At 41.7% G+C, this 71,727-nt stretch overlaps 1 protein-coding gene and 1 non-coding gene across 10 annotated transcripts; one reads left to right on the top strand and one right to left on the bottom strand.

The window, feature by feature from the left end:
- Positions 1-33,336: 33,336 nt before the first annotated feature.
- LOC121026815 (small nucleolar RNA U13) lies at positions 33,337-33,439 on the bottom strand. The gene has a single exon (XR_005788457.1). It is a non-coding gene; the product is annotated as a small nucleolar RNA U13 (small nucleolar RNA).
- Positions 33,440-39,660: 6,221 nt separating this feature from the next.
- Positions 39,661-68,644, top strand: LOC121026814 (beta-1,4-galactosyltransferase 4). 9 transcript variants are annotated; one of them, XM_040469599.1, is made up of 9 exons: positions 39,682-39,747; positions 43,294-43,406; positions 50,103-50,499; positions 53,537-53,769; positions 56,058-56,245; positions 61,335-61,457; positions 63,545-63,649; positions 67,267-67,365; positions 67,664-68,644. In XM_040469599.1, the coding sequence occupies exons 3-9, from the start codon at positions 50,247-50,249 to the stop codon at positions 67,794-67,796; spliced, it is 1,134 nt and encodes a 377-aa protein (XP_040325533.1). In that variant the 5' UTR covers positions 39,682-39,747; positions 43,294-43,406; positions 50,103-50,246; the 3' UTR covers positions 67,797-68,644. The 9 variants fall into 9 exon arrangements, 8 of the variants coding, with proteins under 8 accessions (XP_040325534.1, XP_040325533.1, XP_040325539.1 ...); XM_040469606.1 differs by having other exon boundaries at positions 39,684-39,747; positions 67,275-67,365; positions 67,664-67,776; XM_040469600.1 differs by lacking the exon at positions 43,294-43,406 and having other exon boundaries at positions 39,661-39,747.
- The last annotated feature ends 3,083 nt before the right edge of the window (positions 68,645-71,727 follow it).

The raw sequence follows: 71,727 nt of genomic DNA, 5'->3' as shown, positions 1-71,727 counted from the left end.
TCTGGGCTTCCTTGCCTCCTCCCCAAGGCTGGGATTATTAGGCACTGGTTTTCATTTTTTTTTCCTCTGAGCAGTAGCTCCCTTCCTTCTTTTCCAAATGCAACCTATGTAGAAGCCCAAAATACAAAGCAGGTGAAAGAAGAGCTGTCAAAGGCAGCCTTTGAGGTGTCTTCACAGAATGCTGACATTCCTGGCTCATCCTACAATCTATGACATCATAAGAATGGGGCAGGAATGGCAAGCACCCCATGCTTGGAGGGGGTCCCAGAAAAACACCCACAGGGTGGAAGGGGGCATCCCGAACGTTTGTAGTGAACCTCAAGTTCCTCACAAAAACAGGGGGAGGGAAATATTTCCTTCTGAACTTTCGAGGGTAGTGGTTAAGATGCACATGTGGAGTTCTTTCGCATTCAAAATAATTCAGTCCAAGCAATTTTATATCAAATCGCCCTCTCCCCGATTATTGGAGAGGATTAAATGAGTTGACTGTTATGCCTTGATTTCAAAAGAGGCAGTTTTGAAACCTGTGGTACCCCAAGCTCTATGATACTAAGCCATTTGTCCTAATGACACAGCAGACTCTGAACTCCAGAATACCACAGGAATATCACACCACTGCAAATTACTAGGTGGTGCTGAGTCTCAAAAAAACGTAATTGAAACAAAATCTTTGCACTGTTTTTGAGATGCACATTTGATATGAGCTAATCAAATCATTTTTGAGATTATTTTCCTGGAGGCAGAATTATTCTGCACAGTTAAACAGCCCTCCAGTCTCCTCCTTTGTTATAGCTAGCTGTGTGTAAATACGAGGCCTATATAGTGGTCTAATTTCTTTCCGCACTTAACTTTCTAAAGACAAGGCCTTTTTGTCATGGGTATGCACGGGGTCAGTCAACCTTACAAAAGGAGTCATTTACTGCTCAATTTCCCCAGCCTTCCTATGATTAAAAACTTCTAACTTCAAATGCTATTATTGTATTCTACATTGTTTTCTTTCCCTCTCCCCCAACAAATGTTTAAACTGTCTCTACTCTGCAGGATTCCCTTTTTTACCCAATGTGGCCTTGAAAACAGAGACGCTCTCCTTTTCTTTTACATACCCTACAGTATTTTAAGATCCAGGCCTTCTGACCTTTTTACAGCACTCTTCTTGTCGAACACACCAAATGCTAATCTGAAAGCCTAGAGGAGGTAAAGGGTCTGGGGGGTTGGGAAGGGGAGGGAGGGAGGTACTATATATTTGGCATCCGTTCAGAAATTCAGAAAATGTTTGTGCAACCACTCCCCCAGCCAGGATCCACCGCACCCCCTGCCTTCCAGCACATTAATAAAAAAAGATGTGAGCGGATGAAATTGGAGAGCCCGGGAGGGACACCCAAGGCGGTCGTAATTATGTACCCGGAGAAGCCCACTGATCATCATCATCCCACAGGTCCTACCCGAATCCCTCGCCTCCGACATCCAAAATCCTGGTTCAGGATCTCTGGAGCTCCCACCCCCAGCCCGCAGAGGTAGCCGGTTAAACTTGCAGCAGCACCGCCCAATAACGGCTTGTGTGCGACAAACGGAAAGACCCACACAGCCTCTGCACGTCGAGGTGGCAGCGCTGTGCACCTTAGGAATCATAACTGTTCTTTAAAAAGAAAAAAAGTACATTGAGCCCACAGGCCTGGAATACATTAACTTGCGAACGGAATCTAACACGCTCCAGAAAAGTCCATCTCACTCTCAAACAAAAAGAAAAGGAGGGGTGGGGGGAAAGGCAAAGGCACTTTACCATCCTGTCCTGAGCTTTCCAGATACTCGGTCAGGTCACAGCCAAAGGCACTGGCGGCTCCCTTTCGTTTCAGCTTCTGCTTGGCACCCTTGTTCTTCATGAGTTAGTCCCAAAGAGGTTGCCCCTCCGTCTCTCCCTCCCCTGTGCTTGGCACCGCGCCTAGGATGGTCTCCGGGGTCAGATCACTGGCTGCGGCGCGGCTCCGGGGGCCCGCATGGGCGCGCGGAGGAAGTGCGGCCCGGGGCAGCGCGCATGGACCCCGCGGGGCGCTGAGACCCGCGCGGCCGCGGAGCCTGCAGTCCACGGCGCGCTCCTCCAGGGCCGCGGTGCCGGAGGCCGGGCGGAGCTGGCGGCCGCGGGCCGGCTGGCGGAGTGTCACTTCCTCACTTGGAGTCCCAGGGACTTTTCACGGGCTCCTGCGGGATCTCCGAGCGTCTTCCCCCGCTCCAGAGGGAGGGCTAGCTCTCTCCTTTCGGCTTTTGCAGAGACGCCCCGGAGAGGACGAGAGCGCGGGAAGCGGGCAGCAGCCAGGGGCGAGGAGACAGCCCCGGGGCTGCGTGGCTCCTCTGCCCAGCGCCCGCGGTCTTGCCTTCAGACGGCGTTGGGAACGCGAAAAACAAGCATCCTGTCTCTCTCGCCCGCCCTCACGCCTTCCTTTTTTTCCTGTCTTACAAATCCTAGGATCATCCAGCTCAGGAAATGCTGGAAGGAAGTTAGCTAGGGAGGGGGGCGGAGGGTGGAAATTTTTGGCAGCTCAGTGCTGCGTGTGTATGGGGCCGGAGGAAGTAGGTGGGTGGGTTGAGGAGTACGGGGCGGGGTGGGGGGGGGGGGGGGGGGAGGCCGCGCTCTTGGGAGAGCCGGTCTGCGGCTCTGGAGATAACTCGGCAGCTCGGGAGGAAACCGCCGCGCTCCCAGGAGGACCCGCAGCCCCAGCCGCCCGCTTCCTGCCCCACCGCGGCCCTTGGAGGAGGGTAGGAGGAGGCGCGCTAGCCTTCGGGACGGACGGTGCTAGGTGGGACCGAAAAAAAGTCCGGCCTCCTTTTCATCCTCCTTGTCATCATCTCGTTGACACTTTCTATTTCGGTGCCTGCCTAATCCTACACAAACCCTTCAAGAATAATGACAGAGACAAAGACAGGGATTCCAGCAGAGAAACCTGACCTGCCCGGGAGCGGTTTTCCGCCGGCCACTCCCATCCTCCTCTCCCGCGCCCAGGTAACCCCCAACCCAGTTAGCTCCCCTCCCACGCTGACGGAAGACTAGAGGCTGCCGCCTTGTAACCACTGCCCAGGAAATCAGATTTCTGGTTACAGATTCATGCACACGCACACACACACACATCACGTCACGTCACACCCATTATTGCAAGTTTACTACAATGGAAGTGATTTGCGGGGTACCCCGGATTTAAGGTGACTGATACTCCAGCATAATGTGGAGAAAGGAGTCTCCCAGGCGGTCCCATAATTTGTCCTCAAGCTTTCAGGAGGGCATGTTCTTTTCTTCTCCAGTTAGATCTGAAATTCCTTGACTTCTGTGTATTCAGCACACAGTAAGCACTCAAATCCTTGTGATTTAACCATTGGAAGATTAGATTAAACTTCCTGTACAAATTCAAATCCATATATAGACGTGAAGGGGAGGGACATTCATACAGCTCAGATTGCTGACAGAAGCTTTAAGTATAGTATTTTACTTACTGAATCCCTTTATAGTCACTTATACACGGTCTCCCTGTGTATTCTGGTGACACTGAACTCTGACCTTTCACCTTTTCTCTTTGACAGAGGTCACAAGAGATAGCCTGTCTTGCAAATCTGGCCCACAGAGGTGTTTGGTTTCACACACACAATCCTTTAAAATTTTTTCAAATCAATTGCTAACTTTAAAGGGTTAAGAGATTTCACTTAAGAGATGTGAGTTTCTGGCTTCTCTTGCACATGAGATGCAGGTCTGATAACACCAAAAGTGCACTCCCACATGGCAAGGACTGCTGATGCCCAGTTGTGACAGCCCCCACTGCCTGTCTTCCCACCTTGTACCTGCCTGACCTCCAGAGCTCCTAACCCAAGCTCTGAGTATGGTGGCTCCTTCCTTCCATTTTCCATCTGTCTCTCAGCGACACCAGCATTGCCCTGTCATCTTGGCTAGACATCTTCAAGTAACAACTGACTCATTTCTTTCCTTCCACCCCCACCTCCAGGCTAGTCCTGCCCAGACCGATGAGTCCTTCAAAAGGCCTCTCCTCTGGTTTTCTTCTTTTCCACGCCCATTCAGTGAGGATCGGTGACTCCTCAGAATAACTCCTAGTGGGATTTGCTGAGTTCGATCTCTGCCCACTTCATACATCCTATGTACTAAAGACTTGATGAACCTTCCTGAAGTATTGTTCTTGTTACATTCCTGCTTTGTTCAAAACCGGTCAAGGACTCCCTGTTTTCTAGTGCCAGGACAGTGGTTTCTAAGCATTTTGTAAGCTATCTGAAGAATATTCAGTAGGATATTTAGTGTAATGGCTTATTCCTCCCTTTATCTATAGAGAAGCATTTCCATACAAGACTGTAATTATTACTATTAACATTTGTTTAGGAGTTTACTTTAGCAAGGACTTTCATATTCTTTTATTTCATCTGACCTATAGCAGATTTCATCACTTGGGTAGCCAAGGAAAGAGGCCAAAGGGGTGCTTTTCTCCTGGGTGCAGGCCCCCAGGACACAAAATATGGATAAATTGTCAAGTTCTTGAATTGCTTCTTTAAATCTTTAAAAACATTCTTTTAACTTTTCATTTTGAAGTAATTTCAGCTTATAAAAATTTTGCAAATAATAGTCAAAGAATTCTCATTTACCCTTCACCCAGCTTTCCCTAATATTAATGTCTGCTATAATCAGAATACAGTTATCAAAATTCAAAATTAGGAAATGTATATTATACAATAATATTTTATTTATACAATAATATTAACTAATATTAACTATATTAATATAATAATTTTAATATATAATATATTATGTAATATATCATATATTTAACTATATTAACTATATTAAACTAATATTAACTATATTAATATATTTATATATAAATATATAACACTAAAATTAACTATATAAACTAATATTAACCATATTAAATAATATTAGTTAATATTATTGTAATAATAACATTAACTAATCAACAGCCCTTATTCAAATATCAATTAACTTTAATGACCTACAATATTTATTAAGTAGGGTCTTTCTCACAATAAAGCCCACCAGTAATTTACAAATGATTCGCATACACTTTACAGTATAACATTAGCTATGTACCAGGTCCTCTTAATCACCATCAGATGCAGAAGTGTAGGTTATCACAAAACAGAACTGCCTAGGTAAAACAGTAAAGCTAGTGACCTCCACACAGCCCTAAGATTCCCCAGAGGGACTCCACAATGTGTCATGATAAGTCACGATAAGTTGGGTTCACATTGTTTATAGAGTTCAGGGTTGAGATGATATGAACACTGGGCGAGGTGTCCATTATGCCTGGCTGACTGAACATTTGATATATATGCATGGTGGCTCTTTGTCTTTATTTGATAACTCTCAATTATCTACACCTTACGGTTGGAAAAACTCACAATTTACCAAGCCAGATAATGAACCACATAATGACAGCAAGACTCAAGAAGCTGGAAAGCTGTCCTCCTCCCCATTTGCTCCCTGACCCCTCTCATTGCTGAGTGTGCCCTGTGATAGATGCCAAACTTGAATCTAGCCCTTCTTCTGGACACTCTATTTTTCTTTCTCTTTCCTTCCTCTGCTCACCTCTTCCTCTTCCCGTATTTCTTTCTAGTTGCTTACTCTAAGATGTGTACCTTTTCCTGAGTCTATGGAAGAAAATCAGATTTGGGTTTCAAAGGGTTTTTCCGTTGGACTTTGGATTTCCTAGAAAGCAAGATTATATGGAGATTGTGTAGGAATGTGAACAGCCTAATAATTAAGCTGTTTGGTGATAATATAAATTATCCCTTCAACAGATTATGATAGAACAAAAAGCACTTCACTCACATGGAGCTACCACCATAGAGTTTTGTCATGGCTTAGGATTTATCTGCAACTAAGACTGATGCCTATCCAAGTGTGCCATCTGCTTCCTTCACTCACCAATGATGGTAGTAGTCTTCTCTGCCATAAATAAATAGATGCAGAAGACAGAGGATGGGTATTGGGAGATTTTTGTGTCACTTGTGAGCTAGCCTTTCTCTTACTTGCCCATAAAACTAGACTTATCAATCAGCAATTTTAGAGTTCTCCCTCCTGTGCTAGTGCCCAGCCACTTAAATACTCATAAATGATCCCTTGTCCATGGACATGATTAACAGGTTCTGAATTCTCTGTTCTGGGGTGGAGAATGTCAGTTTATCCTCTTCCTGGGTACATTTCCTCTTCTTCCCTCTCCCCTGTTCCCAGCTTAAAAATGTTGGTCTTGTCACTGGTTGTTGGGTGTTATTAACCGAATTGTGCCTCCCCTGCCAAATTCATATATTAAAGCCCTAACCCCCCCCCCCCCCGTACTTCAGAACCTGACTGTATTTGGAGATAAGGCCTTGAAAGTTAAAACAAAGCTTTTAGAGCGGGTCTTAATCCAACTTGACTGGTATCCTTGTGAGAGGAGGAGATGAAGACACAGAGGGACACCAAGGATGTGTCCCACAGAGAAAAGACCAGGTGAGGACACTATGAGAGGGTGGCCACTTACAAGGCAAGGAGAGAAACCTCAGGAGAAAGCAAAACTGTGACACCTTGATCTCGGACTGCCAGCCTCCAAAACTTGTGAGAAAATAAACGTCTGTTGTTTAAGCTGCCTTGTCTATGGTATTCTGTGATGGCAGCCTTAGCAGACTAATACATTGGGTGAGACTCTTCTATGAGAGAGGGCTTGTGCCCACCCTGGGCCCAGATGCCAGTGCCCTGAAGGTCTGAAGCTAGTAGAGGATGAAGATGCCACAACCAAAGGGCTTCTAGAAAAAATGGGCTTCTAGCTCTATTACTGCATTTCTCTGTGCCATGTGTTCCCAGATCTAGGTTATGCTGTAAATTGTTGTTTCTAGGTGTTCAAATGAGGAACAAGCATCCCTAGTGAGGTTGGAGGAGGCCCACATTACCAATCTCTAATCAAACAGAACAGAGTGGAGGAGAGGTCCACCTGATGGAAGAGAAGGAACAAGAACCAGGATCAGTCTCTCAGTTCTAGAAGCTGGGATATCCTGCTAGCAGTACCTCTTGAAACATGCCAGCTGAGCTCCCATTGCTTCACCACCTCTATGACCAGGAAAGTCAGTTTTTCCTCTTCCTTTTTTTTTTAAAGTTGATTTATTTAGAGAGAGTGAGAGTGCGAGCGAGGGGAGGAGCAGAGGGAGAGAGAGAATCCCAAGCAGGCTCTGTGCTGTCAGCATGGAGCCCAATGCCAGACTCAATCCCATGAACCACGAGACCCACAAACCATGGGATCATGACGTGAGCCAAGGTCAAAAGTCAGATGCTTAATGGACTGAGCCACTCAGGCATCCCAGGCAGTTTTGGTTCTGAGTGGGCCTGCAAGAGCAAGCAGTCACAGTGATAAGAACAGAAAAGGAGGAGAGCCTTAAATGCTCCCACTCCCAGCTCAGAGGTTGAAGAACAGACATAGTTATTATTACACATGATGTTCTCTCTCTCTCTCTCTCTGTCTGAAGCATTGTATATTTTAGTTCCCTTTCAGTTCCTAGAATTGCAAAACTGCATTATTCAGGAGGAAAAAAAAAGGCGTTGGCAAACACTACAGCCACAGTTGCCCAGCTGAGAATGCAATTCAGTTGCTTCACCATCAACCAGGCGTTTGGGGATAGAAAGGGCAGAAAGTGAGAGAATAGTGAAAAAGAAAAACACTCCATAAAAAAGGAAGCCCTCCTAACATTTTATGATAAAATTGCATTGACCACTCCCTCCCTACTAATTCAGAACCTCAGCCTTTTATGTAAAAGAGTAAATGTAAGAGAGATGCCAAATTTATAAAATTGGGGGCTGGTAAGGGAAAAAATTAGTTTTTGCAGAAAAATATATTTATCTATACATCAAGGGCCTTATTGTAACCGAGCTAACATGAGTTCACTCCATGGTGTGTCACATATAGTAACTACACCATTTGAGTTGTTGCACAAAGGAAACCTTATTTGCAGGAAATAAGGTGATCGTGGGGAATAACTTCCAAAGCCACCACTCCCCAGCAAGAGTCAATGGGTTCCTTTTATTTCAGATTAGGATGACTATTTAGATAGGAAAGCCTTATCATCATAGGTAAAGGCAGGCATAAGGTGGCAGGAGCACTTTAAGAAGCCATGCCTATACATGCTTCATATGTTATGTTAATGAGGCTTGTGCTCTTCCTTGGGCGGAGATTTTAGTTTTGTAAGGAGATAAAGGTAACAGTCAGTCAGTCAGTCACTCCAAGGATCACTGGGTTGCTCCATGGTCCATCCTGGCAGGTGTGAGTCGGGGGTTAAATTCATACCGGTCCTGGGGCACCTGGGTGGCTCAGTCGTCTAAGCGTCCAACTTTGGCTCAGCTCATGATCTGGAGGTTGGCGAGTTGGAGCCATCGGGCTGTGCTGACAGGGCAGAGCCTGCTTGAGATTGTCTTTCTCTTCCTCTCTCTCTCTCTCTCTCTGCCCCTCCCCCGTCTCTCTCTCTCTCTCTCTCTCTCTCTCTCTCTCTCTCTCTCTCTCTCAAAATAAAAAATAAACTTAAAATATATATTTTAAAAAATCTATATTGGTCTGGGTGGTCTGGGCCAGCAGGAGCTCTTTTTCTGGGCAGTCTTTATTGCTTCAAGAGTAGTTTCGGTTTCCATCACAGGATGTTATGTCCTTTGGGTCTTTTGCCTGAGTTAAGAGATAAGCTGGAAAGAAGAGTTCAAGGGAAAATGTGGGACAAAGGTCGGTGAGTACAAGCAGGTAGGCAGTAAAGGTCAGGTCTTGGGGTACAGGTGGTGACACTGTGAGAGCTTTCAGGAGGAAATGCCCTTTGGTCATGTGAAATGCAGGACTGGGTAGACGTGAAGAGGTTGGGACTAGAAATTAGATGAGACATCTGCACAAAGTTTGAAATTATTTGAGAAATAAGGCTTCTCCTACCAGTATTTTAGTTACACTAATTTCTTTGCATTGAATGTTGTTCAAAATCAAGAGGTTTGGAAATCTTTTGTGCTCTGCGGAGTGTTTTAAAAACTGTAATGACATTTGACCCATGATGCACAGTGTTGCACTAAATGAGTCTTCAGTATTTCAGAAACAATGAGTAAACCTGGCAGCACAAGACTGCCTTGTCCTGCTCCACCAGGGGCACAGGGCACTGCCAAAGAGCAGCAGGAAGCATCCTTCCTAGTCTCATGTGGAGAGGAGACTTCACAAGACCAGAGGGAGAGCCAAGTGCCGTGGTTTGAATCACTAGTAATACAGACATTTGACTCTGCCCAGGGTCTGGCCTTAACCTCCAAGTCTGAATTTGGATCCATTTGGCTGGAGGCCTCTGTCTGGTGGCCCAGAGGGAAGGATGCGACAGGCTGTTCCCATGAGCAGCAGCCCCCACAAGCCTGGCTGGGTCTGTTCTGGGGGTCTAACAGTAGGTTCAAGCATCCCTATCAGCAGTTGCAGTTGGGATCCCTTCTCTCCCTTCATGCTCTGCATCTTTTGAGTTTGAGAGCTACAGGGAGACTTGGGTGGAAAAACCTGGATCCGTGAATTCGGGAGTCCTCTGGATAGGGGATGCCGACTGATTTCTGTTATGTTGGTGTTTTGTTTTGTTCTGTTGCCTCTTACTCTGCCCCTGCTTCCTATTTTAACTCTGTTCCGCACCCCTTTGGGCATGTTGCCTTCTTTCTGGCTGGGAGAAAGACGATAAAAGGAGCAGAGACACAGTTCTGAGTTCCATCTGTCCCCTGCAGGGTCTCTGAATACTGCAGCTAGTGATGTTCTTAGGTGGGTGGAGATCTGTCCCCGCCCCGTTCATTGTGTTCCAGAGTTTCCTGTGCATTGCCTGTAACCCTCTACCACTCTGCCAGGCGCCTTTTAACACAAAAGGGAGGAGATGGGGGCAGGGAGTGCTGAGGAAAAACATCCCTATAAATAGCCCTCTTGAACAAAATTGTTTTCCCAATACACAGTTGTTGTGAAACCTTGATGCCCCTTAATCTAGCTCCTCACTCTTCTCCCAGTCCATTCCAACCTTTCTCCAGACGCCTGGTGTTGCTCCTCTATTCTCTCTGAGAGGGAGATGTTGTAGAAGCACTTAATGAAAGCTTTAGATCCCCACAGGCCCCTGGCCAGCTCTGGCCACATGGGCTATGGGTTCAGGCTAACCTCGATTCTATGCCTGCTTCTGCAACTTATTTGCCCCAGGGCCTTGGTTGGACAAATTATTTAACCTCTCTGAGCCTCAGTTGTCCCACCTGTTAAATGAAGTCATAATAGCTACCCATAGGGTTGTGTGAGGGTTAAATAAGATAAGGAAATAACCTATGCTTTGCCTGAATCTGGGTCAGTGCTCATATATGAAGAGTGATTATTATCATCTTCCTTAGCAATTCTTCTATTCCCTTCATCACTATCCAATTTCTTGGGGTCTTTTCCTATTTCCTGTTACAAGGGTGTCCCATATAAAACACATTTGTAAGACTCTAAGTTTATTTTAGTTTATTTTATTTTATCTTTCCTAGTTTCAGAAATGATTTGTGATGATTTACATTTATGTGTTAGAATGTAGAAAATTTTTCAGAAACGGTAAAGTGGCCTCCTGTTAAACAGTCTTCTAACAGGGAAGATATATTGCGGTTTGTGGGCTATTGGGGAAGCGTTCTGATTGTGGCTCTCACTTGTTAAATAACAAAAATTCAAACAAATAAATTTCAAAGATCTAACTGGCTTTATTAAATGATTCATGAGTCAGGCAGCATCCCATCCAGCAAATAGAAAGGAGCTCCATCAAGCTGCAGAAAAGGAAAGGATTTTCAAGGTAGAGAAGGAGCAGAAAAAAAGGAAGTTATTAGCAAAGAATCTATTGTTTCAGTCAAGGTTGCCCTCCTAAGGAGAATGGAAGAGGTCTATCAGTAAATTTATTAGTGCTGACCAGGAAATTCTCATGTTAACTAGTCAAAGGTTGCATTCCTGGGGGGTTGAAACTGCAATTAGGTTAGGTATTAAGTCTTGGTTTACTTAAGTAGCTCCATTATGACCTTGTGGTTCTCTTTTCAATAATTCCTCCTTTTGATCAGGCTCTCAGCTTAACTGAAATGTGATAAAAATTTAAGACATTAGTGCCACTCTCAGAGTTCTCCAAGCTTTTTGTTGTTTTGTGTGTGTGCTATTCATAGGTCATGACATTTTGGCTTAATCTCTGTGATATTCACAGATTATGACTTCAAACTCACAGTTTTTAAGTCCATCATCCACTTCCTTCCTTTTCTGACCTTCCAGTCTTAGGGATGATGAGGGAGCATAAGGCAAGCTAACAGGCCGCAAACACCTCCCCACCCCCACCCCAGCCAGGTGGGATATGTGTGGTATTCCTGTGGGCACTCCTGGCTGCCCAGGAACAAAGGAAAGGGGAAAAACAAATGGTTTACTAGTAGATATCATAGTCCTGCAGGACCGAAGTTTCCATCACCCCTCCATAGTGATGTGGGAAACAAAGGCAGAAGGAAATGGCAGATAGAACCACCTTTCCTTATAACCTGCAGTCGATTGACAAATACTTGAGGTTGGCAGAGTAAAATGTTTCTCCAAGAACTCCTTACTGTCTTAATGTTAATGCTTTGCCAGAGGGAAAAACAACCTTAGCTTGACAATAGCTAGGCTTCCAGTATGCTGTGAGTCTTCTTTAGCATATGAAAATCTCACTGGAAACTTCCTTTGGACTTTACCTCACCCCCTATCCCCATAGTATAAAACAAGTCTCTTCTCCTGGTCCTGGGGCAGCTCTTCCTGCCCATGGGTCCTATCCCCATGCTTCAATAAAATCACCTCTTTTTTTTGCACCAAAGACATCTTCAAGAATTCTTTCTTGGTCGCCGGCTCCGGACCCCATGAACTCCACTATCACTCCAAAAACCTCATCAGGGAGATCATTTGCTTGGATGTTAGCAGCTGCAAACATGCATTTGAAGCTTTTAGGAGATACCATGCACCAGGGAGGTTATTATGATTACTAAAAGCAAGATAATTCCCAATGTCTGGACTACATTTTGAAACTATAGTCTCTAAGACCCAAACCAACCAAAATCAAAGAAGTAAAAGAAAGACCTTGCTGAAGGAGTCTCCTTTTTAAGTCAAGTGGCTTGCTCAGTGGTCTCATGAGTTGCGTTTTAACTTCCTAGAAGTGTTCATGAATGTGCAGCAGGCAGTGCTGGCCATAGCACAGATACCTCCTTTCTCAGTTAAAAGATGATCAGGGGCTATCCTATTATCACGAACAACTTTGGCCAGAAAAATCAAGGATCTTTGTCGGGCAGCTATTGTCTTAGCAATGGATTCTGCAATATCTTTAAGAGTTAAGGAGACATTCCTGATCATATTCTCATTTACATTTACTCCTAACCAGGGAAGTCTGGCCCTGCCAAAGGAAGCAAATCCTGAGTCATGAATATCTCCTACTAGGTCTTTTTTTAACAAGATAATGTAAATCCAGGGGAGTCGACCAATGAGATTTCTTAGTTTGCTTGTGAAAAATTAGGAGCACTGTTAGGTAATGGAGGAGGCATTGCATGGCCAGGCACCAGGAATCTACCATTCACAGGCCCAAGGAGAATGATAACCACCACAGATGAAGACAAAATCCTTTCACTAAGGGTACAAACCATTTTCACTAAGATGGCGCTGTTGATGGACAGATAAAAGTTTTTTTTTTTTTTTAATTTTTTTTTTCAACATTTATTTATTTTTGGGACAGAGAGAGACAGAGCATGAATGGGGGAGGGGCAGAGAGAGAGGGAGACACAGAATCGGAAACAGGCTCCAGGCTCCGAGCCATCAGCCCAGAGCCTGACGCGGGGCTCGAACTCACAGACCGCGAGATCGTGACCTGGCTGAAGTCGGATGCTTAACCAACTGCGCCACCCAGGCGCCCCCAGATAAAAGTTTTTGATGACAAATCCAACAGTCTGAAAGGCAAAGCTTACTTCCTTTAGCAATAACCTGGAAGATACAGATGACAGCAGTGTCTTTCCAGGCCAGGGTCAGAGTAAAGGAAAGAAAGGGAAGGAAGCATTTCATGTTTAGTTAGTATGAAGTCTTGATTCAGCATCTTGGGCAGAAGCAGCCTACCCTGATGTCAGCTACTTCTCTTCCTAGTCAATTTGATTGGGAGGTTTTCACTTTTGTATAGGAGCAGATGTCAGGTGGAGCCATATTTAGCTGTGAGGTGTATGTTCAAGGTGTAAGTCCCTGAAGTTTGGCTGCCATATGTTAGTGATGAGGACCTAGTATAGTCCCTTCCAAGGAGATTCAAGGGCAGTCTTTGTTTGAGAGTTTCTAAATTCCAGTTCAGTTGTATGAGCTGAAAGTTATCAGAAATCTGTATTCTAGAGTATTTGCCAGATTTCTTCCCATGAATTTCACTGATGATGAAACACATTTGCAAAAGCATCAGAGTAAAACAATAATTGTAAGTAACAAAAGACTTAAAAATGGCCATGGCTAAAGATCTGATAGGAGGTCCTTATATTGAAATTGACAAGGAAATTTGGTTATTTCTATGACACACAACACTTTAAGTTAATAACATATTAGGACATATCAGATTTCTAGGAGTTTCATGCCATTTCTAGAACATTTATTTTAACAACATATATCTATACAAATATAATCAAAAGTTTAGTATCACTTATTTGACAATGTTTCCCATGTGATTTAACATGCTAAATAACCTAGTTAGGGGTTTTTGGCTCAGTTGGTTGAGTGTCTCTTGATTTTAGCTCAGGTCATGATCCCACGGTTGTGGGATCAAGCCCTGCCATGAGCTCTGCACTGAGTGTGGAGCCTGCTTAGGATTCTCTCTCTCTCCCTCTGTCCCCTTCCTCCCTCACATACTTTTTTTCTCTGTCTAAAATACCAATAAATAAATAAATAAATAATAAATAAATAAATAAATAAATAAGCCTAGATGGTTTATTATCTCTCACGATAAAAACAAAACTTGAAATGTTGCAGGGGCCTTCTGGATCTCCTCAGCTAGATTATGGTCAAAAGCATTCATTTTAGAATTTGATCTTTGGAAGTATATCAAAATTATCAAAAGATTTCAGCATTTGATTAAATAGGATCACAGATCATTATGAAACAATACCCAATTATCCATTTATCCTAATTATCCTAAATTATCCATTTACAATAAAAGATTTTAAAGGAAAATGCAGAAGGTTATATATTTGAAAGCAAAGTTTGACTCTTTTAATATTGACTTAATATTCTTGAGAAATCAAAGACCTGAAAAAAAAACCCTGATAAACATAAGAAATTATTTTGGCAAAACACAGAATCCTTATTTTCTACAGAGATAATGTTAAAGGTAAAGAAATAGCTTCATTTACAATTTATTAAGAGCAGACCAGTAGTTCAAGTAAACTTTGTTCTTTTACCAAAGAGAAAACAAAATTTTAATTTTGCACCAGTGTACTTTTGATATTAAAACTCATTTACTTGATTTTTAATTTTTTGAAATGTTTATTTTTGTTTTTGAGAGAGAAACAGAGACAGAGCATGAGTGGGGAATGGGCAGTGAGGGAGGGAGACACAGAATCTGAAGCAGCTCCAGGCTCTAAGCTGTCAGCACAGAGCCTGATGCGGGGCTCTAATTCATTAGCTTAGAGACCATGACCTGAGCTGAAGTTGGAGGCTTAATCAACTGAGCCACCCAGATGCCCCAAAACTCATTTACTTAATTAAATTTAGTTTAATCTTAGCCAGTACTGACCACACATAAAATTTCTTTCCAAAGATTCCTTTTTCATAAATCTTCTACAACTTTCTTTTTATATTCAGATTTTGTCCTAAGTTTTCCCTCTTCCTCACTTTAGGATAAAATTACTTTCTTTTCCTTCCACAAAAATGCACTTCCATGTCTCGTACCTTCTTTTACTAAAAACACACATCCTACCTTTCTTGCCTACAGAGATGTTTCCCTTGTTATTTCTAATAGCTTTAACCACATATATGAATTAGAATTCTTAACCCTTAGAAGCTTTAATTTCTAGTGGAAGCTGAGAAGTAAGAAGTTGTGAACTGTTACACCAGTATTCTTTAGATAAATTTGCAAATACATTTTATAACATCTAGAAACATGCTGCTTCATCATCTAATCTCTGAACAAAGCACAAAACATGTCTGTTAACAGATCCAGATTTATCTTCAGTTTCTCCGTAATAGGGAAACCAAAAGCCAATAAACTAATATTCAGTAATTACTGTGTCACTATTTTATCTTATTTGGAAATGATTTAGGTATTTAATGGACTTAACTCATCCCTTAACTTAACAAAACTTTTACATTTCAGGTTACTCAAAAATTTGGAAGAAACTATTTAGAAAGTTTACCTAAAAACTTTTTATCTTATTTACATGTATTTAATTTACTTGTTCTTATGTTTAGGTTACCCACAAAAACTTCATGACACATTAGACAAATTCAACCATTATTCTAAGTTATTTTTTCTGGCAACTTTTTGCAACATAAATAATATGAACTTATTTGACTGTCAGTAAATCCAGACAGAATAAAAGTTTTTTTTTTTTTTTTTTTTTTTTTAATTTTTTTTTCAACGTTTATTTATTTTTGGGACAGAGAGAGACAGAGCATGAACGGGGGAGGGGCAGAGAGAGAGGAAGACACAGAATCGGAAACAGGCTCCAGGCTCTGAGCCATCAGCCCAGAGCCCGACGCGGGGCTCAAACTCACGGACCGCGAGATCGTGACCTGGCTGAAGTCGGACGCTTAACCGACTGCGCCACCCAGGCGCCCCCAGAATAAAAGTTTTATATTTAATGCTGATAACCCTAAGGACCTGTTTATTGTAATTAAACCAACAACTTTAAATCTGCTTTAATACTGAGTATTTTCCCAGCTCATGTGCACTTGAGAAACATTTGGGTTAGTTTAGATCTTTCTGAGCCTTTTAGAATACCCAAACCAGGGCACCTGGGTGGATCAGTGGGTTGAATGTCAAACTTTGGCTCGAGTCATGGTGTCGTGGTTCCTGAGTTTAAGTCCTGCGTTGGACTTTGTGCTGACAGCTAGGAGCCAGGAGCCTGCTTCAGATTCTGTATCTCCCTCTCTCTGCCCTCCCCCCCCAAAATAAATAAACATTTAAAAAGTTAAAAAAAAAATACTGATTTAGAATGCCCAAACCTACAAGTGTTGGTCTTTAAACCAACTACAAGGGCTCTTTTACAAATTAATTTTATTAATACCACCCAGAAGTAAAAAAGTATCTCATGTTTATAACATATATATTTTGTGACATGTATATATATATATCATATGTAAATAGGTGATAGATAGATAGATAGATAGATAGATAGATAGATAGATAATGCACAAACACATAGACAGACATAAAGACCTTATAGTTATTGATATTTGTGGAGCAAAAACCCTTGCTTTTAAGGTCCTTCTTACATGTTCTTATCTAATTGAAACATTCCCCATAATGGTCAATGTAATTTTAGGTTGCTTTTACTAGCATTTAGCCATTTTACTAGATAATCTGCAACTTCCAGGACTATAGTGCTTGGACATAAAATAAGCAGGCGTGCTGGAAAGTGGTGGGCTCGGTATTTTGGATTTAAAGTTGTTTTTTTTTTTTTAATGTTTATTTATTTTTGAGAGAGAGAGAGAGAGAGAGAGACAGAGCATAAGCCAGGGAGGGGCAGAGAAAGAGATGGAGACACAGAATCTGAAGCAGGCTCCAGGCTCTGAGCGTCAGCACAAAGCCTGATGCAAGGCTCGAACTCACGAGCCGTGAGATCATGACCTGAGTCGAAGTCGGATGCTCAACCGACTGAGACACCCAGGTACCCCTCAGTATTTTGGATTTAAAGGGTCCCATTCTTTTACCTAGACTTTTGTATTTCTCAGAGCCAAATGAATACCTAAAAGAGGGACAGACTCTGGGTTGGGGATTGTGGGATATTTTATAGTGTACCTCATTGCATGAAGGTTTTCTTAAAGTTGGCTGGTGACCTAGTGTCAATCTAACCTGTTTCCTACAGGTTAGATTATCTTATCAAGGGAGACTTCTTGAAGTGGCAAGCATTCTACAAACCTTTAAACACTTGACCTGTGCCCACCAATTTTTGCTGCTTTCTGGTTTCTGAGATTCCCTTAGCAATAACTGTTATTTACACAAAACAAGACAGACGAATGTGCACCTTAATATATTGGCAGTAACCGAGAGACATGATGGTATCCTGCCCACAAGAAGACCCTCTTCACACCACCATCAATTTCCATGGAACATTGGACCGCAGAAGGGAATGATCTAGCAAACCCCATGTTCTAGCACAATGGAGAACTGCAGCTGCCACCAACAGTTCCCAACATGGAACCTAGGGTCAGAGCAAAGGTCTGGGATTTTCCACTTGGGGAATTGTGGTCTGATAGTCTACGGGCTTGGCTTCTGGCTGGCGCTTCTGCCAGCTCAGTTGGGCGTTGGGCAGAACCATCTGCGAGCCCAAGCTGACCTGCCCTGTAAAGGAAAGCAAATTAGATCGGGAGCTCAAACGCAAAAAGAGTGGAGCTCAACCGAGAGGAACCTACCAGTGGTCCTTGGAGATGTTGAGAAAGACAGTGAACTCAAAAGTGCTCACAGAGCTCCACACCTGTGTTTCTTGTTGTTCCTGAACGTGGCCAGAGTTCACTTTGGATTCTTTTGCTGCCACCGAGTCTGTTAAATAACAAAACTTCAAACAAATAAAATTTAAAGATTTGGCTTTATTAAATGATTCATTAATCAGGCAGTATCCCCTTTAGCAGATAGAAAGGAACTCCATCAAGCTGCAGAAAAGGAAAGGATTTTAAAGGTAGAGAAGGAGCAGAAAAAAGGAAATTATTAGCAAAGAATTCATTGTTTTAGTCAAAGTTGCTCTCCAAAGGGGAATGAAAGGGGCTTATCAGTAAACTTCTTAGTGCTGACCAGGAGATTCTCATGTTAACTTGTTAAAGGTTGTATTGCTGGGGGTGGGGTGGGGGGGTACTGCAGTTAGGTCAGGTATTAAGTCTTGGTTTACTGACTTGGGGCTTTAACTTAAGTGGATCCATTAGGGCCCTGTGAGGTTTTTTTAACACACTTTTCTTGCATCTCTCGTGTCCCCAGACCTGTTTTTATTTCTATCTTGGGAACACAGTATGCAGAAATTAGTTTGAGGACAGGAGTTATAATAGGTTACAGATATAAGTTATTCTCAGTATATAATTGTATCCCTGAAATTGTGAATGTTTGTAAACTAAATAATATATTTCTGTTTTTCATTATACCTTTTAGATATACATTTACAAAGTTGTGGGGCTTGTTGGTGGTGGGGAAATAGTACCAGTTTGTAATAAAAATCACACTTGAAAATTCTTACATCTATTTCAGGGAACATTCTGCTTTTTTCAATCCTTAATACACAAGTAGTTAATTCTTCATACTGATCCTAAAATAAGCCAGTTGAATGTACACAAATCTCATTTACTTGCGTACTCTTTCAAAGTAAGATGTGTGTGTGTGTGTGTGTGTGTGTGTGTGTGTGTGTGTCTACTACCTATCTACCATCTATCCATTTTATATTGAAATGATTTCATGAGAATCAGTGTTTTAAAACCCTTCAGATTAACATGCACATGCCTGGATTTACTTTTAAAAACGATGCTCCCTAAACTCCCTCATTTCCCAGACAGTCCTGATTTCAAACAGTCTGTCCCAATGTCAAACCATATGCTAAAGGAGGGGTCCTAATTTTTGCTTTGGAAAATATGGTCAATGTTATTAGTTGAATAGTGTCCCCTCAAAAATCATATGTTGAGGTTCTAACTCCCAGAATCTCGGAATGTGACCTTTCTTTGGAAATAGGGTGGCTGTGATGTAACTAATTAAGTTAAATTGTGGACAAACTGGTTTAGGATGGGTCCCTGATGCCATATGACTGGTATCTTATGTAGGAATGGTGGAAATTTGGTCACAGACATGCACGCAGGGAGAATGCCATGTGAAGACAAAGGCAGCAATTGGAGTGATGCTTTTATAAGTCAAGGAATCCCAAGCATTGCCAGGAAACCACCAGAAACTAGGGGAGAGGCACGGTATAGATTCTTCTTCACATCCCTTAGAAAGAGCCAACTCTGCCAACACCTTGATCTTGACCTCCAGCCTCCGGGACTGTGAGATAATAAATTTATGTTGTTTAAGCCTCACAGTTTGTGGTACTCTGTTATGGCAGCACTAGCAGACTAATGAAGCCAACATAGTTAGTGAGCAGAGCTAACCCCCAAGTTCTGCACTGAAACCTGTTATTCTCATGGCCAAATTGGTAACAGTCGAAGTAATCTCAGATGTCTCTTTGTGGAGCTCCCAGAAAATATCTGAATCTCTGGGTGGTATTGACGTTAAGCAATGAACACTCATTTCAAAGGAAGTCAAGGAGAACTCCAAAGGAGGGCAAGGAGAATAGTTCCAGAAATAGCCAGGGAGTCAGTTGATTGCAGAGGATGGTGGGATATAGGAGGTTGGGGGAATCCTTCTCATGTATTTTAATGTTTTGAAGGATTATTCTTGGGACACCAGAGAAAGGAAGCTTTGTGGGCCCACTGTAATAGCCCACAGCCTCCTTGACTGGGCCTCTCTGGCTCTGGCCCCTTGTTCCTCCATCCACCTTCCTCTGCAAGGGATTCAGTGTAGGAACTATCTCCCTTCTATATCCCATGATCCAAAGGCTGGAGCTTTTAAGAGAGTCTGCAGTTTGACTATTTACACTCAGCATTTGTTCATTTATTCAATCAGTCAAATTTACTGTGTGTCCTCTATATACCAGACACGGGGTTTTGTGCTGAGGACACAACGTTGGAAAAACACCATCCATGCCTTCACGGAGTACTCAATCTAGTGGCAAAGGGCCAGGCACACTGGCTATTGCCAAATCATGAGATAAACAGCATAATGGGAGTATTGAAATAGAAGTGCCTGATGTAGCCTGGTGGGCTAGTGTGGGTGTAGCCAGTGTGTAGCCTGGTGTAGCCAGTGTGGGCACCTTAGATGAAGTAACTATGGTGGAGACCTCAAGAATGACTAGTTGTTCCTGCAGATAGTAGGGGTGAGGAATTTTAGGATAGCAAAGATAGTGTTTCAAGAGACTTAGAGGTGAATGAGCCCAGAACTTGTTAAGGGAATGGAAAACAAATCAGTGAGGTTGGGTGTGGGAGAGATTGGTAGCATATGTAGCTTATGCTAGTTTAGAGTTAATCCTATAATGGGTGGCCACTGGAGAATTTTGAGCCAGACAGTGTCAGCTAAGTCTGGCAGTGATGTAGGAGTGAAGGAAGAAACAGAGGGAGGAGACCAGACTAGGGGGAAGGGCACTAGCATGCCTCTTTGGAGCCTTCCTCTCACCCTAGCGAAGGGAGGAGATGCATCCTAATTAATGCCTAGCTTCTGGAGTTGGGGTCAAATCCTGGCCTTGTCACTTGCTTTAGTCCCCAAACTAATTCATATTGAAGCCTAAATATGAAATCAGATGATCTAATAAGTAATTTAATTTACCTTCATTAATACTACATCTTGTTTGAAAAATAAGTCATAATAGATTTTAGAAACCATGGAACTACAAATTCAGCCTCTAGAAATACTAGAAATTATTTGTAAGACCTTCACCACAAAATTAACTTCCACACTGCTTAAACTGTACATAATATCGTGGCCTTATAGGGATTTGGCTTGAATTATTAAAACGCCCAGAAGGGGCATCACAGTAATCGTCAACATTTGAAATGTGGGTTTGCCATCTAGTGGGCATCTTTGAGTGAATATGCATTGTACGTACACATACAACATATATATCTATATATATATCTATCTATATCTATATCTATATCTATATCCATACACAAACACACAGAATTTCAATCCATGATTCTTCATCTTACTCCCCCATCCTCAACACTTAAGGTCAAACAGTATTTTGGACACATTACTGTTTGTAAAAGTGTCTTAGTTTATATCTGTCAGGGTAAGTGAGTGTTTTATGACATGTGTGCTTATACACACGGTATGGAATAATAGCACGTGGAGGGTTTTTTCAAACTACATGTATTCCTCCACATCTGCTTTTTTTGCTCCAATTTGAGAATTATTGATCTAGAAAATGCACTGTCACCATAAAGGCATAGTGCCTGCTCCATGGTAGATACTCAGTAGACATTATCTTCCTTCCTCCTCTTCTCCCCCATTCTCTCCCATAAGAGCTCAATTCCAAATTACAATTCAACAGTAAAATGTGCATTTAGTATGTGAGGTGTTATATGTGTGAAGCACATTCTCGTCTACCCAAATACAAGAATGTGTTTTGATCCTATCTTTAAGATGCTTACAGGGGAGAAACAAAAGTTTTATCACCAAAGTCCAGCAGAATGAGTCTCAAATGTTTGTTTGGGGCAGATCCTTTGGAAATTCGAATTTTTTCTTTTAGGGGTAACATTACAAAAATGTTAGTTTCCCCAGACTAAGAAGAAAGACTCTTGTTGTAAGGTATGAAATGGTTATAGGGGGAGCTTGATTTGTATTTGAGTGGGCAGAGACTTAGGAGAGAACAGGCCCAAAAAGGGAGGGGAGGGAAGTGGTGAGTGAAGGAGACTGGAGGCATGTTCTGTGGAGGTTTCAAGAGAAGGAGGATAGAGATTTTGGGGTGGGCACCATATGTGTGAGATATCGAGAGAGGGTCAGGGAAAGAAGATTTTAAGAGGTCTTGTTATATATTATGAGGGGAATCCCCTTTTCATGTTTTCAAGCAGTGCAGTAAAGTCTTAAATTGCCTTACTGTTATCTTTGGATGCAGGTTAGCGTTTCTTTGGATAAAAGAACACTGTGGAAACAGGCCGTCAAGTGGCATGTAGCTTTATCTGGAAAACACAAACGGTCAGACCATAAAACTTTAGGTACATTATATTTTCCTCGTGTGCCTTACACCTAAAGTTAAACAAAACTGAAGTGATAAAATTGTATAAGGAATATCTATTACAAAAGTAATCCGTGCAGTTGGTTTAAAAATTCAATGGAAAAAGAGAAAAGTTTCCTGCCTCACTCCTCAAACCTCTCCTTCATACCCGTGTCTTATCACCTTCCAGAGTTTGTTTTTAATTCTTTTGGTAGTTAGTATTGTAACTGTAAACTCCATGCTTATATCACTTTCTTGATTTATTTACTTTATTTCAGTGTCTGTTAACCCCACACTATGGATGAGAAATATACCTCATTGAGACTCTATTTTTTTCTCTCTTCGTGTGCTTTCTTAATTATATTATTTCCCATTCTCCTATTGTTTATCATTATATATGTATATTTTTTATTAAGGAGACTCGATGCCCAATGTGGAGCTTGAATTTACAACCCTGAGATCAAGAGTCCCTCGCTTTACCCACTGAGCCAGTCAAGTGCCCCTGTCATTATAAATTTAAATACCACACTTAACCTATGATTCTTGTTCTCTTAATGTAGGTAGTAAATCTTGATTCACTACCAGGCAGTATGAGAAAAATAGCACCGTCAAACTGCTATTCACCTCTTCTTGTGTGCTCACTTCCACCCTATGCTCCTACCCACCACCCAGTGTCTCTCTTCTTCTACCTTTACATTTACAATGTTAGGGTTTATATAACATTTGCATTTTTTCTGTTAGTATAATTAATTTTTCTGCATGTTATCTATTGATTGATTCTAAGAATTGAAATCAATAAATTAGTTTACGACTTACAGTTTATGCTCATGCAAATATTATTTCCCACAGAATACAGAGTGATTCACTCAGAAGATAAACTAATTCCACATCTTTAAACTTGAGCTATTCAAAGGAGAATGAAACAAACATCAAGGTTGAGTGGATTCTTCTTTCCTATTCTGCATAACTTGCTCAAATCATATCATAGTTTGCTTCATATTTCATGCTACATTTTTAAAAAACTTTTTTGTTTTACCTAGAGTTTGCAATTGACTTTCTCTTTGAATTGACATATGCTTTCCTCGTTAATATCGCTTAGAACTTCCAGATTTTAATTATACTACTTTTTATTTTGTTTGTGAAGAGGCAATAAATGTACACACTACATAATTTAAAAGGTACTAATAGCCATAGAGGGAAAAGTTAGTCTTCTTGCACATTTGTCCCTTGGCCATTCAGTTCTTCTTTTCAGAAGTAACTACTCTTATTAGTTTTTATTATTTTTGAGATGTTTAACACATGTACAAGCATACAAGTATATTTGGGTCCTATTGATGGCGATTAGTTTCTGATTTGGCTATAATAAATGATACTTTACTGAATATCTTTGCAGACATATATGCTTGAATATCTGTAGGATAAATCTCTAGGGAAGAATGGTTGGGTCAGAGGCAATGTGTATTTTTTTTTTATTTTTTTTTTCAACGTTTTTTATTTATTTTTGGGACAGAGAGAGACAGAGCATGAACGGGCGAGGGGCAGAGAGAGAGGGAGACACAGAATCGGAAACAGGCTCCAGGCTCTGAGCCATCAGCCCAGAGCCTGACGCGGGGCTCGAACTCACGGACCACGAGATCGTGACCTGGCTGAAGTCGGACGCTTAACCGACTGCGCCACCCAGGCGCCCCGGCAATGTGTATTTTTTAAAGGTTTGATAATTTTGCCAAATTGTCCTCACTGGAAGTCATACTAATTTAATACACTCTTACTAGTTAAATAAAAGAAAGATTGCCTGTTATCCCACACTCACATCAGTGCAATTGCTAAAAATCAGTGCCACTAATTCTCCCAGTGTAGTTTTTTTTTTTTTAATTCTTTTTTAACGTATATTTATTTTTGAGACGGAGAGAGACAGAGCATGAACGGGGGAGGGTCAGAGAGAGAAAGGGAGACACAGAATCTGAAACAGGCTCCAGGCTCTGAGCTGTCAGCACAGAGCCCGACTTGGGGCTTGAACTCACGAACCGCGAGATCATGACCTGAGCCGAAGTCGGACGCTTAACGACTGAGCCACCCAGGCGCCCCTCCCAGTCTAGTTTTAATTGGCATCTGAATTTCATTTATTTTATAAGAATGAGCGTCTTTTCATAAAATAAAGATGCCTTTACATTTCCTTAACTGTAAGTTTTACTTCATATTACTACATATTTTTCCCATTTTACTATCAGTTAGTTCAACTTTCTCAGTAACTTGTAGAAGTCTTCTACATTAAGGAATTTAAGGTTTTATCTGTAATATGAGTTACTAATACTTTCCCCAAATTTATTATCTTTTTTACTTTTTTATGCTTTTGCGGTGGAATTTTAAAGTGTTTTAAATTTATACATATATTCCTTTGTAATTTATGAGTACTGAATCATGCTTCTAAAGATACCCTCCACTTGTAGATTATAGCAATATTCTCCCATGTTTTTCCATAGTGCTATGCATAATTTGATACGTTTTGGACTATGTATGCACATGTGAAATCATTGCCACCACCAAGACATGGGACATATCTATCACCTTGAAAATTCTCCTCATGCCTTTTTTATTATTCCTCCCTCTAGTATGTCCCAGGCCCTACCCTAGGCAACTGTTGTTTTTTCTATTTGATCTCTTTTCTTTCACTATAGATTTGTTCAAATTTTCTAGAGTTTTTTCTATAAGTGGAATCATACAGTATGTATTCTTTTTTTGGTCTGACTTCTTTTACTCAGCATAATCTGAGATCTATACATGTGGCATTTATTAGTAGTTGATTACTTTTTACTGCTGAGTAATAGTGCATCATGTAGATATACCACAATTTGTTTATCCATTCATTTCTGGATGGTTACTTGGGCTGTTTCCAGGTTTTGGAGATTATCAGTAGAGAAGTTATAAACATTTATGTACAAGTCTTTGTATTGACATATATATTTTTTTCTATTAGGTTAATATCTAAAAATGGGGGGTGGCTGGGTGGCTCCATCAGCTAAATGTCTGATTTCGGCCCAGGTCATGATCTTATGGTTTGTGAGTTTAAGCCCCCCGTCGGGCTCTGTGCTGACACCTCAGAGCCCGGAGCCTGCTTCAGATTCTGTCTCCCTCTCTCTCTCTGCCCCTCCCTTGCTCATGCTTTGTCTCTCTTTGTCTCTCAAAAATAAATAAATGTTAAAAAATTTTTTTTAATTAAAATTAAATATCTAAATATGAAATGGCTAGATCCCATGGTAGGTGTGTGTTTAACTTTTTAAGAAATTACCAAACTGGGGGCGCCTGGGTGGCGCAGTCGGTTAAGCGTCCGACTTCAGCCAGGTCACGATCTCACGGTCCGTGAGTTCGAGCCCCGCGTCAGGCTTTGGGCTGATGGCTCGGAGCCTGGAGCCTGTTTCTGATTCTGTGTCTCCCTCTCTCTCTGCCCCTCCCCCGTTCATGCTCTGTCTCTCTCTGTCCCAAAAATAAATTTAAAAAAAAAAAAAAAAAAAAAGGAAATTGCCAAACTGTTTTCCAAAAGGGTTGTACCATTTTACATTCTCACTGGCAGTATATGAGACTTCTAGGTGCTCCATAGCCTTGCCAATACCTGCTTTGGTCAGTCTTTAATTTTAGCCATGTGAAATAGATATGTAGTAATATGTCCTTGTGATTTAATTTATTTTATTATTATTATTATTATTATTATTATTATTATTATTATTATTATTATTTATTATTTATTTTGGGGGGGGAGAGAAGGAGAGAGCAAACAGGGGAGAGGGGCAAAGGGGAGGAGAGAGAGAATTTTAGCCAGGCTCAATCTCATGAACCATGAAATCAAGACCTCAGCTGAAATTAAGAGTCCACACTCAACTGACTGAGCCACCCAGGTGCCCCTGATTTTCATTTTTCTAATGACTAATTCTGTTAAGTATTTTGTCATAAGCTTAATTTCCATCTGCATATCTTCTTTGGTGAAATGTCTATTGAAACCTTTTGCCCATTTTTTAAAACTTGGGGGTTTTTGTTTTGTTTTGTTTTGGTTTGGTTGATACTGAGTTCTGAGAGTTCTTTGTATATTTTGTGTACAAGTTTTCTATCAGAACATATTTGTTGCAAGAATTTCTCCCTCATCTGGGGCCTACTTTTCCATTTTCTTTTCTATTTTAAAATTTCTTTCATTTATTTTTTCTTTATTAAATGTTTTTTCATCATGTTAAATGTACTCTTTAAAAAATTTTTAAGTTTTAATTTTATTTTTGAGAGTGGGAAAGAGGCAGAGAGAGAAGGAGAGAGAATCCCAAGTAGGCTCCACACTCAACACAGAGCCTGATATGGGACTCAAACTCACAAACCGTGAGATCGTGACCTGAGCAGAAATCCAGAGTCAGATGCTTAACCAGCTAAGCCACTCAGGCGCCTGAGTCGGTGTAGCCTTTAATCCACATTCCCTATATCCCCGCCATCTCCTCACCTTCTTCCCCTCTGGTAACTATCAGTTTGTTCTCTAAAGAGAAGTCTGTTTCTTAGTTTGTCTCTCTCTCTTTTTTTTCCTTTGCTCATTTGTTTTGTTTCATAAATTCCACATTTGAGTGAGATCATAATGGTATTTATCTTTCTCTGATTTACTTTGCTTAGCGTTATACTCTCTGGAACCATCAATTTTGTTGCAAATGGCAAGATTTCATTCTTTCTTATGGCTGAATAATTTCCATTGTATGTATATACCATATCTTCTTTATCCACTCCATTTATCAATGGATATTTGGGCTGCTTCCATAATTTGGCTATTGTAAATAATGCTTCACTAAACACAGGGATGCATGTATCCCTTTAAATTAGTGTTTTTGTATTTTTGGGGGTAAATATCCAGCAGTGTGATTGCTGGATTGTAGGGTAGTTCTATTTCTAATTTTTTGAGAATCCTCCATACTATTTTCCATAGTGGCTGCACCAGTTTGCATCTTCACAAACAGTGCATGAGGATTCCTTTTTCTCCATATCTTTACCAACACTTGATGTTTCTTGAGTTTTTCATTTTAGCCATTCTGACAGGTAATGAGGTGATATCTCACTGTGGATTTTATTTGCATTGCCCTGATGATAAGTGATGCTGAGTATCTTTTCATGTGTCTATTGGCCATCTGTATGTCTTCTTTGTAGAAATGTCTGTTCACATCTTCTGCTCATGTTTTAATTGGATTATTTGTCTTTTTAGATATTGGGTTGTATACGTTATTTATACATTTTGGATACTAACCCTTTATTGAGTATATCATTTGCAAATATATTTTCCTATTCTGTAGGTTACCTTTTAGTTTTATTGTTTCCTTCACTATGCAGAAGCTTTTTGTTTTGATGTAGTTTCAATAGTTTGTTTTTGCTTTTGTTTCTCTTGCCCCTGGAGACCTATCTAGAAAAAAGTCTCTATAACCAATGTCAGAGAGGTTACTGCATGTGTTCTCTTCGAGGATTTTTATGGTTTCAAGTCTCACATATAAGTTTTTAATAAATTTGGGGCACCTGGATGGCACAGTTGGTTGAGCATCTGACTCTTGATTTTGGCTCAGGTTGTGGTCTCACGGTTGTGAGATTGAACCCCACATCAGGCTCTGCTGGGCTCTGGGTGTGGAGTCTGCTTAAGATTCTCTCTCCCTCTCTTCTCTCTGCACCCCCACACTTGCACTCTCTCTCAATCTCTCTCTAAAAATAAATAAATAAGTTTTTAATCATTTTGAGTTTATTTTTGTATGTGGTGAAATAAAGTGTTTCAGTTTCATTCTTTCCCACATAGCTGACCAGTTTTCTGGGTTTTCTGTTCTATTCCATTGATCTGTATGTCTATTTTATGCCAGTTTCATAGTGTTTTAATTACTACTGCTTTGCAATATAACTAATATAACTTGCAATCTGGAATTATGATACCCCCAGTTTTGTTTTTCTTTTTCAAGATTGATTTGGCTAGTTGAGGTCTTTTGTGGTTCCATACAAGTTTCAGGTTTGTTTGTTCTACTCCATTTTTTTAAGTAATCTCTACACCCAATGTGGGGCTCAAACTCATGACCCTGGAATCAAGAGTCACATGCTCTACTGACTGAGCCAGACAGGCATCCCAGGATTGTTTGTTCTAGTTCTGTGAAAAATGCTTTTCATATTTTGGTAGGAATTGCATTAAATCTATAGATTGCTTTGAGTTAATATAGACATTCTAACAATATTTATTCTTACCACCATGAGCATGGAATGTCTTTCCATTTCTTTGTCATCTTGAATTTCTTTCATCAGTGTTTTAGTTTTCAGAGTATAGGTCTTTCATCACCTCTTTGGTAAAGTTTATTCCTAGGTATTTTATTGGTTTTGGTGAAATTATAAATGGGATTTTTTTTTTTAAGATTTAAAAAAGATGTTTAGTTTTGAGAGAGAGAGACAGAGTGTGAGTGGAGGAGGGGCAGAGAGAGAGGGAGACAAGAATCTGAAGCAGGCTCCAGGCTCTGAGCTGTCAGCATAGAGACCAGTGCAGGGCTCGAACCCACCAACTGTGAGATCATGACCTGAACCAAAGTCGGAAGCTTAGCCGACTGAGCCACACAGCCACCCCAGGATTGTTTTTTAAATTTCCCTTTTTGCTGATTCATTATTAGTGTATAGGGTGCAACTGATTTCTATACATTGATTTTGTATCCTATGACTTTACTGAATTCATTTATCAAGTCTAGTAGGTTTTTGGTGGAGTCTTTGGAGTTTTCTATGTATAGTATCATGTCATCTGCAAATCATGAGAGTTTTACTTCTTCCTTACCATCCTTCCTTGGATGCCTTTTATTTAGGTTTTCTAGCTGTTGTGGCTAGGACTCCCAGTACTATGTTGAATAAATGTGGTAGAGTGGACATCCCTGTCTTGTTCCTGACCATAGAGGAAAAGCTCTCAGCTGTTTCCCATTGAATGTGATTTGGGCTGTGTTTTTTTTCATATAAGGCCTTTATTATGCTGAGTTATGTTCTCTCTAGACCTAATTTGTAGAGGGTTTTTATCACGAATGGATGTTGTACTTTGTCAAATGCTTTTTCTGCATCTATTGAAATGATCATATGGTTTTTATCCTTTCTCTTATTGATGTGATGTATCATATTGATTGTTTTGCAAATACTGAACTACATTGCATCCTGGGAATAAACCATACTTGATCATAATGTTTGATTTTTAAAAATATATTGCTGGACTCAGTATGCTAATATTTTGTTGAGGATTTTGCATCTATATTCATAAGACATATTGGCCTGTAGTTCTTGGTTTTTGTGGTATCTTTATTTGATTTGGTGTTTGTCCATTTTCTTAAGTGTTTTTCAAAGAGTGGTTTTGTTTAAGTCCAGTTTAAAAGATTTTCTTCTAGACATTTTATACATTAGGCTTTACATTTAGGTCTGTCGTTCATTTTGAGTTCTTTTTGTACATGGTTGAGATTTTTTTTTTTTTTTAAGGAATATTTAGTTGTTCAAGCACTATTTATTGAAAAAACCATCCTTTCTCCATTAAATTGCATTTGTACCTTTGTCAAAAGTCATTTTTACATGATTTTATTTTTGGAATCTTCTTCTTCTTCTTCTTCTTCTTCTTCTTCTTCTTCTTCTTCTTCTATTATTATTTTATTATTATTATTATTAAGTAACCTCTACCCCCAACATGGGGCTTGAACACAAGAGCCTGGATTAAGAGTTGCATACTCTACTGGCTGAACCAGCCAACTGACCCTATTTTTGGAATCTTGGTTATAGTCCATTAATCTATCTTTATGCTTATATTATACTGTTTTAATTATGGTAGCTTTACAGTAATGCTCATATTCATCTAATATTCTTTTCCAAAGTTGTTTTTAGGAGTTCTAGGTCCTTTGCATTTTATTATGATTTTCAGCTTGTCAATTTCTGGAGGAAAAAAAATCTCCTGGGATTTTTATTAGAAATGCATTGAACCTATAGATCAGTTTGGGGAGAGTTGATATCTTGACAATATTGAGTCTTCTGACCCATGAACAAAGTATGCATCTCATTCATTTAGGTCTCTTGCGTTTCTCTCAGCAATGTTTTGTCCTTTTAAGTTTAAGATCTTTCACATCCATGCTGTTTCAAAGGGACACATGCACCCCAATGTTTATAGCAGCACTATCAACAGTAGCCAAAGTATGGAAAGAGCCCAAATGCATCCACTGATGGATGAAGCAATAAAGAAGATGTGGTATATAGGGGCAACTGAGTGGCTCAGTCAGTTAAGTATCTGACTTGGGCTCCAGTCATGATCTCACAGTTCATGGGTTCAAGCCCTACATCAGGCCCTGTGCTGACAGCTCAGAGCCTGGAGCCTGTTTTGGAATCTGTGTCTCCCTCTCTCTCTGTCCCTCCACCCCCCCCCCCCCAACATCGCATGCTCTCTCTCTGTCAAAAATAAATTAAAAAATATTAAAAAGAAGTTGTGGTAAATATATACAATGGAGTATTACTCGGCAATCAAAAAGAACGAAAGCTTGCTGTTTGCAACTATGTGGATGGAACTAGAGGGTATTATGCTAAGTGAAATTAGTCAGTCAGAGAAAGGCAAATACCATATGACTTCACTCATATGAGGACTTTAAGATATAAAACAGATGAACATAAGGGAAAGGAAACAAAAATAATATAAAAATAGGGAGGGGGACAAAACATAAGAGACTCTTAAATATGGAGTACAAACAGAGGGTTGTTGGAGAGGTTATGGGAGGGGGGGATGTTTTATTGTTTTTATTTATTTTATTTTTTTTTCAACGTTTATTTATTTTTGGGACAGAGAGACACAGAGCATGAACGGGGGAGGGGCAGAGAGAGAGGGAGACACAGAATCGGAAACAGGCTCCAGGCTCTGAGCCATCAGCCCAGAGCCCCACGCGGGGCTCGAACTCACGGACCGCGAGATCGTGACCTGGCTGAAGTCGGACGCTTAACCGACTGCGCCACCCAGGTGCCCCGGGGGGGATGTTTTAAATGGGTAAGGGGCATTGAGGGATCTACTCCTGAAATCATTGTTGCACTACGTGCTAACTAACTAGGATGTAAATTAAAAAAAAAACAAAAAAACAAAAAAACAGCCACACCTGAAACTCACCAAGTTGTGCACATTGAACATGTATACCTTTTTGTATGTCAATCATTTGTCAATGAAGTAGTTTTTAAAAAAAAGATTTTTCACATCTTTTGTCACATTTATCCTTAAGTCTTTCATTATTTTTTCATGCTATCTTCAAATTTCAATTTTTAATTGTTCATTGCCAATATATAGAAATTCAATTCATTTTTGTGTATCAATCTTGTATCTTGTGCCTCCCTAAGTTTATTAGTTTTTGTGGCAGTTTTGTATATTGCACTGAAATTTCTACAGAGATAATCATGTTATTTATGAAAAGACAGTTTTTCTTCTTTCTTCAATATGGACTCCTTTTATTTATTTTTTAGAAATATGATTTCACCTGGGTTTTCTTTTTAGTTTGCAAAAAAGAATTAAATTGGTTGATTTTTGAAGGGTTGAATTCCTCTTGGGATGAATCTCACTTGGTCACGATGTAGTATCCTTTTTACATATTGTTAAATTTATTGAAATTATGTTTAGAGTTTTTGTATCTATATACAATATTGAATAAAAGTGGTGATAGAAGACATCCCCCTATCTTGTTCTTGATCTTAGTGGGAGAGTATTCAGTCTTTAACCAATGAATGTGATGTTAGCTGTCAGTATTTTATAAATGTCTTTTATCAGGTTGAAGAAGTTTCATCATACTCCTAGCTTGCCAAGAATTTTTATTAGAAATAAATATTAGATTTTGTCAAATGCAGTGTTTGCACCTATTGAGATGATTATATGGTTTTTCTCCTTTGGTTTGCTAATATGATGAATTACTGTTTGATTTTTTTTTAAATATGAAATTTATTGTCAAATTGGTTTCCATACAACACCCAGGGCTCATCCCAACAGGTGCCCTCCTCAATACATATCACCCCCCCCTCCCTCCCACCCCCCATCAATCCTCAGATTGTTCTCAGTTTTTAAGAGTCTCTTATGGTTTGGCTCCCTCCCTCTCTAACTTTTTTTTTTTTTTCCTTCCCCTCCTCCATGGTCTTCTGTTAAGTTTCTCAGGATCCACATAAAAGTGAAAACATATGGTATCTGTCTTTCTCTGTATGACTTATTTCACTTAGCATAACACTCCAGTTCCATCCACGTTGCTACAAAAGGCCAGATTTCATTCTTTCTCATTGCCACGTAGTACTCAATTGTGTATACAAACCACAATTTCTTTATCCATTCATCAGTTGATGGACATTTAGGCTCTTTCCATTATTTGGCTATTGTTGAGAGTGCTGCTATAAACATTGGGGTCCAAGTGCCCCTATGCATCAGTACTCCTGTTTCCCTTGGGTAAATTCCTAGCAGTGCTATTGCTGGGTCATAGGGTAGGTCTATTTTTAATATTTTGAGGAGCCTCCACACTGTTTTCCAGAGTGGCTGTACCAGTTTGCATTCCCTACTGTTTGATTTTTGAACAGTAAAACAATTCTGCATTTTGGGGGCAAACACACCCACTTGGTTATATTATGTTATCCTTTTTTATACCGTTGAGTTCAATTTGCTAAAATTTTGTTTAGATTTTTTGCTTCTAGTACATGAGAGATATTAGTCTGTAGTTTTGTTTCCTGTAATATCTTTGTCTGGGTTTGGAGTTGGGGTGATACTGGCCGCATAGAATGAGTTGGGAAGTACTCCCTCTTCTTCAATTTCTTTGGAAACTCTTGTGTAGAATTAGTATTACTTCTTCCTTCTATAGAATTAGTATTAGCACAGACACTAATTTCTTTATTTTTTTAATGTTTATTTTTGAGAGAGAGAGAGAGGTAGAGAGAGACAGAGTGCAAGCTGGGGAGGGGCAAAGAGAGAGGGAGACACAGAATCCAAAGGAGGCTTCAGGCTCCGAGCTGTCAGCACAGAGCCTGAATCGGGGCTCGAACCCACAAACTGTGAGATCATGACCTGAGCCAAAGTTGGATGCTTAACTGACTGAGCCACACAGGTGCCCCTCTATAATTTCTATAGAGCTAATATTATTACTTCTAGCTATGTGGGCCTGAAATTTTCCATGTGGAAAGGCTTTTAAGTACAATTTCAATTTCTTTAACAGATATAGGGCTTTTTAAGTTATCTATTTATTTTTGTGTGAGCTATGGTAAGTTCTTTCTTTCAAGGAGTTTTTCCATTTTATCTAGGTTGTGAAATTTATTGGCATAAAGTTATTACTATTCATAATAATCTATTTTTACCCCCTTTTTCTTGTTTGTTTTTTTCACATGAGATGGACAATACACTGCAGTTGTTACAAGGTTTGAAGGAGGCACATGTCACAAAACAGCATGAACATCAATTATCACACTTATGACTTACAAAAGGATCTATTTTTATTCTTAATACCTACAGAATATGTGGTGATATCAACTCTGCATTCCTGTTATTGATAATTTATCTTTTTACTTTTTTTCCTGATTAGTCTGGCTAAAGCTTAATCCATTTTACTGATTTTTCTGAAAGAACCAGCCTTTGCTTTATTTGATTCTATTGTTTTCTTCTTTTCTATTTCATTGAATTCTGCCTTGGTCTTTATTATTCCTTTTTTCTGCTTTATGTCTGATTTGCTCTTTCTTTTCTAGTTTTGTAAGGTAGAAGCTGAGATCATTGATTTGAAAGTTTTCTTTTTCTTAATATAGACATTTAGTGTTGTAGGTTTTCCCTTAAGTAATGCGTTAATCACATCTACAAATCCTGATATGTTGTTTTCATTTTCATTCAGTTGCAAATACTTTTAAAATTCCTCCTTTGATTTTTTCTTTAATCTCCCAGTTATAAAGAAAGGTATTGTTTGGTTTCCAAATACTGGGGGATTTTCCAAGGATCTTTTAGTTATTGATTTCTAATTTAATTTTTCTGTGGTCAGAGAACATAGGTTGTATGACTTAAATCCTATTGTATTTTATTGAGTCTTGTGACCCAGAATAGTTCTTTGTGCACTTGAGAAGAATGTGTATTCTGCTATTGTTAGGTGTTTTACAAAAGTCAATCAGGTCAAGTGATTAGTTTTTAAAATTTTCTATATCCATACTGATTTTCTGCATACGTGGTCTAGCAATTATTGAGTAGTGTTAAAATCTCTGACTAGGGGCGCCTGGGTGGCGCAGTCGGTTAAGCGTCCGACTTCAGCCAGGTCACGATCTCGCGGTCCGGGAGTTCGAGCCCCGCGTCAGGCTCTGGGCTGATGGCTCGGAGCCTGGAGCCTGTTTCCCATTCTGTGTCTCCCTCTCCCGTTCATGCTCTGTCTCTCTCTGTCCCAAAAAATAAATAAAAAAACGTTGAAAAAAAAATCTCTGACTATAATTATGGAGTCATCTATTTCTTTGTGCAGTTCTATCAGTTTTAACTTCATGTATTTTGAGGTACTGTTATTAGGTTCATAAATGTTTCAGATTGTTATTTCTCTTGATGAATTGATCCTTTATCCTTATAATGATAAAATGACCTTCTTTATCCCTGGAAATATTCTTTGGTCTGAAATGTATTTTGTTTGATTTTGAAGTAATTGATCTCATTTTCTTTCAGCTAGTGTTAGCGTGGTTTCTCTCTTTCCATCCTTTCACTTTTAACCTATTTGTTACATCATCTTCATATTTAAAGTGCACTTTTTGTAGGCAGCATATAGTTGGGTCTTGCTTTTTTATTCAACCTGATAAGCTATGCCTTTTAATCAGGCTATTTACACCATTTATATTTAATTTGATTATTAATGTGGTTAGATTTGAGTATCTCCTTTTGCTATTTTTTTCTATTTGTCCCACCTGTTATTTGTTGCCCATTCCTAGTTTTCTACCTTCGTTTGGACTAATCAAGTTTCTTTTTGATATGATTTTTTTTTAATGTTTATTTATTTTTGAGACAGAGAGAGACACAGCATGAATGGGGGAGGGGCAGAGAGAGAGGGAGACACAGAATCGGAAGCAGGCTCCAGGCTCTGAGCCATCAGCCCATAGCTCGATGCGGGGCTCGAACTCGCGGACCGCGAGATCATGACCTGAGCTGAAGTCGGACGCTCAACCGACTGAGCCACCCAGGCGCCCCTCTTTTTGATATGATTTTATCTCCTTTGTTGCTTTATTAATTATAATTCTTCATTTTGATATGTTAGTGATTGCTTAAGGGTTTATATTTATCTATCATAGTCTGCCTTAAAGTGATATTATGCCTCTTCATACGTAATATAAGAACCTTACAATATATTCTTTCATTTATCCCCTCCTGGCCTATTTGATATTGTCATGCATTTTATTTTTCATTTTTCATTTTCGTTTCATTTCATTTCATTTGGGTCTTCCTTAATATTTTCTGTGACTCTACTTTTTTTAATATATACCATACAGTTATAATAACCGTCTTAATGTTCTTTTCTGTTAATGCTAACATCTGTGTCAGTTCTGGATTGCTTTTCACTAATTCTTTTTCCCCCTATCAGTTGTATTTTCTTGACTTTTTGTATAGCTGGTAATCTTTGTTTGGATGCCAGGTAGGTCTGGAGCGGTGCTCATTGTAGGGCTGCTTCTCCACTACTGAGGCAAGACCTTCCTGAATACTCTACCCAGTGCCTTGTAAATTTTGAGTTTTTCCAGCCTGATTGAAATAGGCACTGTTCCTAGCCCAATGTGAATGACAAGAACGCTTCCCTCTAATCTTTACAGGTGGTTCTTTCTCTGGCCTAGGACCATTTCCTTAGATGCATACACTGATCAGAAATAGTTGAGGGAGGACTCTCTGCAGATCTGTCCAGTATTCTGTTTCTGTGAAGCTGTCTTTTTTCTGTTATTCTGTCCTGTGAGCTCTAGCTGCTTCTGTCTCCCTGGACTCTAGGGTCTGTTTTCTGAACTCAGGGAGTCTGCCAGACTCTGTCTCAACTTTCTCTTCCTTCTGCCATGCTTGGAAACTCTCAAAGTAGCAAGCTGGGGCAGTTGTAGGACTCACCTTGTCAGTTTCCTGTCTTTCAGAGATCACTGTCCTCCATTGCTTTATATAGAGTACCTTAAAAACTGTTGTTTTAGATATTTTGTCTGTTTTTTTGTTTGTTTGTTTTAGATACTTTGGGTGGGATGGTCCTTGTGTGTTCATCTTGGCCAAAAAGAGAAGTCTAGTCATTGCTTTTTTCCCCCCTCTTTGAGATTTAATCCTTTCTCTTTTAACTTTTTTGGGGGAAAATATGAAGGCTTAGAAAAGTTGTAAAAATTATTCAGGGAACACCTGTATACACTTCATCTAGATTCATCAGTTGTTAACATTTTGCCACATTTGTGCACGCTTGCTTTCTCACTCTCTCTCTCACACACACACTTTAATTGAACTATGGGAGAGAAATTGCAGACATCGTGATAGCTAATCATTAACTAAATCTTAAGAATAAAATCACTTTCCTATATAACAACAATACAATGATCAAATTCAGGAAAGAGTATAAGTAGAAGAAGCAGAAATTGCCTTTTAAAGATTGAGCTCAGAAAAAAATAAAATAAAATAAAGGTTGGGTTCAGGATTGGCATCCCTTGACTTTCACTCTATTCCATTTGTAAAAGCAGTGACAGGCCAGCCCATATTGATTGATTGATTGATTGATTGATTTCAATATATGAAGTTTATTGTCAAATTGGTTTCCATACAACACCCAGTGCTCATCCCGAAAGGTGCCCTCCTCAATACCCATCAGCCACCCTCCTCTCCCTCCCACCCCCCATCAACCCTCAGTTTGTTCTCAGTTTTTAAGAGTCTCTTATGCTTTGGCTCTCTCCCACTCTAACCTCTTTTTTTTTTTCCTTCCCCTCCCCCATGGGTTTCTGTTACGTTTCTCAGGATCCACATAAGAGTGAAAACATATGGTATCTGTCTTTCTCTGTATGGCTCATTTCACTCATTTCACTCTGCAGTTCCATCCATGTTGCTACAAAGGGCCATATTTCATTCTTTCTCATTGCCACGTAGTACTCCATTGTGTATATAAACCACAATTTCTTTATCCATTCATCAGTTGATGGGCATTTAGGCTCTTTCCATAATATGGCTATTGTTGAGAGTTCTGCTATAAACATTGGGGTCCAAGTGCCCCTATGCATCAGTACTCCTGTATCCCTTGGGTAAATTCCTAGCAGTGCTATTGCTGGGTCATAGGGTAGGTCTATTTTTAATTTTTTGAGGAACCTCCACACTGTTTTCCAGAGTGGCTGCACCAATTTGCATTCCCGCCAACAGTGCAAGAGGGTTCCCGTTTCTCCACATCCTCTCCAGCATCTATAGTCTCCTGATTTGTTCATTTTGGCCACTCTGACTGGCATGAGGTGATATGTGATATCTGAGTGTGGTTTTTATTTGTATTTCCTTGATGAGGAGTCATGTTGAGCATCTTTTCATGTGCCTGTTGGCCATCCGGATATCTTCTTTAGAGAAGTGTCTATTCATGTTTTCTGCCCATTTCTTCACTGGTTTATTTGTTTTTCGGGTGTGGAGTTTGGTGAGCTCTTTATAGATTTTGGATACTAGCCCTTTGTCCGATATGTCATTTGCAAATATCTTTTCCCATTCCGTTAGGCCAGCCCAGATTTAAAAGGAGAAATATGTCCCCATTTCTCAGCCAGAGGAATGTCAAAGAATTACAGGTTGTTTTAAATCTATCACATTGGGGGCACCTGGGTGGCGCAGTCGGTTAAGCGTCCGACTTCAGCCAGGTCACGATCTCGCGGTCCGTGAGTTTGAGCCCCGCGTCAGGCTCTGGGCTGATGGCTCAGAGCCTGGAGCCTGTTTCCGATTCTGTGTCTCCCTCTCTCTCTGCCCCTCCCCCGTTCATGCTCTGTCTCTCTCTGTCCCAAAAATAAATAAACGTTGAAAAAAAATTAAAAAAAAAATCTATCACATTGTACATATTCATTTCCAGTTGTCTCAATAATATACTTTCCAGCAACTTTTTTCAATCCAGAAATTCAGATGTCAAATCTCCTTAGTCTCATTGGGCTAGGAACAGTCTTTAATCTGAAACAGTTTTGTTTTTGTTTTTTTAATTTTTTTTTAATGCTTATTATTGAGAGACAGAGAGAGACAAAGCGTGAGCATGGGAGGAGGAGAGAGAGGGGAAGACACAGAATCTGAAGCAGGCTCCAGGCTCTGAGCTATCAGCACAGAGCCGGACGTGGGGTTCAAACTCACAAACCGTGAGATCATGACCTGAGCTGAAGTCAGATGCTTAACTGACTGAGCTACCCAGGCACCCCTGAAACAGTTTTTTTTTTTTTTTTGTCTTTTATGACACTGAAATATCTGAGGTGTACAGACCAGTCGTTTTGTAGACTGTCCCATAATTTGGGCTTATCTGTTTCCTTGTGATTAAATTCCAGTTCTGTATTTGGAATACAATAAAGGTGATGTCATGTTCTTAGAACACCACCTCATCTGTGATGCCAATTTGTACTACTGGTGAACTTAACTTTGAGTACTTGATTAAGGTGGTATCTGCCAGATTTCTCCAATGTACTGGCACTCTATCTCCATCATAATTGGTAAGTAATCGCCAAGGATGTTCTTTTTTTCTTTTCCTTTAAATTAAAAAAACAAAAAACAAACAAAAGGTTTGTATTCTGTGTTAGAGAAGCCCTTAATCTATTGTGTATCAGTTCTGCTGACTGTCACTTATGTGTGACCTCCTGTGTTTCGGGATTTTGTCATTAACTTGCATTTGCATGAATCTTATGGGACTGAATCAAAGAAGCGTCCTCCAGAGTGCGGTTTTTTGTTTTTTTTTTGTTTTTATTGCTTCTGCTTAGAACACAGGGAACTTGGTAACTCTTTAAAGCCTCATGTTTGGGTTTCCTTCTTCCAGTCCCAGATCACAGTGTCAGCAGAAACTCTCCACGTGCTCTCAAGCAAAGCCCGGTGCTCAGAGGTCAATGACCCAGTGCTGGTTCTTCCCACGGTTTGTTCCTTTTGGGTTGGGGTAATTCTTGGAGAATCTCTTAGTTTCTTGTCAGTGGTGGGTGTCCTGGAGAATCTGGCCTGCTATCCTGCCTGCCTAAGCAGAACCCAGGATGATTTTTTACTTAAATCTTTAGTATAAACATCATTCTGTCTTGACCTTCCGTAATAATATCTTTGAAGATATTAGGATTTCGAATAATTTATTCAGTTAATATTTTCAATCGTCCTGCGAAATGGGAAGGCAGGTGAATTGGTACATTACGTAGTTGAGAAAGCTGAATCCTGTCAGGTGATGTAAGGTAAGTTTACTAACCTCTGAAGCCTCAGTTTCCTGTTCTGTAAAACCAGAACCCCTTTTTGAACGAGCCAATGCTTTGTGAGCATTTACGGGGTGAATCTGGGAAGCGCCCAGCACCTAGCTCAGTATTACCGGCACCAGGCTTTAGATCTTCCAAAAGACAAGATGTCCACCCCTCTTTCTCCCTCCTCGTTCTTCCACTGCCCGGGTGGGGTCCGGCCGGCTTGGGGTGGAGCGCCACGCTAACGGAGAAACTGGCAGACCAGCCCGCGAGGCCCGGAGGACCGGACTCTCGGGGCGGACGCGGGGGGCGGAGCCTGCGTTCGGGAACCTCCTCTGGGGTGGCGGGGGCGGTCCCCATGGGCCCTCATGCCTCCTCCCCTTCTCCCGGCGGTGCTGGCCGCGGCCGCGTCTACCGTGAGTGCGCCGGGCCTTGGCTCCGCAGGCGCCCGGGACGCGCAGTCCGGTGCGGAGGGCGGCGGCGGGCTCCTGGTGGGCACCGCCGTGGGGCGCACCGGGGTAGGTACCGCTTTGGGTCTGGGCGCGCGGTGGGGCGGGCGCAGCGCAGCGCGGCGCGGCCTGGCTCGGTGGGGCGGTCCTGCCCGAGTCCGAGCGGTGAGGTCGGCCAGGGGGCCTGCGGAGGCCGAGCCTGGCGGGAGGCACCGGCTCAGGTGCGAGCACCTCCGCGGCGCTCCCTCTGCTGCCGGCGGGGAAGCCGGGCCAGATGCTGCCAGGTAGGGAGAGGTTGAGGGGTGGTCTCACGAATCTGGGGTCGTCCCCCAGCACCTCTTTCCCCGCGGGCACATCAACGTGAGAAAGCCCCTTCCTCCTTAGAGCCCTCTCTCCCAGGGTTTCTCCTAGGAAACCGATCAGCTGATCCCAGCCTGCGGCCTGCTGGCGCCGGAGAGTTGTGAGAGTCACCTGGCTTTTAAAGTACTTCAGAGACGCCTGCCCGGAGTGGGCTCTCAGGCCATCCCCCCCCCCTCCTCCCCCGTCTGTCGATCAGTGTCTGTTGATCGGCTTCCATTAGAAGATAAAGGCTGTCTCTAGTTTGAAAAGAATAGAAAAATCTAGGAGGATTGGGACTGAGAAAAGGCCTTTGGATTGCTAGCCTTGGAGAGCAGTTACAAACAAAGTGGGTGTGTGCTGGGTTGCATAGTGTTCAAGAGTGGGAGAGGGATGGGGACGGTGGCCAGGGCTCAGGAAGCGCTTTGCAGCCCTTTGGTGATCAAAAGGAGGAGCAAGAAGATAGTAATTTGAGGGTTCAGGAGGTGTGTGTGTGTGTGTGTGTGTGTGTGTGTGTGTGTGTGTGTGTGTTTTAATTTCTGAATTTTTTTAATTTAAAGGAAGGTAACATGTTAGGGATGCAAGAAAGTCCAGGCATCAGTATTATTCAGGGTCCAGGCTAAGAGACTGGGCTTAAAAAGAGGGGGAGAAGGCTATCCTAGGCCGGAGGGCTGGGCAGGAGTTCTGGAATGTGACTCTAGGGCGAGGAGATAATGCTTGATTGGACCATAGTTTATCTTTTTGGAATTTTATTTTCTGGTTGGCCTTTAACCCCCACGAAATTGCAAAAATGTTCAGGTTCCTGTCGTTGTGCATTATTGGGAGAGAAGATCTATGCCTTGATCAGATTAGAAACATCTGTTAGAAATATTGACCTGTTTGACCACATAATCTTGGGGGGGGGCAGTAAAACTAGCTCTGATATTGTGTTTTATGTGCCACATCAAATAAGTGTTTGGTATCTACTTTAAACTGAGCTAATAATAATGGGTGCTTTTTCCAGAGATGCATGCAAATGATCTGAGCACTAATCATTTCTTTGAAGATTTTTTATTCAGAGTGGAAACATCAAAAGCAAGTCAGTGGTGGGTTTGTTCTCTTTTTTAAGTCGTCAAGGGACAGTGGTTTCTCAAACATACCTAAGTTCCTATTGAAAATATGGAATATGGATGCCCTGACCTCACTTAGACCTTTGAAATAAAAATCTCTGGGAGTAGAGCCTAGGGATAGGAATTTCAAACAGAGATCACAGGATTTTCTTGTGGCACTGAGAATTATTGACAGCCTCTGAGTTTTTTCTTTCAGATTTGGGCTTGTTGGGGCCTCTTTAGAACAGATTTCCTTAAAAGTTATGTGAATGCTGCCAAACTTATAGAGCTGAAGGTTACAGTCTTGTATCTTGTACAACTATCTATCTATTGTGTTACCTATAAATTTTAATGTATTTTGAAGGAAATCTATATAGTCATTGTATTAGAAAAAAAATGTTTCTGATCACAAAAACCCCACTTAATTTATTTTTTAAGTTTTTGATGTTTGTTTATTTATTTATTTATTTTGGAGAGAGAGAGCATGAATGGGGGAGGGGAAGAGAGAACGGGAGACAGAGAATCTGAAACAGGCTCCAGGCTCCAAGCTGTCAGCACAGAGCCTGATGCAGGGTTCGAACTGTGAGTCATGACCTGAGCCCAAGTTGGACACTTAGCCAACTGAGCCACCTAGGCCTCCCACAAACCCCATTTTAGAACAATTAGAACATATGGGAAAAAACAATTTCCCAAATCCTATAATTAACAAACAACCACCAGTCATTCTTTCTGACACAAACACACACACACATACACACATATATGTGTATGTGTATATATATATATGTGTATATATATATATATATATATGTATATGTAAAAGACAAATGCACACCATACATTTAGGGAATAACTGGAATTGTATTCTGTGTACATTTTTATATTCTGGTTTTTTTTTCCAGTTTGCTATCATGAGCACCTTCGCGTGTAGTTAAGTTTTTTAAACACCTTTTTATAAAAGCATATGTTCTGGCATATGGAGTTACCATAATTAATTAAATCAGCTCTATATCATTAACATTCTAATTCTTTTCAATTTTTGTTTATTTGTATAATGTTGGCTTGAATATTGTGGTCTGCCTTTCTGATTATTTCCTTAGAATAAAGTGATGGAGTTAAAAGCTATTCAAATGCATTTTAAAATCTCATTTTCACATATCTTCTCACTACTTTTCCTCACTAGAAGGAAAATTAACATTTGTAAAGGATCTATTGCCTTCTAGGTTCATTCTCTTATTTCAGTGGTTCTCAAATTTTAATAGGTAGAAAAGTCACTTGGGGAACTTGTTAAAAATTCATTTTCCCAGAGGCTGGGTGGCTTAGTCGGTTAATTAAGCGGCTGACTTTGGCTCAGGCCATGATCTCTTGGTCTGTGGTTCAAGCCAAGCATTGGGCTCTGTGCTGACAGCTCAAGAGCCTGGAGCCTGCTTCATGTTCTGTGTCTCCCACTCTCTCTCTCTGCCCCTCCCCAACTTGTGCATGCGCTCTCTCTCTCTCTCTCTCTCTCTCTCTCTCTCTGTCTCTCTCTCAAAAATAAACATTAAAACAATTTTTGAATTAAAAAAAAAATCATTTTCCTGAGTCCCAGGCCCAGCTGTTCTGACCCATTAACTCTGGAGCAGGGCCCAGCAATCTTCAATTTTAACATTCCCCGCCATATTTGGTAAGAGGCATTCCTGGAACCATGTATTAAACATGCTTTTTAAATAAATAGCAAAACAGACTCAGAAATTTAGGTCACTTGCCGAAAGCCATTCATGCATCTGGTAACAGGATTTGAACTCAGCTCTTTGTGACTTCAGAGCCTTTGTTTTTTCCACTACCTTAGGCCTTCTCAAACCTTCTCATTGGTGTGCCCCTAAGGACTGCAGAAAGGGAACTCTGACTGACCCCCCTGCAGGGTTCTCTGGGATACCTGAACTTGACACAGACATACACAATGAATCTCCATTCAAAGCCCCCATCAGAAATTCTTACAGACTCTGTTATGCTATATAACATTTACTATATAAAACAACATCAGTCCTTTGCTAGTTAAATTTACTGCTTGTTTCCTGATTGTTTTGTGGTGACTCTTACCGTGAAACAGTTACTGCAGGACCATCTGGAAGCTCTTGCCTAGAGTGCGAGACACTGCTCCTGTGTGCTCTGTGAATTCCGGATGGAAGGGATGGTCTAAGCAGCAATTCCTTTCAGAATCAGGTGAGAGAGGCACTGCTTTTGAATACTCAATGGCAAAGGAGCAGGAGGCCGTGGGCATGACTGAGAGGAAGTGCCATTTATTAGAGATGGGGCTCATTACTCTTAGAAGAGTGTTGGTGTTAGTTACCTGAGGGGAGCCAGCATGGGGGTGAGCCTTTTTCAGTTTTTAAAACATTCCCCAAATGGAATTTGAGACCCATTTAATTTTTTCTCTTCTTTATTAATCTTTATTTTTCCTTCTCCTCCTGCCTTCTCATCTGTTTTTAGTAGTAGCCTGGGATTATGGTATGTCCTTATGTATTTCAACTAGTCTACTCTAGAAGGTCACTGATTATTTACCAAATTCAGCACCTGCTATGTGTCAGGTCATTTTGAGGTCCAGGAATACAAAAGACAATGGTTCTCTTTGAGAATTAAGTTAACTTAACTGCAGTATATTGACTTGGGTTTTGCTCAGTTTCTGACTTTTAAAATTTTAACTTTTAATTTTTAATTAATTTTAGACTTAGAGAGGAGTTGCAAAAATGGTACAGAGAAATCACTCAACCTCCCCTAATATTAGACCATTACATAAGCATGGTTCAATTATCGGTACTATTAACTAGACTACAGATTTTATTTGGATTTCATCAATTTTCCTGCTAATAATTTTTTGTTGTTGTTCCCATAGTCTATCCAGGATCTACATTGCATTTAGTTATTTTTCCTTTGTCTTTTCCATCTGAGATAGTTTCTCAGTTTTTCCTTGTCCTTCATTATTTTGACCCTTTTGGAGAGTACTGGTTATTTTGTGGAGTTCAATATATCACTGATTCATGAGGTTGATAGGTCTTAACACTGATGATACTAAACCTGATCACTTAGGGTGAAATCTATGTTACTCTGCTGTGAAGTTATTGTCTTTCCCTTTGCAACTAATAATTATCTTGGGGGAGATACTTGAGACTATGCAAACTCTGTTTATCCTCAACTTTTCATCCACTAATTTTAATTCTCATTGATGGATCTTGTCTGCAGCAGTTGTTGCAGTGGTGTTTGCCTAGTGATTTTTTTCTACCTCCTGCTTCCTTATTAATTGAGAGTTTCCTATAAGAAAGAGCTGCCCTTTTTCCTCCCATTTGTTTATCTGATCATTTGTATCACTGTGGACTCTTCATTGTATTCTGTGGGTTAACATGCAATGCCATCGTCATTTTCTTGCTTAAATGCTCACAATTTTGGAGCTTACAATTAGGGGCTCAGGCTCTGAGTTTAAATGGCTTGTGCTTGTAAGTGGCTGTCATCATTTCTATCCCATTCTTACCCCCAACCAGGGGAATCATTGCTTCTTCAGGGTCTGGGCAGCGATCACTTAGCAGCCAGGTAAGGGAGCTATAAATAGAAGAACGAATACCAGAGGCCCAAAGAAGGTAGGACAACATGTGTGCAGACACTCAGCTCTCAGGAACTCTGCGAGAGTAAAACGAGTAGCATAGTACCAGCCGTTCCCCTGCTGCTGCTCCAGAGAGGCCTATGGGAGTAGGATCATGTGCCTGGGGCCGTGCCCTGAGAGGCTCTGTCCTTAAAGGACGACCAGATGGGTTTGGAAAACAGCTGGGTTTAGAACTCTGACTTGGCACTCTTGGCTGCTAAATGAAGACCACACCCTTTCTTCTGGTGCATAAATGTTTAGTAAATATTTGTGGACTGCACCTAGTATTCTCCCTCCATCCCCTGTGGTACAGAGATTTGTATGTGTAGAGATTCTCCAAAAATGATACCTAGCATAAATGCTGATTTATCTTTAGTTATAGCTTATCTTCCTTGCCAGATTTTTTCTTTCATTATTATGGAAAAGTTCAAGCATACACAAAAGTAGAGAGGAAAGCAAAATGAACCCTTGGGTACCTATCAGCTAATTCAATACATCTCAATATTTTGCCAATCTTATTTCATCTATTCCTCCATTTTCAGGGGTGGGGCTGGCATATTTTAAAACAAAAGACTCTGGGGCGCCTGGGTGGCGCAGTCGGTTAAGCGTCCCACTTCAGCCAGGTCACGATCTCGCGGTCCGTGAGTTCGAGCCCCGCGTCGGGCTCTGGACTGATGGCTCAGAGCCTGGAGCCTGTTTCCGATTCTGTGTCTCCCTCTCTCTCTCTGCCCCTCCCCCGTTCATGCTCTGTCTCTCTCTGTCCCAAAAATAAAATAAGAACGTTGAAAAAAAAAAAAATAAAAAAAATAAAACAAAAGACTCATTGAAATTTAAGAAAGGATTGAAGTAAACTCTAAGTGCAAGGACTATACCTTAATTCCCTTTTCTCCCCTAAGTGCCTAGCACTATGCCTGAAAATAGCCGATGCTCAGAAAAGACTGGTTGAATTGAGAGGGAGGAAACACCAGTTTTGAAAGCCTCATCATTTTGAACTATAAGACAGACTTCTAGAGTCTTGCTCTAAAATAACTTCTTTCACGTTACCTGAATTTATTGTCTAGAGTCATGATTTTCCTGTCTGTTTTTTGATTGAAAAAGGAAACTTTTCAAGGGTAGGTTCAAGGTCTGTCAATTACTTAATGTTATTATAAATAAGTCCAGTCTAATGACAGTTCCCTAAACATTAACCCAGAGTTACCTGCCCTAGAAAGAACTTGCTTTTAAAAATCATGATTTGTTGGGGCGCCTGGGTGGCTCAGTCGGTTAAGCGTCCGACTTCAGCCAGGTCACGATCTCGCGGTCCGTGAGTTCGAGCCCCGCGTCGGGCTCTGGGCTGATGGCTCAGAGCCTGGAGCCTGTTTCTGATTCTGTGTCTCCCTCTCTCTCTGCCCCTCCCCCGTTCATGCTCTGTCTCTCTCTGTCCCAAAAAAATAAATAAACGTTAAAAAAAAAAAAAAATTAAAAAAAAATCATGATTTGTTTAAATCATAAAGGTAATATATTACGCATTAAAAGAAAAATAGGGGTGCCTGGGTGGCTCAGTCGGTTGAGCGTCTGACTTTAGCTCAGGTCATGATCTCGCGGTTTGTGAGTTCGAGCCCCAAGTCAGGCTCTGTGCTGACAGCTCAGAGCCTGGAGCCTGCTTCAGATTCTGTGTCTCTCCTCTCTGCTCCTCCCATGCTCACTCTCTGTCTCTCAATAATAAATAAATGTTAAAAAAGATTAAAAGAAAAATAAATTACAGAGAAATGGAAAATTATCTGGACTTCATAATGTAATTCTAAATTTAACATTATGTTGCTTGGCACCCTGATAAAATTTGAGCATAAATCACATTGGTAAATAGATTTGATTGATAACTATTACGTTCCTGGGAATGTACCAGGTGTGTTTGGGTGCAACATCTCATTAAATTCTTATAGCAACATTTTAAGATAAGTACATATATATCTTTATGTTTAATAGCTTGATAAAGTTGTTGAGAAGGGTTGCCCTCAGTCACTCAGCTGATAAGCAGGGTGGGCAGGAGATCTCTCTTGAAAGATCTTTGGACCAGTGTTAGAGACCCTTCACACTTCAGATGTTTACTCCCAGGTACCAAGGAGACCTCACACTTGAGCTTCCTTCGTGCTGGCGCCCTGTACAGTTGGTTTGAGGATAGCACTCAGGCTTGGGAAAAAGGGGAAGTGATTATTTTTAACTAGATCGATGTCTTAAGAAATGGAGTTAGCAGTGAAGGGCTAATTATGAAGTAATCATTAAGAATGGTTCCTTGCTTTTGTAATAAATTTCTTATCTTTGGACAAATTCTGTAGGCTGCAGTTTAGCTATGTTAGTCTGCGATTATTCCCAGCTTGCCACTGCTTGGGTAGGTTTTAAATCTCTCTAAACCACTCTTCCTCCCTCTGTAAAAGGAGGGGGTGCTAGACTTGTGTGCTTTCTGCTTGTTTCTGCTTCTAACACTATAGTACCTCTGTGATCAGAAATCTCTTGGCTTGTCAGGGGGCTTTCCCTCCATAAGCAGCTTTTAGAAGAGCAGTGTTCTCAGTCTAAATTTTCCAAGATTGAGACGGAAGTGTTGAATCGCTGTATTGTATACCTGAAACTAATATTACACAGTATGTTCACTGGAATTTAAAAAAAAAAAAAACCAAAACTTTAAAAAACCACTATTGCCAATTCTAGCAGTTAAGCCTCCTATAGTTGAGTCCCCAAAATGTTGTCTGATTGGCCCCAGGAACCTGTAGACTTAACAGATACAGAAAGCCATGCCAACACAGTCCCAAGGAAAGGGACAGGAGGCTGACAGAGAGAGGGGCTGCCAAAGGGAATCCTGCGTATTCTAAGGGTTTGTGTTGGGTGCACCCAGGTACCTAGATGAGGAAAGAGATCGAAATGCCTATGTGAAGGGTGTGTCAGAGGTAGGCTTTGGGCCTGGCCTTGTGGGTTCAGACCCCAACTCCACCACTTACTAATTGTGTGGTCGAGGGCACGTTCCTTAATCTCCCTTCATTTTTCTCCTCTATAAAATGAGACTAGTGATTCTTACCTTGCAAAGTTGAGAGGCGAAGTAAGTTAATACAAATGATTTCACTTCAGCGCGTGCCATAGAGTAGATGCACAAATCAATTACTCTTATTAGCTGTTATTACTGCCTTCGGCATCATTTCTTATGATGCCTTCACAAGACCCTAAACACAGGCCATAGTGTTTAGTTGCTTCCTGAGTCAAATCTCATTTGTGGCTTGACTCAAGAATCTAATCTTCATTTATAACGTTGAATCTAGAGAGAAATGCTTTCTGGGTTGCCTTCAAACTAACCTAGAGCTAATTTTTTGGAATTCTACCCTTTAGTAACTAGGGGACTATCTCAAGAGGTGCTAAGATTGTTTTGTTTTTATTTTTCACATTGAATTACCACCTAGGGATCCCTATGTCTAATTTTAAAAAACGGACAAAATTCAACAACTAAATTTTCACTATAAAAGGGCAGAAGTATATCATACAAAATTCCAAAAATAGAAAAAAGTACCCTTGGCTAATCCCTACTCTTCATGCAGTTCTCGTTAGCTTTTGGCTAAGATTTCTCTCTGGAGTTTTATTTCTGTAGTTTGAGTGGTAATCATACACATGTACAGTTTATTTCTGTTTTTCTTTTATTTAAGATTTGATCATACTTGTTTTCATGTTATTACTTGGCACAGAAAATATTTTGGTCTCCATTTAACTATCCATTTAACTGAGGGCATTTTTGGCTGTGGAGATTATCGCTGCCGTGGCTTTAGCATTTTCTATCCCCTTCTGATAGCACACTTAGAATTTGAGGGCAGATGTGGTTTTGGCAATGCAGAGAACATGTGGGGGGGGGGGGGATTGCTGGCTGTGTCCTTGGGGGACTTGCCAAGTAGCCTTCATCACCTTAATGTGTTCACATGGTCCAGAGTGGGCCATCAGCTTTGTGGCTTCAGAAACTGGATTTTTGTCAAGAATGGAGAGGATAGTGACCTTTCAGAAGTGAGTTCACACTGTTCCACCACATGCTCGTGAAGAATGGCAGTTCATCAGCTGGCAGTGAGAAATACAGTATGATAGAGTGGTGCTTGGGGCAGCCACCAGTGTGTCCACCTGTTGGCCATCCTTAGAGTCACCTTATGTAAGTAACAGGACAATAACAACAGTGGTGGTCAGCACGTAGTTGGCGCTCGCTGTGCGTCAGGCATGGGCTACACTTTATGTATTAATACATTAGGCTGTTCAGTCATACAGTAACCTCTCCAGGGAGGTACTGTTTTTATCCCGATTTTACAGGTAAGGAGACTGAAGTTAGTCAAGTGACGGACTTGAGGTGTCATGGCTGATATGTGGTGGAGCTGTAGTTTCTGCCTAAATCCAAACCACTGATCTTAAACACTGCACTGTAGTTCCACCTGTTAGTCTTACAGATTACTGAGCTCCTGTCTTGGCCTTCTCTTATGTTTCTTGCCCTCACCCTTACCTGTTGGGATGTGCCCTGTGCCAGTGCCTTGTTGTGAATGTAACATTTATAGCTGCAACATCCTGGACTTTAATGCCTGTTGTTGAGGAACGTGTTTTTCTAGCTGTCACAGAGAAGAGCTTTTGTCTTTCTCCTTATTTTCTCTTTGAGTCAAAATACAAGATTTTTACATGTTGCTAACTGTCTTTTTTTTTTTTTTAATTTTTTTTTTCAATGTTTTTTATTTATTTTGGGACAGAGAGAGACAGAGCATGAACGGGGGAGGGGCAGAGAGAGAGGGAGACACAGAATCGGAAACAGGCTCCAGGCTCCGAGCCATCAGCCCAGAGCCTGACGCGGGGCTCGAACTCCCGGACCGCGAGATCGTGACCTGGCTGAAGTTGGACGCTTAACCGACTGCGCCACCCAGGCGCCCTGCTAACCGTCTTTTAAAGCTGTGCTAGGAAGGGGCCACTAAAGAAAAAATTGGGGAGCTGTATTTTGGTTCGTGCCCGACTCAGTACTGAGGAGGCTTTCACAGCTTCCTCTTTGCCCTCTCCTCCTGTGCGACATCTGGAAATGCCTTTTCCTCTTGGGTGACAGACAGCCTGGGTGGTAACTCCTGGGATGTATAGTTGGTTGGAACCTTCGACCTCTGAAATCCAATTTTCTGATCTCAAACCCCTCATTGGAGAATTCCCATTCCTGTTAGTCAAGATCCACTGGGAATAGGTTTTCAGTTTGCACTGACGTGAATCATTCAGGATAGGATTTCCATGTGAAACAACATGTCTTTGTGATTGCCTTCCAGAGATTGTTGGAGCGGAATTACTGAACAAAAGCAGGCATTGCATCTTCCGTTGTCACCAAGTTTGCCATCAGATTGCAAGAGTTGAACTCGAAGCTTCCCCTGCAGTGAAGTGGAAAGAGACATAATCCTCACGTAATAACAGACATGGGCTTCTTCATGACTTTCCACCTTTCCTACAAGTTCCGGTTACTGTTGCTTTTTCTCTTATGCCTGACAGTGCTTGGGTGGGCCACCAGTAACTACTTTGTGGGTGCTATTCAAGAGATTCCTAAAGCAAAGGATTTCATGGCCAATTTCAACAAGGTCCTAGTCTGGGGGAAGGGAAAAACTCTGACTCAGGAAGCATCCATGAAAGAAGCAGACCTCAACAACTGCCCTTCTGTGTCTCCATACCTCAGTAAGTTTTTTTTTTTCTTTTTTTCAAGTGCTATGTAAACTTCTTAGTTAAATATCACATTTATAGATACAGAAAAGCATAAAAATCAGAAGTGTACAACTTGGTTAAGTTTCACATAATGAATATACCTGTGTCATCAGTATGTTAAATTAAGGACTAGAATCCTTCTGGAACCCTGGGAGTTCTCATGCTTCTTTCAGTCATGACCCTTACTTCAAGATTCTAACACCATCCATTAGATTTTTCCTGTTTTTAAGCTTTACATAATTAGAAACACGATGTGTAATCTTTTGTGTCTGGCTTTTGTTGTTCAACAGTATGTTTGTGAGATGTGTCTATATTGCTGATGTATAGTTTTCCATTATACGAGCATACCCAATTTTATTATCAAGCCACAGAAGTCTCATATCCACAGGCATGTATTTCGTTCACAAGTCTGCCAGATGAACTGGGGGGTGCATTGATTTAGGCTGGTGGCTCTGCTCCTTATGTCTTACCTTTTCCACCTGAGACCAATGAGCTCGCTTGAGGATGTCCTTCTCCTGGCATCCACAGGACATAAGGGCACAGGTGGAGAAATCCACTCATGTCACATCTGTTAGCATTCCCATGGTCAGAAGTATGCAGTCAAGGGACAGGACTGAGTAGGTTTTTCAATGTCATCTTTAGTGTTTATTTCTTAAATATATTGTATGTTCTGATTCCCCTTTGATGTCTTGCCTTTCAGTTTAAATTAACAGTAAATTGGTTTGGGTGCCTGGGTGGCTCAGTCGGTTAAGCGTCCAACTTCAGTTCAGGTCATGAACTCGTGTTTCATGGATTCAGGCCTGGCATTGGGCTCTGTGCTGATAGCTCAGAGCCTGGAGCCTAGTTGGGATTCTATGTCTTCCTCTCTTTCTGCCCTGCTTGCACTCTGTCTCTCTCTCTCTCTCTCAAAAGTAAATAAACATTAAAAAAATAATAATAATAAATAAATTAATGGTAAATTGGTTCTGTGGAACACATTGATTAGAGAGGAAAAGCTCCACAGCAATATTAGATATAATCCACAAAGATTCTATGAGACCTCTGATTCTCCAGAACATCAAAGCACTTGTAGTTCTCCAGATACTCCTCTGAGCCTTATACTGTTTCCTCTTTCCAGAATGCCTTTCCTCAATCTCTGTCTGCCTGGTGGATTCCTGTTTGTTCATCAAAAATCCAGTTGAGATTCCTTCTGTCTCAGAAAAATACATACACTGAAGTAGCCCCCTGTGGGGTGGCTTCTTGCTCTTAGATGAACGAAACCTGCAGACTCTCTTTCCTCACTGAATCACAGCCTTGTGCTGTGTTTCTACTGGCATACTGCTTCTCTTTACTCAGTCATGAAACAGCCAAAATATCACTCCTGATTACCTGAGGGAAATTGTTCTGCTCACAAGTTACACAAGTTGAGATAGGAAAATGAGGCATTGAACTACACATCTGACTGTACTGTCTCCCTTGTTCAAAATCCTCACAACATATTTAAGCAATTAAAGTTTTCATAAAAATACATGGGCCATGACATAATACTGAGGAAGTACCTGGATTAAGAAGGTGACAAAAGTAGTGATGAAGTAACATGGGCCATTAGTGACCCAAGAAGAAACAAAATTGGAGAAGATGCCAAGGGAGTGGTAGGGAGACTAATAGTGAATGGAAGCAGGCTCTAGAAGGGTAGGCACCTGAAAAGTTAACACAATGAGAAAGTGAGCAAGGGGACTAGCTTATATCAGACTTGTCGCATGGGGCTCTTTCAGGGGCCAAGAATAGAGGCGTGGGTTAACTCACATGGTGGGGCTTGATAACAGGCTACATGGGAAACCATCTCAACAGCCACACCATCATCTTCCAGCTGCTCTACGGCCTGGCAGCTGCTCTGGTAGCTTGCCTTTCACGTCACTCCCTTTCTTACTGTTTGTTTTTAGGGCATTTCTGCCTGCCAACTCCATGTGTCAACATCTTCAGGAAAGGCTCTTTCCTAGAGGCTGGTTATTGTCTGTAGGTGGCTGGAAGCAGTTATTTGCCCTTGGTGCCATTGGGCCGAGTCTTTCAGCCACTTCACGGACACTGGAGCCTGGTCTAAGCAGCCGTGGCCAGGACAGCAGTGGTCACATGGAGCAAGGCGTGGTGACTTACACATTGGAGGGGACTGTGACTGCTTTGTTCAGGAGAGGACGGCACAACATGCAAGCATCTTGAGATGTTATGGCCCGGCCAGTATATATGGAGTTAAAAAAAAGCGTGGCAGAGTTCTCTATCCAAAGCTCTGCCTCTTCTCTTACCAGTCAGTATTCCCTGTTAATTCAGATTGAGGAGGAGGGCCAGTGTCTTCAGCCTGATCTGTAAAGCCTTGCATGAGGTCGGTTCCCATGGGTGGCGCTGGGTTTCATCTAGTTAGGCTGTGTCCAGACTCGCTGAGCAAATGCTCCACTGGGATGTCTGCTACCATGCACAATGGGAGAATTGTGATGTTGCACATACATGTTACTGCTGGGTTAGGCAGGAGGCTAGTTGCTATTTCCTTTCATGGTTTTTACCTTCGGGGAGCTAGGATAGCTCCCAGGAGCTCATGGAAAGAATGGGAAAATGGCCTTGACCATGAGCTGGATTCCATGGAATGCTCTTGAGTTTTAATTTTGAGAAGGAAAAGGGGATCGAGCAAATTTGAAGTTATTCAGTCTAGCCCTGATCTTGGCTCTTGACCATGGTCAGTGGGACAGAATGCATCTCCTCCGTACGGATGAATCACAGACCCAGAGTTGGTTACCCCACCACAAGAGAATGCTCTCATATGTCATTTACTTGCTTTTGCAGAAAATACCCTGGGTCACATGACTCTGGTTATAGTTCATGACCAAAAGAGGCTTTAAAGTAATAATAATAAAAGCTGACACTCATGGTCCTCACTGTGTGCTGGGCAATGTTCTAAGGGCTTTAGGTCAGTGCTCATATAATCCTATCAGCCCTTGATGAGACAGCTACTGTTCTTTCCTGGGTCCTGTTTTTATTGTAGGGGGCCAAAACAAGCTCGTTTTCAAACCAGATCTCACTCTGGAAGAAGTGGAGGCAAAAAATCCCAAAGTGCACAGAGGCCGGTATCACCCCGAGGAATGTAAGGCTTCCCAGCGGGTCGCCATACTCATTCCACACCGGAACCGAGAGAAACACCTGCTGTACCTGCTCGAACACCTCCATCCCTTCTTGCAGAGGCAGCAGCTGGACTATGGCATCTACGTCATCCACCAGGTGAGTGTGGGGAGCACACCCAGGCTCTGCCCTCCCAGTCCTCCTCTCTGTGAGGAGAGACCGAGGGACTTGGCCCTCTGGGTATCTTAGGTAAAAGGAGCACCAAACTGTCACCAAAGAAAAGGTCTCCTACCTCATTTATCCATGAAAGGAGTAAAGGCAATTCTTGTCTCAGAGTGTGGAATAATCAGACTAAGTGCTGGGAATTTTACTGCCTCTGATGCGAACCTCTGGAGGAAGTCTGGTTTGTTTTATTTTTGTCTGTGTGAGCCCTTCTGTGTTAGCCAATGACTGCCCAAAGATTTTCTCCTGAGATTTACCTTATATTTCCTCCTGCAGCTGCTATACACTGCACGATGAGATGCTGGAATTTTTCATTATTGAGCATAGCTATTCAGTGGGGATCTAGGCAGGGGATCCTACAGATTACTGTGCTAATAGCCATGGAGTTCTAGGACTGTTTCCTCCTTTCTGACTATAACTTTTATTATATAAAACATTTTATGTTTCATTTTCACTTTCTCGACTCATGTATTAGGCTTCCAGAGGACAATTTAGTAGGTATACAGTAAGTGATAAGTGTAGGCTGGTTTTGAAGAATTTAGCTCTAAGTAGAGTGGCTGATGAAAGATGCCTGTATTTGGTATTAATGTTTATTGAAAAAAAAATAAGATATCCACTTAAATATCCGTGTCTAGCTCCCCCAAATTGTCCCAGACCGTCCAAATAATTTCCCCTCAAATCCTTACAGATGACAAGAATGCAAAATCATTAACTGCATGCTTCATATTCAAAATCATTAACTGCATTTTATAACCAGCAGTATTTGTTTTAGGACAACTTTCGACAAATCAGAAGATGCAGTTCTCCAGTGTATACTTTCTAATAACCAGGGGCCATTTTATAGGATTTGAAACAAAATTTTACTATTGGTTTATACTTATTTTTCTTTTTAACATTGTTAGTCATTCTCCATCCTTACTCAGGACAGCAACCCCCAATGTACAGTATTTTGTGACTAGAAAAAATATGTGTGCTTTGTTATTCTTTTCAGGAAAATACTGTGGTAACTTGAGAATTGCCTGTACTTCTGTTATGATAAACTGTTTATTAAACTGGAATTTATTCATAAGGAACTTGATGCAAATAGCCATAAAAAATTAATTCCGTAAAATCTTTTTCATATGACATAGCTTTGTTCATATTATTGTTTGAATTGTGTTCTCTTCTTACCCAGTGATGAATCCCTTTCCATGAGGTCACTATGAGGATTACCTTCTGCCATTAAATGTTAATGTTTGTTTATTTTTGAGAGTGAGAGAGACAGAGGGTAAGCAGGGGAGGGGCAGAGAGAAGGAGACAAAGAATCTGAAGCAGGGGCCAGGCTCGGAGCTGTCAGCACAGAGCCTGATGCAGGGCTCGAACTCACAGACTGTGAGATCATGACCTCAGCTGAAGTTGGACGCTTAACTGACTGAGCCACCCCTCACCCCAATAACTTCTGTTTATAGGTCCAGATTTCTTGTTTTTTTTTTTTTTTTTTTTTTTCTGGCAAGCTGTGTCTCTCAGAAGCTTAGTGCAAATTTGTTACATAGGGTAAGATTGGATTAGCTAGAAGTTAAACAGTAAAGCAATGATGGTAATTGGCATGACTACCATGTAAGAAGGTTTATAGTTTTATGTGGAATAAATGTATGTTTTTTAAAAAAATTTTTGAGTTATTTTTATTTGTATTTTAAAAGTATGACCTTTTAAAAAATTGTGGTGAAATACACATGAAATTTAGTATCTTAACTTTTTTTTTTTTTTTTTTTGGATCAAACCATTTTATTGAGGAGCTTCAAGGCAAGGTTGATGGACTGGGAGAACAGTGAAATCTGACACCCTGAGCCCTGCCAGAATCTCCCCAGGTTCACAGTCACTAAAAGTGCATCTTAACTGTTTTTAAGCATACAGTTCAGTAGTGTGAAGTATATTCACAGTATTGTGTAAGCACTCTCTAGAAATTATTCACCTTGCAAAACTGAAACTCTATACGCATTAAACAGCAACTGTCCATTTCAAGGCATGTTTATAGCTTTTAGAATGTAAATGTATATGGAAAAAAAAAACAAACACACAAGCAAGTGGTCTTTTATGATCACATCTACTCTGTTAGATCTTCATGTCACAAGTATATTCTTGTGCTTTGGAAAGAATAATTCCAGCTCTTGCCTCTGAACTGAAGAGAGGCATGGTGTGAAACCTTATCTCTGGAGCTTTTCAAGTTTTAATTTCTGTATCTATAGGCTGGAAGTAAAAAGTTTAATCGAGCCAAACTCTTGAATGTGGGCTATCTAGAAGCTCTCAAGGATGAAAACTGGGACTGCTTTATTTTCCACGATGTGGACCTGGTCCCCGAGAACGACTTGAACATTTATAAGTGTGAGGAGCAGCCCAAGCATCTGGTGGTTGGCCGGAACAGCACTGGGTACAGGTAAGCGGTACGGTAGCTCTGCCCAGGGCTTGCGTAGGCGGAGAAACTTGCTCTGTTGTCATCAAAGCTGTGGGGGGCGTAGTGTCCAGACTATTATAGAAAAATAAAGAACAGGAAAAATGGTCCAGGACGTATCACTTAGAGTTCAAAACAGGAATTATACCAACCCTGGCAGAGGATGAAAGAGGAAGGGAAAGAACAGGATAGGGAAGGCAATCCAGGCATTGCAAATGAGGGCCAGCCCCGCCCACGGCACCCCCACGGTGCAGCTTTCACAAGCAAGTCCACACTGAGTAGGTGTCCCTGACTTCCCCTTCTAGCAGGCAATGAGAGCATGCGCCTTCGGTCAACGTTTAGGCCTCTGTTGTGAAACTGACTCTTCTTTTCAGACTGTGACATCTTCCCAGGGTTCTGAGGGAGAGTGGGGAAGGGCATATCCACTGAGTAGTCTGTTCAGGGGCAGGACACCCAGGACAAGTTCCTCACTCTCACAACCACTGTGAGAATTGCTTAGACACCATCATTTCTATCTTCGTTTCCATCCCCTCCACCTCTGAGCAGACACATAGCTTCTGTTCAGCCTTACTGACTTTGAACCCAAGCCCCGTGTAACACTTGGGATATAAACAAATGCCTAGAATAAGCCACAATGGGTGAGCACACGAGGTCTTTAAGAAACACTTACGGAAGGGTCTAAAGCTCTTCCCCAGAGAACATGGCACCTTCATCTTGTGCAACCGTGGGAGTTTCCCAGCTTCCAAGATGTGGAAGCAAGAGAGAACATGGCGTGGTTTTGGGGGGAAATGCAGGTAGTTCATTTGGGCTGGAAAATGAATGTCTGGGATGGTGGAGGGAGGGGAGGCAAGAGATGAGGGTAGGCAGATTATGCAGGCCTTGTTCAGTCTGCTGAGGAAGTTGGATTTCCTGTGGAAGGGACTGGGGGGCATCTGACACATGGTTACAGCTGAAGAATGACAGGAGAAAGCTCATTGCTGGCCTTTAGTGTATTGAGTGGAGTGAGGCAGAGGGGAGAAGCTGGGAGAGGAGATGCCATGCTCCTGAATTAGGCAGGGATAGTGGGGCCAGAGGGCAGGGGAGGGGTCTGGAAGAGAATCACAGGATTTTTTTCCTTTGAGGAATTATATCCTGATTCTTACCTGGACGTTTTGTTTTCTGGTCTCCTAGAGCCACCTCTGCATGGAAGAAAGCAGCTTACTATGTCGGGGTACCTTGGCATTTTCAGAAGCATGTCAACCATATGCGTAAAATTTATAAGCTATCACCATGTATATAACACAGAATACCTGTACTTTGACCCTTTCATAGGGTCCAGTTCTTTCTGAACATCTGTGATAAGACATTATAATCACACAAGATTGTTTTCGTTGTTTATTTCAGAGTGTAGCTACACGGGATTGTTTAAAGGCTTTCTGTTGGGATTCTAGATTTTTTTTTTTAAGTCAGACCTCAAGAATCTGAATTCTTGGGCTTTTCTGCTGGAAATAAATTTTCAGCAAAACTTCAGTGCCACAATCAGATGCTACTTACTCTAAAAACAGCCCTTGTATGAATCTTGATGTTTTGATTTGTTCTTGTAACTGGCCAGACATTTCTTTTATAACTAGATATCAGAGAGCCTTTGTCGTCTTTGAGTAACTGGCAGGGTTTTCTTAATAGGAATCAGGTGATTGAATGTGTCTTCTCTTCTGATCTGGATGTAAGAAGTTCTGAGCCAAATCCATGGCTTTCTTTCAGAAGCTGAGAGAAGAATCTATCTGTAGATCAGAGTTCTAATATATTTCCCATGTTAATCTTCTGTTCTGATTTAAGTTTTCCTCTGGTCCTGGTTGTTTGTTATTTACGTTTTTCTACTTCTTTATATGAATCATGTAAACCGCCTCATCTTCTGGGGCCAGAGAGAGGTGAGTGCAAGTAATGTAGGAATTGCTCTTATCTCCGCTTACCTACTTCTTACCTTTGTTACTTTGGGCAAAGCCCCTCTATTTGCCTGGAGGGCCGGTGGGGTTGAAGGTAGCTAAGTGTCTTCTCCCTGCTGGTCACTATGTTTCACTGAGTCACAGAGCTTAAAACCCCACCCACTTTAGCTTTAATCATTGTTACCACAGCCCCATGAGGAGAAATACAAGAAGTTTTTACCCTGCAGAGGGAAGAACTTGAAGTAATTTGCCCTGTCTCGGACTCTGATGAGGCCAGAAAAAAATCTTGTTTATCCTACTGACTATGGATCAGTGATGAAGCCCTGCACCAGCCTGTGGGAAATTTTACTGCCAAGAATTCCTTTGGTACCTGCCTGCTTTCTTCAAGGACTCTACTGTTATTTTATGACTATGTTTTCCCTACCGTTGGGCCTTACAGCCCTAAAAAAAAAAAAAAAGTGTTCCAAGGCCAATTTAATATTTAAGCTTTTCCTGGTAATAAGAAAAGCCAAAAGCAAAGATCAATGAACACGTAGACGTTAGCCATCTAAGAAATAGCTGGGAAACTAAGAGTTCCTTAAACCTTTCTTACGGTACCTCCCACTGCATCTACACTGCTTTCTGGGTGCTCCCAGACAGCCCTCCTTTGTGTGTCTCTCCACTTTTCCTCATGGAGTTCTGACCACCAAGAGTTTCCCCATTTTCCTACCTATCTGAATCCTCCCAGACCCACCTGCTGGCCCCCTGATGCATGGCCTCTCCTTCCTCAGAACGCTGATGAAGTTTGCCTCTTGTGTTAGACTATAAGCTCTTTGAGGGCAGGGCCTACCTGTTACAGCATCTAGCCAGCGGTTTTGCACACAGTGGATAGTGGTTATTTAATACATCACTCCCAAATCAGTGATGCTGGTTCTCTTCTGGTGACCCATTGTTGGTGCTTGGCAGGTTGTGCCTGGGCAGTGATGCTGCTCGGTGTCCTGATGAAGCTGCTGGTCTCAGGTCCTTAATCCCTTGTCAGAGTCCAGTGGCCATGGCTTCAAGTCACTGCAGTGGATGTCTTGGCCAGTAACGGCTGCCTTCTGAGCCCTGCATTCCTTTTGTTTATTTTAGGTTGTTGTAATACCATTTTCTAGAATTTTAGGTTGAGGGGTTATAAGTAAATCTATTCCCCTGTGGGTTAAACAGGGCCTCCCCATCTATACTCAGAACATAGAAATAGCTGAATTACAAATTGGCTTTTGGGACTGACTCCACCTGTTAGATAGCAATGCCTATGTGTTTATTGATCTTTCCTTTTGTTTGTTTTTTAAAGTTTATTTTTATTTATTTTGAGAGAGAGTGCAAGCGGGGGAGGGAGATAGACAGAGGGAGAGATAGAATCCCTAGCTATCTGCTGATAGCGCAGAGCCTGATGATGTGGGGCTCTATCTCACAAATGTGAGACCATGACTTGAGCCAAAATCAAGGGTTGGATGCTTAACCTACTGAGTCGCCCAGGTGCCCTGCAAAGCAGAAATATTTAATTGGTCCTGGAATACTTTGAAGTGAAGTTAATTAAAGTTAGAAATTCTCCATATATTCTTATCTTTTTATCTAGTAACATCTAAGTTATTAAGCTGCCCTCATTTGCATTTCTGAATTGTTACAGTGTGATATTCAGGGGTTATCTTTATTTCTCAGATATGCTAATTTGTGTGCCAATAATCCATAAGAGTCCGTATGACTGGGAGGTGCTCTCTGACCTCTCAAGGTCCTTCTTGACCTCTTCTCCCTTCCCTTTTTCTTATCGTATCCACATAGCTCCACTCTGTGCTCTCTTATCACCTACTATGTTGTCTTCAGGCCATGTCTCCTACTCCTGCCCCTTCAGCTACTGCCTCTTGACATCTTAGTTCCAAAGTCGTATCTGTAGCCACTCTTCTCTTTTGAACTTGAACCCTATATCCTTTTGCCCACTAGCAAAAGCACTAGGGGTATCTCAAATTCAGCTTATCCAAAACATAAAATTCAGTGTCTTCCTCTTATTGTTCTGTGTACTCTTTTTTTTTTTTTTAATTTTTTTTAACGTTTTTATTTTATTTTTGAGACAGAGAGAGACAGCATGAACAGGGGAGGGTCAGCGAGAGGGAGACACAGAATCTGAAACAGGCTCCAGGCTCTGAGCTGTCAGCACAGAGCCCGACGTGGGGCTCGAACTCACGGACTGCGAGATCATGACCTGAGCCGAAGTCGGCCGCTCAACCGACTGAGCCACCCAGGCGCCCCTCTTTTTTTTTTTAACTTTTTTTTTTTTTACATTTACTTATTTTTGAGAGACAGAGAGACAGAGCACAAGTGGGGGAGGGGCAGAGAAAAAGGGAGACACAGAATCCAAAGCAGGCTCCAGGCTCTGAGCTGTCAGCACAGAGCCCAATGCGGGGCTCGAACCCACACACTGTGAGATCATGACCTGAGCCGAAGTCGGATGCTTAACCGACTGAGCCACCCAGGCGCCCCTCTATTTTTTTTTTTTTTTTAAGACTGTATCATCTACCTTGTTACCCAAGCCAGAAACCTTAGGATTGTTGAGGTGCCTTGGCTTCTCCACCACGCAGACAATGAGATGGAGATTTGCATGCAGAGAAGTGGAGTTTGCAGACAAAGTGTGTGAGGAGCTGTGTCCTCTCTACCTGACCCCCGCCCCAAAAAAAAAAAAAAAAAGTAAAAGTAAAAAAACAGTATATTCATTATGGCATTCATTCATGCTGAACCTGGAGGCTGCCTCAGAATCCTTCTTAACCCTGTGCCCTTGGCAGCCATTACTATTCACTGGATTGGCACGTGAGATGAAATCTGTTGTTCACCCTGATGTCGTGCTGCACATTTATAGGTACCTCTGTAGACCTCCACACACAAACATTCACAGTAACAGGTGGATAGCACTTTGCTTAGTGAGCGGATGTGAGCACTTACGTCGACAGGAAAGAAGGGCAGACAGGGAAGGCCAGGAACGTTGGGGGAGGTGGATGTCAAGTAGGGGTGGATGGATGAAAGTGCATGGTCCTCATACTGTTCCTAGAATCCCAGGCCTGAAATAGAGATTTCTGAAGAGTGTGTGGAGAACAGACGGCCTTGTGCTAATGTTACCTTCTCTCTCCTCTCTTTTGCTCCAGGTTACGTTACAACGGATATTTTGGGGGTGTTACTGCCCTAAGCAGAGAGCAATTTTTCAAGGTGAATGGATTCTCTAACAACTACTGGGGATGGGGAGGCGAAGACGATGACCTCAGACTCAGGTGAACAACAGGGATAGGTCCCCTTCATGGGGCTCTGCTGTCTATCAGTGGTGGCTCTGGAAATCCTCATTTGTGGATAGTTCCTCTCGATGCCAGTCCAGCAGGTCATAAGGCCGTGGAGTCCGGCTTAAAAGGGGGCAGGGGGCAGGGGGCAGGGGGCAGGGGGAGGGCAGGATGGCCCAAATTGCCGTTCGCCATTGGCAGTTCAGAAATGATGGAGGGTCGTTTGTTTCTGCGGGTGTTTAGAGACCAGAAGTGTTGATGGGGGTTTCTGCGGACTTGGTGGGTATTACTTACAGAGACAGGGTCCAGAACTCTGCAAAACTGCAATTTGAGGAAAGTGGCCAGAGAGCCTATTGTAAGCCTGTAGCTTTTTTTTTTTTTTAATGTTTATTTACTTTTGAGAGAGAGAGAGAGAGAGAGAGAGAGACAGACCCTGAGTGGGGGAGGGGCAGAGAGAGAGAGGGAGACACAGAGTCTGCAACAGCTGTCAGCTCAGAGCCTGATGCGGGGCTCGAACTCGGGAACTACAAGATCATGACCTAGGCCAAAGTCTGATGCTTAACCAACTGAGCCACCCAGACACTCCTGTAAGCCTGTGCTTTTGACCAGACACCAGGGAATCCTGGCACAGTTCTCAATTTCCAGAGCAGAGAATGCCAACAGCCTGTGAGGAGTGGCACACCCAGGATCAGACCAAGATTCCCTTTCACCCTTATGCCTTAGCCAGCCCCCCACACTGGGAGCAACTGCTGGCCTGACACCCCAGCCAGACTCAGGGCTGCTGGCATTACCCTCAGGCTCTCTTGCACTACTTTCTGCTCTGGGGGCTCAAAGGGAGTATGTCTGGAGTCTTCTCTCAGCTCCCCCCTCCCTGCCAAACTTGGGTTTTGTGACCCAATCTTATCCCTAGCTCCCAAGAATAAGTATTCAGTAGCCTCAATTGAGGCGAGTATCTTCAGACTTCTAATAATAAGGCTTTGGGGGCGATTGGGAGACCCTCTTTCCTCCTACTGTTGCCTCTTAGAAAGGACATTTCTTTTCTATTTTATTTTTTAATGTTTCTTTATTTTTGAGATAGAGACAGAATGCGAGTGGGTTAGGGGCAGAGAGAGAGGGAGACCGAAGCAGAAGCAGGCTGCAGGCTCTGAGCTGTCAGCACAGAGTCCCGACACGGGGCTCAAACTCATGAGCTGCGAGATCATGACCTGAGCCCAAGTCGGATGCTTAACCGGCTGAGCCATCCAGGCGCCCCTACGAAGGACCTTTCTTAGCTGGGGTTCTGAAGTAATAGATGTGTGACTGCCAGAACTGCCCCAGTGCTTTAGTGTGAAGGAGCCAGGGCTCCATGTTGGTCTTGCTCCCATGTCTCGGCTGAGAGTCTCTGGAATGTTTCTGGCAGGAGAGAATGCATTTCCCTCACCACAGGCTCCATAGGAATGGTCATAGTGATGGGCATCAGTACTCTAAGGCCTGGCCCGTTGGCAGCCCGTGTGGCTGTGGCTTATGAAGTAAACACAGGGCACCTGTTGGATTTCTGGGCAAGAGTAGCAAGGACTAGAGGTAAACAGTATCCCTCATGTTCCCCAAATCATTTCACTGTCCAGATGGGATGACTAATAGAATCTTGCATGTATTATGTGACTTCACTATCTTCTTGATCCTCCTCAGCTTCAAGGCAGGGGGGAGACCCCAGTTTTGCTTTCATTTGAGGAGAACATCATGGTCTCCAGAGTCGTTCTTGACTAATAACTATGAATAAACCAATGACTTGAACATAAACGTTTCCTGAGGTGTTTTAGAAAATGACAAACTATAAATTGACACCTCCCCTTTTACCCCAATAATAAATGTTAAATGTGATTCTTTTATAGACTTGCTGCCTGAGGCCGGATGTTAAAAGATTGCTTTTTTTTTAATATCCTAATTTTAATATTCTAATATCCTAATAATCAAGCTCTGTGTGACTGTGTGTGTGTGTGTGTGTACATATATGTAAATTTTTGCAAATGATTCTTCTTAAGTATCTAGTGGTAGATGAAGTGGGATAGACTTTTTTTAAAAAAACACTTCTATTATTCTTCTAGGGTTGAGCTTCATAGAATGAAAATAATCCGGCCAATGCCTAATGTGGGTAAATATACAATGATCTTCCACACTAGAGACAGAGGCAATGAGGTGAATATAGAACGGTAAGTCCTGGATTCATATGGCTGGCAGGCTACCTGCTTAGTTTCTTCTGTCAGTGAGGTCTGCTGAATTCAATCAGATGAGCCAGTTTCTTTTGTTCAAAACTTTTTATTAAGGCAGTTTTCAAACAGACACAAAAGTAGAGGGAGTGGTATATGGAACCCTCATGTGCCCCATTCCTAGCTGCGACAGTTACCAACTCACATCCTCTCTCCCTTCTCCTGCTTTTTCTTCCTCCCCCGCTAGATTATTTAGAAGCAAATCTGATATCACAGCATATCCTGTGTAAATACTTCAGTATGTATCCTTAAATATAAGAAGTCTTAAACCAGTATACCTAAAATGAAAACCAGTATACCTAAAATGAAATTAACAGTACTTCTTTAATATCATCAAATATCCACTTAGTGTTTGGATTTCCTTGATCATCTCATAATTTTTTTTCCCTTAACCGTTGGTTTATTCACATCAGAATCTAGACACAATCCACACATTGCATTTGGACGATCTCTCTGAAATCTCTCAGTCTGTAGATTACCTCTCTACTACCTTTTGCCTGCTGCATTTTATTTGTTGAACAAATCAGGTCATTTGTCTCCTGCAATTTCATACCTTGTGGATTTTGTGACTTGCATCCTGGTGGTATAACTTCATATGTGCCTCTGACCTCTACATTCCCTTGTAAGCTGGGAGTTAGATCTGGAGGCTTGAACAGAGTGCAGTACTATTCAGGGTTAGAACACTTCATCAATGATGTCACATCTCTCTTCTTGTATCACAACTGGAAGATATGATGGCTTGTTGGGTCTTTGTGATATTAAGATTGATCTGTGGATTTAGGTGCTACCAGTCCCAACCAGGTTCCCCATCAGTCTTTCACCTGATGATTTTATCAGCCATCGGTGCTCATTGAATATATTTATTATTCCATTGGGAATCACAAAATTCTGATATTCTATCATGCCTTCTGCATTTATTAGATAGATTTTTCTGCAAAGAAGGCCTTGCCTTCATCTGTTTGAGTATGCCAAGGTATGGTTCTTATAGAAAAGGCAGATAAAGGGAAAGAATCAGTGCTGATTTTTCATTTTTCAAAATGATGACTTGATGTTCCCTAGCATCCTTCAGGATGTAGTTAATATTCTTTTCAATGCTCAGTTTATCTCATTGTTGGCAAGTGGAATCTTCTTCAGGCTGACTCCTGAGTCCTTTGACATAACTACACTAGTTTTGAGAGCTCCCTTACCTGTGCTTCTATGTGATGAGCTGTTCTAGGCTTACCATATACTTTTCTTGCCCCAGGAATTAGACCTTTCACCCAGGAACCCGGCAGATAAGCCAGTTCTTTATGGGACTGTAGTTGAAGAATCTACAGTTCTTTGTTCTGATATTTTCTTCTACATTTTATTTTATTTTATTTTTTTTTTAAATTTTTTCAACGTTTTTTATTTATTTTGGGGACAGAGAGAGACAGAGCATGAACGGGTGAGGGGCAGAGAGAGAGGGAGACACAGAATAGGAAACAGGCTCCAGGCTCTGAGCCATCAGCCCAGAGCCCGACGCGGGGCTCGAACTCACGGACCGCGAGATCGTGACCTGGCTGAAGTTGGACGCTTAACCGACTGCGCCACCCAGGCGCCCCTTCTTCTACATTTTAAAACAATATTAGGGGTGACTGGGTGGCTTAGTCAGTTAAGCGTCTGACTGCAGCTCAGGTCATGATCTCATGGTTTGTGGGTTCAAGCCCCGTGTCGGGCTCTGTGCTGACAGTTCAGAGCCTGGAACCTGCTTCGGATTCTGTGTCTTCCTCTCTCTCCGTCCATCCCTCGCTTACACTCAGTCTCTGTCTCAAAAATAAATAATAAACATTAAAAAAACAGTATTAAAATATTATAGGGCTTTGTTAGAGCTTATACTTTAAAACAATATTAAAAGGCTTTTAATGGAACTTGGGTGTATTATGCTAAGTGAAATAAGTCAGTCAGAGAAAGACAAATATGATTTCATTCATATATGGAATTTAAGATACAAAACAGATGAACATAAGGGGAGCAAAAATAGTATAAAAACAGAGAGAGACAAACCATAAGAGACTCTTAAAAACAGAGAACAAGGGGCGCCTGGGTGGCGCAGTCGGTTAAGCGTCCGACTTCAGCCAGGTCACGATCTCGCGGTCTGTGAGTTCGAGCCCCGCGTCGGGCTCTGGGCTGATGGCTCAGAGCCTGGAGCCTGTTTCCGATTCTGTGTCTCCCTCTCTCTCTGCCCCTCCCCCGTTCATGCTCTGTCTCTCTCTGTCCCAAAAATAAATAAACGTTGAAAAAAAAATTTTTTTTAAATAAAAAAAAAAAACAGAGAACAAGCTGAGGGTTGTTGGCAGGGCGTTGGGTGGGGGGTGGGGTGGGCTAAATGGGTGGTGGGCATTAAGGAGGGCACTTGTTAGGATGAGCACTGGGTGTTGTATATAAGTGATGAATCAATGAATTCTCCTGGAATCATTATTACACTATATGTTAACTACCTTGGATTTAAATTAAAAAAAAATAAAAATTGAAAAAAAGAAGGCTTTTAGCCCATGTGTTAGAATCTGCAACTTTAACAAAACAGTTACTTCTGTTTTCCATGCGTCTTTCTAGTCTTTGTCCATAGAAGTGCATTTTTCTCTTTACATTAAAAAAAAAAAAAATTAGGGGCGCCTGGGTGGCGCAGTCGGTTAAGCGTCCGACTTCAGCCAGGTCACGATCTCGCGGTCTGTGAGTTCGAGCCCCGTGTCGGGCTCTGGGCTGATGGCTCGGAGCCTGGAGCCTGTTTCCGATTCTGTGTCTCCCTCTCTCTCTGCCCCTCCCCCGTTCATGCTCTGTCTCTCTCTGTCCCAAAAAATAAAAAATAAAAAAAAAATAAAAAAAAAGAAAAAAAAAATTAAAAAAAAATTAATTACGGAATAGTTGCAAAATAATACTTACAAACTGTCTGAAAAGTGTGAAGATTCTTGGTACCATGAACAGTGGTAGTGCCCACCACCCAAGTTATATTTGTTACCTGTGACCCACCCCCCCACACCCATTTCCTTCCCCCAACCCGAGAGGTCATGGTTTCCTGAATTTTTGTGATTATTACTTGTGATAATGATCGTTATTTCTGCTGTTTCTTTGTTGTTGTTGTCGTTGTTGTTGTTTTTCCAGAGGTGTGTATCCCTGTGAAAAAGATTGTTTAGTTTTATATGTTTTTCAACTTCATACAAGTGAAATCATACTGTATTATTTTTCTCTGACCTTACTTAGCTCATTGTGTTTCTGATCTCTGTCCACATTGATACTGTCACCAAAACGTTTTGCTTTTCACCCCAAAATCCTAGAGACCAATTCAGCTCACCACATGCTTCACTCCCCACATCCCTGGGCTCCAGCCATGCAATTGCTGCTGCTTCTTGAAGCGCATCCTGCTGCTTTGCATGTCTCTGAATCTTGCATGGGATGATGACCCTGCCTGTTTGTCCTTTCCTGCACCTTTCTCCTAAGCCTCAGTCATGTCTACTTTCTCCGCGCCCCCTCCCCAGACTCCTTCACGAAGTCAGGTTCTGCTTCATTCATCCTCTTCTACATATATCCTGATTTTGTTTGAGACTCTTAGGAGAGGTGTGTACCCTCCTGCCTACAGACAGCACTATGGGAGGATTCATAGATACCCTGAAGCTTAGCCAAGGACCTGTTAGCAATGGATGGTGCGTATTGCATTGTGTCCATGTTACTTGTGCGTCCTTCTGTCCTGTAGACTGGGTGCATTGACTCTTCCCATCATGGGCCCCTAGGGTCTTAACATGAGGTCTGACACGTGAACACATGGCTATCATTGGTGTCCTGTTACTTTAGACGGGGAAAATTAACTTTTTGCAGCAGGAAATCCAGATGGTACGATAATTGACAAAGATGTTTTTGTCAAATTTGGGGGCAGGGCAAAAAGCAATGGAAATATGTGTTAAATTCTTGCATTACCATTTACACTGTTCTTTTTATCTTTAGGATGAAGCTCTTACATCAGGTGTCACAAGTCTGGAGAACAGATGGGTTGACTAGTTGTATTTATAAATTACTCTCTGTGGATTATAATCCTTTATATACCAACATCACGGTGGATTTCTGGTCTGGTGCATAACGTGACCTTGGATCTTCTGGTGACATTCGGAAGAACTGACTATTTTATTGCAGTAATTTTGGACTAGACACATTCGGAAGAACTGAATATTTTCTTTCAATAATTTTGGGCTAGAGACCAATAATTTTTGGACTAGTAGCACACATTAAGAACTTGTTGCAGCTAATTATTGAGCTGAACTTTTTCTTTTTGTATTTTCTTAGCAGAGCTCCAAGTAATACGGGATGTAAAACAATTGGAAGAAGACAGCTTTCTTGGTTGTTTTCCCCCTGAGGGTTAAATCTTGTAATACAGATACTTGAAGGACTGAGTATAAAAGGACTATTCAAAGAATACCATGAAGCCTAGCTACTTGAGAACTTGGATTGAAGGATATTTAAGTTTGGGCTAAGAAAGCCCACAGGAAATAGGATTGCTGAATGTCTCAGAGAACCAGAATTGTTCTCGTCTGTGGTAGAAAGGTACGAAGAAGTCTACCTGTTATTCATTTATCCTGCACGCTCCTCTGAAGAGCTGGGCCCCAGGTGGGAAGAAGGCCGCAGAAGAGAGGAGAAAGGTGAAGAATCAAGATGCAGTGAACTTGAGGATGAAGGGCTGGGAGGAGGACAGTGATGGAGAAGCAGCCACAGTTGTGCTGGTCACTGCTGCTGCTCCCTGTCCTGGGGGTCACCTGCCCAGACATGTCTTCCCAGGAATAGCCCAGCAGGGAACACATTATCTACTAGTTTTTAAAGTATTTTTGTAAAAATGATTTTGTACATGTAGGATATGAATTAGCTGTTTACAAATTACATATTCACTCACAATAGATCGAAAGTACCTCTGTAGTAAAATATGGAAAAGCTTTTGGTGCCTAGTCTTGGTTTGTCACTGTTGTTTGAGGCCTGTAGATGTGTTTATTTCAGTATCCATAATCCTCAGCAGTTTACAAGCAAATGAGACTGAGTCCCCTTACTCCCTTTCTTTTTTTTTTTTGTATCCTTCTGTTCCTTCTTCCTGTTTTTCCCCTTTGTCAACTGGCGGCAGGCCCATGGCAGCTGCCTCTGCATCTCCTCTCCTGGGCCTATCATGCCTTTGTTCTCTTCATCCTCTTGTGCCTGCTCCTTCCCCACCATCAGCACTGGGTGCAGCAGGACTGGCCTCTGGGGCGCACCTCGTTGGTTATAGGATAGGAGGGGTGGAGGCCAGGGCTTGGGAAGCCTTTGATAAGGAAGGTGGGGCCGGGGCACTGACTTGGGCAGCAGCAGTGATTTGGGAGAGAAGCCACCAATACCTCTGAGCTTCCTGGGGTTGGGGGGCAGGGATGTGCAAGGATTATCTAAGGAAGGTAATAGGAAATGGATTCTGGGTCAGAACAGAAATAATATTTTGTTTGCATGAGTGAATGGGCACATAAATAAGGTAGATGTGGATGTTCTTAAGCAAGCATTAATGCAACCGTGCCCCAGGGTCTCTCCATCCATCCTTATTATATGACATTTTAATCGTTAAACTTTAACATGAACGAGTGCTAGCCAGTAAGTGTAAATAATGTCCTTCCCAAACAGGGAGAGGGAGGGAATAGGAGGGTTTGGGGCTCCCAAGAAAGGCAGCAGTCACCTCCCAAGTGGGGAATGAGAATTTGAAAGGAAGATACATTTTATAGATAGGACAGGTTTACCTAGGGCTGGCCTGCTTTACGTCTAACTTAGTAGGGACAAGTAAAAGCTGTGTTTTTTCTCCATTTAGCAAAGAAAATAATGGTGGTTTTCATGTTCCTATTCTCTCTCTTTTCTGCAGAATCTTTAGCATGCTGCCCCACATTCTCTTAATTATAATCATATGCAGACTGCCCTGTTGTAATTGCCCAAAGCCCATGCCAGGGATCCCCATTTTGGAGGCTGTGGGTCCCAGGTCATGGTTGGGAGGGTAAAGGAAGAGAATAATACGTGCAAGGAATTTGAGGATCCGTATTTGAGAATTCAGTTTTTTATTAAATAGCAACAGAATATAGCCACTACAATGGAAATTCTGTGTTTTCAATGACGAGTAGGCATCTGCATTTTTTTTTTAATGTTAGAAACCACTGTACTATGCCTATTACTCTTCAGATCATTCTTGCAACCAATATAATGCACCAGTCGTTGAAATGACTCATTGTGAAACCTCTCAAGGTGGAACAGAATTTTTTAAGACCTAGGGGCATCTGGCTGGCTCAGTTGGTTAAGTGTCAGACTCTGGCTCAGGTCACGATCTCTGCATTGAGCCCTGCATTGAGTTCTGCACTGACTGTGCCCTGACAGTGCAGAGCCTGCTTCAGATTCTCCAGCTCCCTCTCTCTCTGCTCCTCCCCCGCTCACTCTTACTCTCTCTCTCTCTCTCTCAAAAATAAACATTTAAAAAAAAGGACCTCTATTTCTCTACCATGCCACTTTACCTGCACTGGGGAGTGACAACTGTCTGCTCATGGCTGCCATCCACCTCCTTGTCTCCACAGCTGGGCAGAGGAGTTCAGCCTCAAAGGAACCAAGTTTCCCCAATACCTGCCCTGTATGTTCTCATTGTCAACTGCAACAAAGAGACCAAGGTTTTTGAGCTTTGTAGATCTGCCTACCGTAATTGCTAAGGATTATAGGAGTGCAGTCTATTTGGACATCACAAATACTTGGAAGAGTGTGCTCCTTTAAAAGTTTGGGTTGGTTTTTTTCTCACTTCCACTTCCACTCAGTTTTACGATTCTTTATGCTCTTGTGATGTTTTTACACACACTTTATTGATCCTGTTGACTCTTGAGATAAGTAGGGTAGATGAGGAAGTAGAGGTTCTGAACAGGTGGGGGACTTGCCAGAAATGGCACAGCTAGTAAATGGCAGGGTCAGGGCACACACTCAGGTGTCCTGACTTCAAGATCACATTGCCTGCATCTTGGCTTCTCTCATTTTTTAATTTTTGGAGGGGGGCTGGCTTCTCTCATTTTCTTTTCCTTTTTTTAATAGACTGGGCACAAGTGAGCAAGAGCAGAGAGAGAAAGAATCCCATGGGGGGCAGAGAGAGAGACAAGTGGGGCTCACCAGAAGCAGGGCTCGAGCTCACGAACTGTGAGATCATGACCTGAGCCGAAGTCAGATGCTTAGCTGCCTGAGCCACCCAGGTACCCGGCTTCTCTCATTTTCAAAGGTAGTTTTCCTGTGTATATATCTTTGTCCTATTTCCCAGAGAAGTTTGGTATCTTCTGTGATCTAAAAAGTATGTTTCATTCTCATCTGGTCTCTGAACTTTTTTCCTGACTCCCTCCCTGGTTTTTCTGCCCTTAGCCCCCTCACTTCCACTCAAACCCCAATTGGACAGGTTTCTCGAGGGGTCCTAGATGCTCTGTGGATGGACTCTTAGGAGAGATGAAAGATATTTTCTGCTAGACTCAAAACCTCTACTTTCTCCAGTTTTTGTATGTACACAGTTCTTCTCAAAAGCCATTAACGTGTCCTACAAGATGGAACATATTCAGGTATATTTCATAAGTACTTTTTTGCCAATCACATTCCAAATTTTAAATGTATTCCTTAGTACCTTATTTAAGCTATTGCCACCGTCACTGGTTTTAAGTACACTGAAGACCATCTTATACCTGCTAAGAGGCCCTCAGAGGTCTGAAAGGTGTTCACAGAGGACTGGCTGAGAGGGTCTCACTCTCAGGGAGCTTGACTGTACCAGCAAAGGGTCCATTGTTCCATTGATGACTGTTGAAGTTGAAAACTCAAAATCAAACCTCGTGTGTGTGTGTGTGTGTGTGTGTGTGTGTGTGTGTGTAATTTTTGTCCTTGGAAGAGAGGTTGGTGAAGGGTGGGTCATAATAATAATTGAATGCTTGCTCTGTATTGGCCAAGTTACCTGTGTGATTTTATTTATTTTTTTTTTTAATTTTATCTTGCCAGTAGCCCTGTAGCTGTGTATG

Source organism: Herpailurus yagouaroundi, unplaced genomic scaffold, assembly GCF_014898765.1.
Source record: "Herpailurus yagouaroundi ecotype Mexico unplaced genomic scaffold, PumYag 162526, whole genome shotgun sequence".
In the NCBI taxonomy this organism is placed as follows: Eukaryota; Metazoa; Chordata; class Mammalia; order Carnivora; family Felidae; genus Herpailurus; species Herpailurus yagouaroundi.
The sequence above is the reverse complement of the archived record's forward strand: the minus strand, read 5'-3'. Positions and strand labels throughout refer to the sequence as shown.

Excerpts from the sequence above, each read along its gene's own strand:
- LOC121026814 (XM_040469600.1), top strand. The coding sequence starts at position 50,247 with ATGGGCTTCTTCATGACTTTCCACCTTTCCTACAAGTTCCGGTTACTG. Across the intron at positions 61,458-63,544 it reads GACGATGACCTCAGACTCAG|GGTTGAGCTTCATAGAATGA; the intron begins GTGAACAACAGG and ends TTATTCTTCTAG. Across the intron at positions 67,366-67,663 it reads GGACCTGTTAGCAATGGATG|GATGAAGCTCTTACATCAGG; the intron begins GTGCGTATTGCA and ends TTTTATCTTTAG.